The 72,089-nt window shown below is 44.6% G+C and overlaps 1 protein-coding gene across 1 annotated transcript; it reads left to right on the forward strand.

Moving 5' to 3' along the window:
* The first annotated feature begins 20,737 nt into the window (after positions 1-20,737).
* PNG1 (peptide-N-glycanase 1) lies at positions 20,738-33,656 on the forward strand. The gene is made up of 17 exons (XM_048700419.2): positions 20,738-20,987; positions 21,077-21,244; positions 21,331-21,501; positions 25,695-25,796; positions 25,889-25,975; positions 26,252-26,334; positions 27,173-27,286; positions 28,213-28,267; positions 28,363-28,449; positions 29,053-29,108; positions 29,191-29,250; positions 29,364-29,451; positions 29,606-30,328; positions 30,404-30,464; positions 30,919-31,021; positions 33,176-33,307; positions 33,409-33,656. The coding sequence occupies exons 1-17, from the start codon at positions 20,850-20,852 to the stop codon at positions 33,497-33,499; spliced, it is 2,319 nt and encodes a 772-aa protein (XP_048556376.1). The 5' UTR covers positions 20,738-20,849; the 3' UTR covers positions 33,500-33,656.
* The last annotated feature ends 38,433 nt before the right edge of the window (positions 33,657-72,089 follow it).

Raw genomic sequence — 72,089 nt, forward strand, 5'->3', positions numbered from 1 at the left:
TCATGTAGTCGATGTTCACATGACACCACTAGAGGAAAGACAACATACATCTCATCAAAATATCGAACAAATACCAAATTCACATGACTACTTATAGCAAGACTTCTCCCATGTCCTCAGGAACAAACATAACTACTCACAAATCATATTCATGTTCATAATCAGAGGGGTATTAATATGCATAAAGGATCTGAACATATGATCTTCCACCAAATAAACCAACTAGCATCAACTACAAGGAGTAATCAAAACTACTAGTAACCCACAGGTACCAATCTGAGGTTTTGAGACAAAGATTAGATACAAGAGATGAACTAGGGTTTGAGATGAGATGGTGCTGATGAAGATGTTGATGGAGATTGATCCCCTCCCGATGAGAGGATCGATGGTGATGACGATGGTGATGATTTCCCCCTCCCGGAGGGAAGTTTCCCCGGCAGAACAGCTCCGCTGGAGCCCTAGATTGGTTCCGCCAAGGTTCCGCCTCGTGGCGGCGGAGTTTCGTCCCGTGAGCTTGCTTATGATTTTTTCCTAGACAAAAGACTCCATATAGCCAAATATGGGCTTTAGAGGGCTGCCAAGGGGCCCATGAGGCAGGGGGGCACGCCCAGGGGGGTAGGGCGCGCCCCCCACCCTCGTGGATGGTGGGTGGCCCCCCTCTGGTACTTCTTTCGCCCAATATTTTTATATATTCTGAAATGTGCTCCCGTGAAGTTTTGGGACTTTTGGAGTTGTGCAGAATAGGTCTCTAATATTTGCTCCTTTTCCAGCCTAGAATATTCTCCCTCTTCATGTAAACCTTGTAAAATAAGAGAGAATAGGCATAAGTATTGTGACATAATGTGTAATAATAGCCCATAATGCAATAAATATCGATATAAAAGCATGATGCAAAATGGACGTATCAACTCCCCCAAGCTTAGACCTCGCTTGTCCTCAAGCGAAAGCCGATATCGAGAAATATGACACATGTTTAGAGATAGAGGTGTCGATAAAATAAAATACGGACATGAGAGCATCATGATCATTCTTAGAACAGTAACATATATATAGGGTCGTGCTATTCGTCACCCTAGGTGAGGAATAGTTATTCTTCATCCCCCTCTATTTTACCATCAATGCACCGTAATTTTACGTTCCGTAAGTTTTGTCTTATTCCCGACGCAAAAAGGGACCGTAAGAAAATATATAATCGCCGTAAAAAATATTTTATGTTATGTAAAATTACAAATGTAAAAACATAGTCTAAAATACACATAAACTGCAATTTTTTTGTCTTATGACCTATACTTTTATTTTCTTATGTCAAATTTTACGTAGTGAATCAATAGGAATGTAACTACTTGAGTTCGAAATTTAATTTAATTATGAAATGATCGTAAGATTAACTCGGGTGAAGAATAACTTATTCTGCACCCTGGGTGATGAATAGTAACACTATATATATATATGATCTCTTATGCTAAAGTAACAATTCATTCATAGTTTCAAGTATGAATCATAAACTTCATTGAAAACTAACAAACTATAATCCCACTCATTGAAGCAATTGCAATTTATCATAACATCAGAAAGAGTCAATATAAGAGATTTTCAGGAAGTCCACATACTCAACTATCATTTAGTCTTTCACAATTGCTAACACTCACGCAATACTTAGGGTATGAAGTTTTAGTCGGACACAGAGAAAGATAGGGTCTTATAGTTTTGCCTCCCAACTTTTTACCTCAAGGGTAATGTCAACAATAATAGTTCATGACAACTCACATCCAATTAGCTATATATGTCAGGATCTTTCCAAAACATTGTGCTTGCCAAAGGATAAAATGTAAAAAGGAAAGGTGAATATCACCATGACTCTTGTATGAAGTATAAGATAAGCATAAAAGATAGGCCCTTCGCAGAGGGAAGCAGAGGTTGTCATGTTCTTTTATGGTTGGATGCACGAAGTCTTAATGCAAAAGAACGTCACTTTATATTGCCACTTATGATATGGACCTTTATTATGCAGTCCGTCGCTTTTATTTCTTCCACATCACAAGATCGTATAAAGCTTATTTTCTCCACACTAATAAACTCCGCCTATGTTGTCTCAACATAGCCGGTCCCAAGCCCGGGTAAAGGAGGAGGGTTGTGATAGGCTTGGCGAGCCAACGTAAAAACTCAGCCACTCTTATGGAGATGAAACCCAAAAGATTTTTGTTGGGGCGTAACCCTCTCAGTGACGCGCTACATCGGAACCCGGGTGTGGTGGAAAATGGGCAAGGGCCGGGCCGTCACCCCCAAGGTGGCACGCTGTATCTTGATCCGGATACGGTGGCAAGTGAGCGAGGATCGGGTCGTCGCATCCTTAGTGGCGCGCTACATCGGCGCCCGGATGTAGTGGAAAATGGGCAAGGGTCTTCACATTTAACTCGACGAGTGCGAAGGGTAACGAAGCTAGCCGAGTCTAGGAGGATTTGCTTAGGTAGCTGGAACATAGGGTCTCTGACAGGGAAGCTTCGGGAGCTAGTTGATGCAACGGTGAGGAGAGGTGTTGATATCCTTTGCGTCCAAGAAACCAAATGGAGAGGACAGAAGGCGAAGGAGGTGGAGGATACTGGCTTCAAGCTGTGGTACACAGGGACGGCTGCAAACAGAAATGGCGTAGGCATCTTGATCAATAAGAGCCTCAAGTATGGAGTGGTAGACGTCAAGAGACGTGGGGACCGGATTATCCTGGTCAAGCTGGTAGTTGAGGACTTGGTTCTCAATGTTATCAGCGCGTATGCCCCGCAAGTAGGCCACAATGAGAACACCAAGAGGGAGTTCTGGGAAGGCCTGGAAGACATGGTTAGGAGTGTACCGATTGGTGATAAGCTCTTCATAGGAGGAGACCTCAATGGCCACGTGGGTACATCTAACATAGGTTTTGAAGGGGTGCACGGGGGCTTGGGCTATGGCATCAGGAATCAAGAAGGAGAAGATGTCTTAAGCTTTGCTCTAGCCTACAACATGATTGTAGGTAACACCCTCTTTAGAAAGAGAGAATCACATCTGGTGACTTTTAGTAGTGGCCAACACTCTAGCCAGATTGATTTCATCCTCTCGAGAAGAGAAGATAGGCGTGCGTGCCTAGATTGTAAGGTGATACCTGGAGAGAGTGTTGTACCCCAGCATAAGCTGGTGGTTGCTGACTTCCGCTTTCGGATTCGTGTCCAGCGGGATAAGCGTGCCAAAGTCGCTAGAACGAAGTGGTGGAAGCTCAAGGGGGAGGTAGCTCTAGCGTTCAAGGAGAGGGTCATTAAGGAGGGCCCTTGGGAGGAAGGAGGAGATGCGAACAATGTGTGGACGAAGATGGCGACTTGCATTTGTAAGGTGGCCTCGGAGGAGCTTGGAGTGTCCAGGGGAAGGAGAAGCAAAGATAAGGATACCTAGTGGTGGAATGATGATGTCCAGAAGGCGATTAAAGAGAAGAAAGATTGCTTCAAATGCCTATACCTGGATAGGAGTGCAGACAACATAGAGAAGTACAAGATGGCGAAGAAGGCCGCAAAGCGAGCTATTGGTGAAGCAAGGGGTCGGGCATATGAGGACCTCTACCAACGGTTAGGCACGAAGGAAGGTGAAAGGGACATCTATAAGATGGCCAAGATCCGAGAGAGGAAGACGAGGGATATTGGCCAAGTTAAATGCATCAAGTACGGAGCAGGCCAACTCTTGGTGAAGGACGAGGAGATTAAGCATAGATGGCGGGAGTACTTCGACAAGCTCTTCAATGGGGAGAATGAGAGTTCTACCATTGAACTGGACGACTCCTTTGATGAGACCAGCATGCGTTTTGTGCGGCAAATCCAGGAGTCTGAGGTCAAGGAGGCTTTAAAAGGGATGAAAGGAGGCAAGGCGATGGGCCCTGATTGTATCCCCATTGAGGTGTGGAAAGGTCTTGGGGACATAGCGATAGTATGGCTAACCAAGCTTTTCAACCTCATTTTTCGGGCAAACAAGATGCCAGAAGAATGGAGACGGAGTATATTAGTACCAATCTTCAAGAACAAGGGGGTGTTCAGAGTTGTACTAATTACCGTGGAATTAAGCTGATGAGCCATACAATTAAGCTATGGGAGAGAGTCATTGAGCACCACTTAAGAAGAATGACAAGTGTGGCCAAAAATCAGTTTGGTTTCATGCCTGGGAGGTTGACCATGGAAGCCATTTTCTTGGTACGACAACTTATGGAGAGATATAGGGAGCAAAAGAAGGACTTGCATATGGTGTTCATTGACTTGGAGAAGGCCTATAATAAGATACCGCGGAATGTCATGTGGTGGGCCTTGGAGAAACACAAAGTCCCAGCAAAGTACATTACCCTCATCAAGGACATGTACGATAATGTTGTGACAAGTGTTCGAACAAGTGATGTCGACACTGATGACTTCCCGATTAAGATAGGACTGCATCAGGGGTCAGCTTTGAGCCCTTATCTTTTGCATTGGTGATGGATGAGGTCACAATGGATATACAAGGAGATATCCCATGGTGTATGCTCTTTGCAGATGATGTGGTGCTAGTTGACGATAGTCGGACGGGGGTAAATATGAAGTTAGAGTTATGGAGACAAACCTTGGAATCGAAAGGGTTTAGGCTTAGTAGAACTAAAACCGAGTACATGATGTGCGGTTTCAGTACTACTAGGTGTGAGGAGGAGGTTAGCCTTGATGGCCAGGTGGTACCTCAGAAGGACACCTTTCGGTATCTGGGGTCAATGCTGCAGGAGGATAGGGGTATTGATGAAGATGTGAACCATCGAATCAAAGCCGGATGGATGAAGTGGCGTCAAGCTTCTGGCATTCTCTCTGACAAGAGAGTGCCACAAAAGCTAAAAGGCAAGTTCTACAGGACGGCGGTTCGACCCGCAATGTTGTATGGCGCTGAGTGTTGGCCGACTAAAAGGCGACATGTTCAACAGTTAGGTGTGGCGGAGATGCGTATGTTGAGATGGATGTGTGGCCACGCGAGGAAGGATCGAGTCCGGAATGATGATATACGAGATAGAGTTGGGGTAGCACCAATTGAAGAGAAGCTTGTCCAACATCGTCTGAGATGGTTTGGGCATATTCGGCGCAGGCCTCCAGAAGCTCCGGTGCATAGTGGACGGCTAAAGCGTGCGGAGTATGTCAAGAGAGGGCGGGGTAGACCGAATTTGACATGGGAGGAGTCCGTTAAGAGAGACCTGAAGGATTGGAGTATCACCAAAGAGCTAGCTATGGACAGGGGTGCGTGGAAGCTTGCTATCCATGTGCCAGAGCCATGAGTTGGTTGCGAGATCTTATGGGTTTCACCTCTAGCCTACCCCAACTTGTTTGGGACTAAAGGCTTTGTTGTTGTTTGTTAATAAATCATACATATTTAGAGAGCAATTTTTATTGCTTGCAATGATGACAACTTACTTGAAGGATCTTACTCAATCGGTAGGTAGATATGGTGGACTCTCATGGCAAAACTAGGTTTAAGGATATTTGTAAGCACAAGTAGTATCTCTACTTGGTGCAAAGAATTTGGCTAGCATGAGAGGGAAAGGCAAGCTCAACATGTTGGATGATCCATGACAATATAATTTATTTCAGATGTAAGAAAACATAACCCATTACGTTATCTTCCTTGTCCAACGTCAACTCTTTAGCATGTCATATTTTAATGAGTGCTCACAATCATAAAAGATGTCCAAGATAGTATATTTATATGTGAAAACCTAGCTATCTTTCTTTATTATTTTGTATTAATTGCAATGATCACCAAAACTATGTTTTTCAACTCCCAACAACTTTTATTCATCATACTCTTTATATATGAAGTCATTACTCTCCATAAGATCTATATGATGTCTTTATTTCTTTTTATTCTTTCTCTTTTATTTTGTTTTTATTCCCTCAAGATCATAGCAAGATAATTATGCCCTTGACTCAACACTAATCTTTACTATATATAGCTCACGAACTCGATTACATAGAAGGATCATAAAGCAAAACTAAAAACTAGATCATACTAAAACTTTATTCTACTAGATCAAGATATTACCAAAAGGATCAAACTAAGAAAAACGGTAAAGATAAAAGTGTGATGGTTATACGATACCGGGGCACTCCCCCAAGCTTGGCAGTTGCCAAGGGGAGTGCCCATACCCGATACTCAGTTCTTCTTTGTTGGTGAAGAAGGTGTTGGTGATGATGGATAGTCGCACATCGAGCATAGGAGATCCTCCAACTTGCGGATAATGCCCTTGAGTGCGATGATATGCTCCTTTAACAAAATATTTTCACTTGTGAGATACTTGTTTTGAATGCGAGCTAACTCAATCATCTTGAAAGCTTCAATCTCTATTGGGGTATAGAGATTGTGATGAGGTTGAAGGATGTCTTTGTCCACTACTATCGGAACTTGACCCCCCATGGCCTTCTTGATCCCATCATCCTTGTTGATCTCTCAGGGCTCTTCTCTCTTCATCTCTATCTTCATTAGCCAAGCATCGTTGCCCTCATTGTTGGAGGACGAGGGAGACGACATGATGCCTGGCCTTGACAACCCTGGTAGAAAATAGCTTGAAACAAAAACAGGAGATATTTGTGTGGTACGGTGATCAAAACCTTCGAGAGATTATATAATGATTTTTTACCGACCAAAATAAGTATCGTGCAAGAAAACGGAGTCCGGAGAGCACACGCGGCAGGGGGCGTGCCCAGGGGGTAGGGCACGCCCTCCACCCTCGTGGAAGCCTCGTGTACTTCCCGGACTACTTATTTCCCTATTTTCTTAAATATTCCAAAACGGAGAAAATCGCTATTAGAACTGTTTTGGAGTCGGTTTACTTGCCGTACCTCATACCTATTCCTTTTCGGAGTCTGAAACATTCTGGAAAGTGTCCTTTATGTATTCCTCCAAGTTTACGGTTTCAATAACATTAGTTTCAACATTTATGGGATTACCTGAGATATAATGTTTGATTCTTTGACCGTTCACCACCCTCGGATTTGTGCCTTCGAAGTTGTTAATTTTTATGGCACCGGAACGATAGACCTCCTCGATGACGTAAGGACCTTCCCATTTAGAGAGGAGTTTTCCTGCAAAAAATCTTAAACGAGAGTTGTATAACAATACATAATCATCTACATTAAACACACATTTGTGTATCCTTTTGTCATGCCATCTTTTAAATTTTTCTTTAAATAGTTTGGCATTCGCATAGGCCTGGGTTCTCCATTCATCAAGTGAGCTAATGTCAAAAAACCTCTTCTCACTGGCAAGTTTGAAATCATAATTGAGCTCTTTAATGGCCCAATATGCCTTATGTTCTAGTTCGAGAGGTAAGTGACATGCTTTTCCATAAACCATATTATACGGAGACATACCCATATGATTTTTATATGCAGTTCTATAAGCCCATAATGCATCATCAAGTTTCTTGGACCAATTCTTTCTAGATCTATTAACCATCTTTTGCAAAATTAATTTAAGCTCTCTATTACTCAGTTCTACTTGACCACTAGACTGTGGATGATATGGAGATGCAATTCTATGATTAATATCATACTTAGCAAGCATTTCACGAAAGGCACCATGAATAAAATGTGAACCACCATCAGTCATTAAATATCTAGGGACTCCAAACCTCAGAAAAATAACTTCTTTAAGCATATTAATAGAGGTGTTATGATCAGCACTACTAGTTGGAATAGCTTCTACCCACTTAGTAACGTAATCAACAGCAACTAAAATATGTGTATACCCGTTAGAGGAAGGAAAAAGTCCCATATAATCAAGGCCCCAAACATCAAATGGTTCAATAACAAGGGAATAATTCATAGGCATTTCTTGACGTCTACTAATATTACCAATTCTTTGACATTCATCACAATACAAGACAAACTTATGGGCATCCTTGAAGAGAATAGGCAAATAAAAACCGGATTGCGGTACCTTATGTGCAGTTCTATCTCCAGCATGGTGTCCTCCATAAGCCTCGGAGTGACACTTGTGTAGGATCTGTTCCTGTTCATGCTCAGGTATACAACGTCTAATAACACCATCTACTCCTTCTTTATAAAGGTGTGGGTCATCCCAGAAGTAATGCCTTAAATCATAGAAAACCTTTTTCTTTTGTTGGTATGTGAAACTAGGTGGTATAAATTTAGCAACAATATAATTAGCATAATCAGCATACCATGGAGCAGTACAAGAAGCATTTATGACAGCTAATTGTTCATCAGGAAAGCTATCATCAATAGGTAGTGGGTCATCAAGAACATTCTCTAACCTAGACAAGTTGTCTGCAACGGGGTTCTCAGCTCCCTTTCTATTAATAATATGCAAATCAAATTCTTGAAGCAGGAGAACCCATCTAATAAGTCTAGGTTTAGCATCTTTCTTTTCCATAAGATATTTAATAGCAGCAGGATCAGTGTGAACAGTTACTTTGGAATCAACAATATAAGGTCTGAACTTATCACAAGCAAACACAACTGCTAAAAATTCTTTTTCAGTAGTAGCATATTTTCTCTGGGCGTTGTCCAGAGTCTTACTAGCATATTGGATAAAATTTAATTTCTTATCAACCCTTTGTCCTAAAACAACCCCTATAGCATAATCACTGGCATCACACATAATTTCAAATGGTAAATTCCAATGAGGAGGCTGAACAATAGGTGCATAAATCAAAGCTTTCTTAAGTATTTCAAATGCTTCTACACAATCATCATCAAAGACAAAAGGAACATCTTTTTGTAGGAGATTAGTCAGAGGCCTAGAAATTTTAGAGAAGTCCTTAATGAACCTCCTATAAAAACCGGCATGGCCAAGGAAACTTCTTATACCTTTAATGTCCTTAGGACATGGCATCTTTTCAACAGCATCAACTTTAGCTTTCTCAACTTCAATACCTCTTTCAGAAATTTTATGCCCCAAGACAATACCTTCATTAACCATAAAGTGGCACTTCTCCCAATTCAAGACAAGATTAGTTTCTTCACATCTCTGCAAAACTCGATCAAGGTTGCTTAAGCAATCATCAAAAGAAGTTCCATATACAGAAAAATCATCCATGAATACCTCAACAATCTTTTCACAAAAGTGAGAGAATATAGCAGTCATACATCTTTGAAAGGTAGCAGGTGCATTACATAAACCAAAAGGCATACGTCTATAAGCAAAGGTATCGAAAGGGCAAGTAAAAGTTGTCTTTTCTTGATCCTCCTTTGACACAGGTATTTGAGAGAAACCAGAATAACCATCTAGAAAGCAAAAATGTGTATGTTTGGATAATGTTTCTAGCATTTGATCAATAAAAGGTAAAGGGTAATGATCCTTTTTAGTATCTTTATCTAATTTGCGGAAATTAATTACCATTTTATAACCTGTAACAATTCTTTGTGGGATCAATTCATCTTTATCATTAGGAACAACAATAATACCTCCCTTCTTAGGGACACAATGGATAGGACTTACCCACTGACTATCAGCAACGGGATAAATTATACCTGCCTCCATAAGCTTTAGTATTTCTTTTCTTACCACTTCTTTCATCTTAGGATTTAACCGTCGTTGGTGATCAACAACCGGTTTCGCGTCTTTCTCCAATTTTATTTTGTGCTGGCATAGAGTGGGACTAATGCCCTTAAGATCATCAATAGTATATCCAATAGCAGCACGGTGCTTCTTCAGAGTTTTCAATAATCTCTTTTCTTCACGCTCTGAAAGGTTAGCACTAATAATAACATGATATATCTCTTTCTCATCAAGATAAGCATATTTAAGAGTATCAGGTAAAGGTTTAAGCTCAAACACGGGATCACCCTTGTGTGGAGGAGGATCCCCTAGGATTTCAACAGGCAAGTTGTGTTTCAAAATAGGTCCCTATTTAAACAATACTTCATCTATTTCCGTTCTTTCATTCATAAACATATCATTTTCATGGTCGAGCAAATATTGTTCTAAAGGATCATTAGGAGGCACGGCAATAGAAGCAAGACCAATAATTTCATCTTTACTAGGTAATTCTTTATCATGGGGTTGTCTATGAAATTTAGCAAAATTAAACTCATGAAACATATCCCCCAAACCAATAGTAACAACATCCTTTTTGCAATCGATCCTAGCATTAACAGTATTCAAGAAGGGTCTACCAAATATAATGGGACAAAAGTTATCTTGTGGGGAACCAAGAACAAGAAAATCAGTAGGATATTTAACTTACCCACACAAGACTTCAACATCTCTAACAATCCCAACTGGTGAAATAGTGTCTCTATTGGCAAGCTTAATTGTAACATCAATTTCCTCCATCTCAGCAGGTGCAATATCATGCATAATTTGTTTATATAAGGAATGAGGTATTGCACTTGCACTAGCACCCATATCACATAAGCCATAATAGCAATGATCTCCTATTTTAACAGAAATAACAGACATGCCTACAATAGGTCTATGTTTATTTTTAGTATCGGGTCTAGCAATTCTAGCAGCTTCATCACAAAAGTAAATAACATGCCCATCAATATTATCGGCCAAGAGATCTTTAACCATAGCAACACTAGGTTCAACTTTAATTCGCTCAGAGGGAGTAGGTGTTCTAGTATTACTCTTACGAACCACAGTTGAAGCTTTAGCATGATCCTTTATTCTAACTGGGAAAGGTGGTTTCTCAATATAAGCAGCAGGAACAACAAAATCATTATAAGTGATAGTCTTTTCTTCAACTTTAATAGGTGCAACTACTTTTACTTCAATGGGAGGATTATATTTAAACCACTTCTCCTTAGGGAGATCAACATGAGTAGCAAAGGATTCACAGAAAGAAGCTACTATCTCAGAGTCAAGTCCATATTTAGTGCTAAATTCATGGAAAGCATCGGTATCCATAGAAGATATAACACAATCAAACTTAGGTATTATACCTGACTCATTACCTTCGTCGAGATCCCAATCTTCAGAGTTGCATTTAATTCTTTCCAATAAATCTCATTTGAATTCAATAGTCTTCATCATAAAAGAGCCAGTACAAGAAGTATCGAGCATGGAGCGATTATCGAGAGAAAGTTGAGCATAAAAATTTTGAATAATAATTTCTCTTGAGAGCTCATGATTGGGGCATGAATATAACATTGACCTAAGCCTCCCCCAAGCTTGAGCGACGCTTTCTCCTTTGCGAGGCCAAAAATTATATATATAATTACGATCACGATGAACAAGATGCATAGGATAAAACTTCTGATAAAATTCCGATTTCAATCGGTTGTAGTTCCATGATCCCATATCATCACATAGCCTAAACCATGTCAATGCCTTTCCCTTCAAAGATAAAGGGAAGACCTTCTTCTTGATAACATCCTCGGGCATACCTGCAAGCTTAAATAATCCACAAACTTCATCCACATAGATTAGGTGCAAATCGGGATGCAGTGTTCCATCTCCTATAAAAGGATTAGCTAGCAGTTTCTCTATCATACCCGAAGGAATTTCAAAGTAAACATTTTCATTAGGTTCAGTAGGTTGAGGAGCAACTCTTTGCTCTACTGGTCGGGGCGAAGATACCCCGAACACGCCCCCCAAAGGATTATGTTCCATAGTAACAAGTGACAGCAAATTTCGGCACACTATATAAATTTTTCCTTACCAAATTCCACCTACCAAAGGCACTTCACTCCTCGGTAACGACGCCATAAAAGAGTCTTCATGACCCACAAGTATAGGGGATCTATCGTAGTCCTTTCGATAAGTAAGAGTGTCGAACCCAACAAGGAGCAGAAGGAAATGATAAGCAGTTTTCAGTAAGGTATTCTCTGCAAGCACCGAAATTATTGGTAACAGATAGTTTTGTGATAAGGTAATTTGTAACGCGTAACAAGTAATGAAAGTAAATAAGGTGCAGCAATATGTCCCAATCCTTTTTTTAGCAAAGGACAAGCCTGGACAAACTCTTATATAAAGGAAAGCGCTCCCGAGCACACATGGGAATTATCGTCAAGATAGTTTTCATCACGTTCATATGATTCGCGTTCGGTACTTTGATAATTTGATATGTGGGTGGACCGGTGCTTGGGTACTGCCCTTCCTTGGATAAGCATCCCACTTATGATTAACCCCTATTGCAAGCATCCGCAACAACAAAAGAAGTATTAAGGTAAACCTAACCATAGCATGAAACATATGGGTCCAAATCAACCCCTTACGAAGCAACTCATAAACTAGGGTTTAAGCTTCTGTCACTCTAGCAACCCATCATCTACTTATTACTTCCCAATGCCTTCCTCTAGGCCCAAACAATGGTGAAGTGTCATGTAGTCGACGTTCACATGACACCACTAGAGGAAAGACAACATACATCTCATCAAAATATCGAACGAATACCAAATTCACATGACTACTTATAGCAAGACTTCTCCCATGTCCTCAAGAACAAACATAACTACTCACAAATCATATTCATGTTCATAATCAGAGGGGTATTAATATGCATAAATGATCTTCACATATGATCTTCCACCAAATAAACTAACTAGCATCAACTACAAGGAGTAATCAACACTACTAGCAACCCACAGGTACCAATCTGAGGTTTTGAGACAAAGATTAGATACAAGAGATGAACTAGGGTTTGAGATGAGATGGTGCTGATGAAGATGTTGATGGAGATTGCCCCCCTCCCGATGAGAGGATCGATGGTGATGACGATGGTGATGATTTCCCCCTCCCGGAGGGAAGTTTCCCCGGTAGAACAGCTCCGCCGGAGCCCTAGATTGGTTCCGCCAAGGTTCCGCCTTGTGGCGGCGGAGTTTCTTCCCGTGAGCTTGCTTATGATTTTTTCCTGGACGAAAGGCTCCATATAGCCAAATATGGGCATCAGAGGGCTGCCAGGGGGCACACGAGGCAGGGGACGCCCCCCACCCTTGTGGATGGTGGATGGCCCCCCTTTGGTACTCCCTTCGCCCAATATTTTTTATATATTCTGAAACATGCTCCCGTGAAATTTCAGGACTTCTGGAGTTGTGCAGAATAGGTCTCTAATATTTTCTCCTTTTCCAGCCCAGAATTCCAACTGCCGACATTCTCCCTCTTCATGTAAACCTTGTAAAATAAGAGAGAATAGGCATAAGTATTGTGACATAATGTGTAATAACAGCCCATAATGCAATAAATGTCGATATAAAAGCATGATGCAAAATGGACGTATCAACCGCGCAGCCATGGATCACTACCATTTTACTGATATCGAATCTCCTAACATCCCTGTTCCATATAACCTGGTTTTCAGCGTCATCACTCGTGATGTTATTCCATTGTCTGCTCCTGCTTTGTTTGATCCTATTGCCAGGGGCGGATATAGGATTATGCCTGCGGACATCATCGCCTACCGGAATGATCAGGCTGCTGCAGAGGAGGAGGAAGAGCCTCAGTAGTGGGATCAGTGGATGCCCGCTCCTTAGTACCCCAACTACTATCCAGGCATCTGATTGATTACCAAGTTAGGCCAAAAGCCTAAGCTTGGGGGAGTACGTGTTTCTCACAGACATTACATTCATGTCCATTTCATTTCAGTTGTCGGTGTTCACACTTTTTCATTTTATCTTCCATGTTTAAATTTATTTTCTTGCTTTCTTCTTGTGCGTTTGAAAAACCTTAGAAAAACCAAAAAAATAGTTGTAGTTAGTTTACTTTATATGCATGCTTAGTTGTAGTATTAAAAATAAAACCCAAAAAGATTTCCTTGTTCTTCTTTTGCTTGTTCGGAGCTTTCCCGTGTAAATAGTTTTTCTCGTTTTTTGCTTTTCCCTTTTATTTGATTGTTCAAGAAAACCAAAAACTCCAAAAATATTTCAGTGTGTTTCTTTGAATTTATTTTCTTTTTATTCGAGTTGTACCAAGAAGAAGACCACGATGAAAATGTTGAGTGGCTCTCATATGAATAACTTTTGATCTAATAAAGAGCCCATTTTACCTTGTCTTCTCCTGTTGAATCAAATGTTTGCGGATTCTAGCTTAGTCCACGGCACTCTTGCACTATTATTATTTTCATATCGTCAGTCTTGCAAGTGAAAGGCAATAATGACGATATTCGATGAACTAGCCGTGGCAGAGAGAAATGGGTATGCACTCGACTTGTTCTGTTTGTGTAAATATGTTTAACCTAGTATCCATGATTCAGCCCATTATGATTAAACATGTTTGCAACGACAATTAGAGATTATAATTTCTCATCCATGCATAAGTAGCTAGGAGTTGATAATGATTTATCTTGGAAATCAACATTGCGTTAAAATGATTGTGATGTAGTATGATGATATGGTATCCTCCTCTGAATGTTCGAGTGGCTTGATTTGGCACATGTTCATGCATGTAGTTGAATCAAAACCAACATAGCCTCTATGATATTTATGTTCATGCTGTTCATATCCTACTCATGCTAGTGTCCAATGTTACTTATGCATAATGCATGTTCATGACCGTTGTTGCTCTCTAGCTGGCCGCTTCTCAATCTAATTGCTAGCCTTCGCCTGTACTAAGTGGGAATTCTGCTTGTACATCAAAAACCTTGAACCCAATTTATTCCAGATGAGTCCACCATACCTACCTATATGCGGTATTACCCTGCCGTCCTAAGTAAATTTGCACGTGCCACCTCTAAAACCTTCTAAAAAATATCCTTTTTGTGTGCCTGGATCGTTCATGGAACGACAGGAGGTGGTCGGTATCTTCCATGCTGAGCGGGTTATTCTCAGGTCGAGTGTCTATTCACTCGCCATCGGACGAGAAAAGGGCGGTAATAGGGATTCCTAGTCCTGAACTAAAAAATGCAAATAATTAAACAAAACTCCCCTGGGACTATTGTTGGTTTGGACGACACCCATTGTTTCGGACAAGCCATGGAGTGTGAGTGTTGGTGGAGGGGGACTAAACCTTTGCTTTTACCGCTCGGGAACCGCCACTAGCGTTCTTAGCATGGAAGATATTGATAATTGATAGTCGTGAAGTAAAAGAGAAGGGTGCATGTCTCAAAATATCATTTCCTCTGTTTTAAAAACTTGAGCTCTTGCACCTCTACAAATCACTGCTTCCCTCTGCGAAGGGACTATCTATTTACTTTTATGTTGTGTCATCACCTTCTAAAACAAGCGCCAGAACCTGAGAGCACTGTTGTCATGACATATGCATTGTGTGTAGCTAATGTTGGGTGCATCATGACTGGATCTTTTCTACCATGAATTACAATGTTTAGTCGTTGCTTGGACTTTGGAGGTGCTCTGCATTTATGTTTTGCAGTCTCAGAAAGGGCTAGCGAGATACCACTATTGTCATATTATATCATGGTTGTTTTGACAACATGTTGCTGTTTGAGATATCTTATTATTGCTCGCTAGCTAATTATGTCATTGATATGAATTAATATAATATTTAAGAGTTATTGTCGGCATGGTTAGTTATAATGTTGGCTGAACACCTGGGTGTTGTTTAAGCTTATTTATGCAAACAAGAGCAAAAGAGTCCGTAAAAGTTTTTCTTTTTCACTTTCAGTTTATCAACTGAATTGCTTGAGGACAAGCAAAGGTTTAAGCTCGGGGGAGTTGATACGTCTCCAACGTATCTACTTTTCCTAATGCTTTTCCTCTTGTTTTGGACTCTAATTTGCATGATTTGAACGAAACTAACCCCAGACTGACGTTGTTTTTAGCAGAACTACCATGGTGTTGTTTTTGTGCAAAAATAAAACTTCTCGGAATGGAACGAAACTTTGCGAGGAATTTTTATACAAATAAGGAGAATTTCTGGAGCCAAGAACCACCGGGGTGGGCACAACTCACCAGGGTGCGCCCCCCCCTCTTGGCGCGCCCAGGTGGGTTGTCCCAACCTAGTGTCCTCGCGGACCCTGAAACCGACGCTATAAAATCCTATTTTTCAAAAAAAAAATAGGGAGAAAGAATTATTGTGATCCACGAGATGGAGCCGCCGTCACCTCCTGTTCTTCATCGGGAGGCCAGATCAGGAGTCTGTTTGGGGCTCCGGAGAGGGGGATCTTCGTTCTTGGTCATCACCAACCCTTCTCCATCGTCAATCCATGATGCTCCCCACCAGGAGTGAGTAATTCCTTCATAGGCTCGCTTCTCGGTGAGGAGTTGGATGAGATTCATCATGTAATCAAGTTAGTTTTGTTAGGGCTTGATCCCTAGTATTCACTATGTTCTAAGATTGATGTTGTTATGACTTTGCCATGCTTAATGCTTGTCACTTTGGGCCCGGGTGCCATGATTTCAGATCTGAACCATTTATGTTATCACCATTATATCCATATTCTAGATCCGATCTTGCAAGTTATAGTCACCTACTACGTGTTATGATCCGGCAACCCCGGAGTGACAGTAGTCGGGACCACTCCCGGTGATGACCGTAGTTTGAGGAGTTCATGTATTCACCGTTTGTTAATGCTTTGTTCCGGTTCTATATTAAAAGGAGGCCTTAATATCCCTTAGTTTCCAATAGGACCCCGCTGTCACGGGAGGGTAGGACAAAATATGTCATGCAAGTTCTTTCCATAAGCACGTATGACTATTTACGGAATACATGCCTACACTATATTAATGAACTGGAGCTAGTGCCGTATCGCCCTAGGTTATAACGGTCTCATGATGAATATCATCCAACAAGTCACCGATCCAATGCCTATGAATTTATCCTATATTGTTCCTGCTAAGTTACTACTGCTATCATTACTGTTGCACCTGTTACAAAACTATTGCTATCACTGTTACTGTTACCATTGCTACAGTCACTATTACAAAACAATCATAGTACTTTTCTACTGATCACGTTGCTACAGATAATTAATCTCCAAGTGTGGTTGAATTGACAACTCAGCTGCTAATACCTTCAAATATTCTTTGGCTCCACTTGTGTCGAATCTATAAATATGGGTTGAATACTCTACCCTCGAAAACTGTTGCGATCCCCTATACTTGTGGGTTATCAGCCTCGATCTGGACTAGAGGGGGAGCAATCTCCCCTATAAAAATTATCACGGCGTCCGCCGCCACCTTGGCTAGGTGGCCCGGCGGAGCAGCCTCGAGAGCGGAGAACGAGCAAGTAGAAGAGCTAGCAGGAATGTCTGGAGTACCTGGCTCGAGGTTCCGTGTAGCTGCCCGGCGCTCCGCCCGCTTGGAAATGGGCAGAGCCGGGCTACCGTACGGACGCGCCGCGTCGAGCAGAGCGTTACGTCGGGAGGACGAGACCGGAGAGGAGGCCGACCGGCCCTGCCTAGAGTAGGCTATTGTGCGCAGGAGGGGGGAACCACTTGAGTGGCCACCAGCCCTGCCTCATCCGCAGATGCAAACGACGGAGATGAAGGGCGCAGAGCCAGCGCAGAGCAGGTGTCGGAGGGAGCATTGTAGGTGGGAGGCCGCCGTACAGGGGCTGGCACAGGGGGCCCCGGGGACGAGGGAAGTCTGGCAGACGGGGCCACCGGGGGCAGCTCGACGCGGACGGGGGGGGGGGAGCAGCAGGGAGTCATCGGCCACCGGGTCTGAGAGTAGAGGCGCGAGGGCCCAGGAGCCATGTCCGAGGCGTCGAATACGGGGACCACCTCGACTGGAGGGGATCGACCGCGGGGGGTCCCGGTGCGGCCGGGGAAGGGACCAACGCACCCCCAAGTCCGACAGTCGGTGGAGAGGACGGCGGGGGAGCGAGGCAGGGAGGCCGGGAAGATGGCCAGTCCGACACTGGAGGCGTCACTCCCGTCCGAGGCCCAGGCCACAGGGCCTGGCGAGATGTCCCGGGGCGGCGACGACGCGACCGAGGGAGAAAGCGTGGCCTGGCGACCACGTCCCCCTGCAGCAGGAGCCGAAGGCAAAGATGACGAAGAGCAGGAGCGCTAGTCCTCTGAGCCCACGTCATCATCAGAGCGGTGGGAACGGGGGTGGCGGCGGCCATGGTAGTCTCCGTCGGACCCCGGGTTGCCATTGGGAGGTCCATCATCAGAGTAGCGAGGACGTCCCACATGGTTGGGGGGCTCGAGAGCGATCTGGAGGTCGAAGACCTAGTCGTTGAAGAACACCCGGATGGTGGCACATAGCTTGGAGGAGTCCAGGCACTTAACCTGGACCTCCCCCTCTTTGCGGAGGGAGATCTCGTCAACCACCACCACCTTGCCAAGGATCCTAGACATCTGGCGGATGACAGACTCAGACCTCGCGATGTCTGGGAGCCCGACAACGAGGATCCATGCAGTGTCCAGGATGGCTACCGCCTTTGGGTCGAGGATCGGATCGATGATGTCGACGACGAGCTGGTTGAGGGCGAGGGTGATCTGGCCACTGCGGGTGGCATGGCCATAGCTGATAGCGTCAGGGAAGATCACGATGAAGGCGTTGCCGGAGGTAGGCGTGACTACCCATTCCCACTGGCGGCGGTAGAGGTGGTTGAGCTCGGCCTCGATCATCTCCGGGGAGGCCACCCCATCCACCACCGTGACAATCGCCTACAGGGAGGGGGTGGGTGGGGGGACTCGGGGACCTCGAGGTGAAAGAACCCCAGCCCCTCGATGTCGTGGCCGTACATCATGAGCTCAGAGGTCACCGGTCTATCCGGGCACAGAAGGGCGGGATGGCCCGGGTCCTTGTAGATGTAGCAGCACTAAGGGTTGACGCGGTTGACTTGCGAGTGGCCCGCCACACCGCAATTGAAGCACGGGGGCAGGGAAGGCCGGAAAACGGGGCCCGGGGCGGCATAGGAGCACCGCCTTGACGTCCGCGAGGGAGTGGCCTGGTTGCCCGGGCCTTGGCCACGACGCTTCTTCTTCTTATTGGGACCTTGACATCCACGAGACAGACCACCACCCGCGACGCCCACAGAGGCCAGAGCCGTCGGGGCGGCCGCATGGGGTGGCACGTACTTCCTGACCGTGGAGGGGGGCGACGGAGCTTGAGGGCGAGGGGAAGGCGAACGGGGGCACATGAGGCGGAGAGGAGCAGCGGCCGCACCGTAGTCCAGGGGAGGTCGAACGGCGAGGGTACCGCCACCCACCTGCAACAGCCAGGGGGAGCGGGAGCGGCCCCGCCGGCCAGAGCGGCTAGGGGAGCACCAGTCCTCTCTGCGCCCGCCCCGGAGCTCGCGTAAGAGTTCCTCCTCGCGGCGAAGCGCGTCAGGTGAGGGGCGGGGCGGGTCGCGATGATCTTCGAAACATCGCTTGCGCCGGGCATCGCCGTCGTCCCATTCGCTGGGCATGGCCGGCCGCGACGTGGGAGGAGGGGGTGGGGAGGTAGCGCAGGGCAGCAGGGTTGGCGGGGCGAGCACCGAGTCGGGCGAGAGGACAGGGGAGGGGTAGGAAGGGTTGCTGGTGGCGGCGGATTGGGGGATCAGGGCGATTGGGAGGCCGCAGGGGAGCCAGATCCGAGGCGTGGGCAGAGTGGGCGTAGGGCACCGGGGGGGGCAACTCTGACCGGTCTAGCCCGATAGTGCCAGGCCCAACAAGCGCCAAGGACCGACGGGTCGGGCTGCGGCCTAGCAGACTACGGCCCAACGAAGCGCGACCCAGGGGGCGGCATGGGGCATCCACCCGAAGGGTTTCCCCTTGATGAGCGGGCGCTGCCGCCACCACCGCAGGCGGGGGGCCGCCGGACAGGGCCAGCCAAGGCCGTCGGAGGGGCTGAAGCGCGTGCAAACGGAGAGACGACGATCCGAAGGTTGCTATAAATGGACAGAATGGCGAGGAGCGGGCGACGGGGGCTGAGAAATCGATGGATCGGCGAGGCGCCGACGGGGACGGGGCCGGCGATGGGAGAAGGCCGTCCGGAGAGTGGCGCCAAGAAGCGCGCGCTCGACCCAGCTCAGAGCAACCGACCACGCCCCACGAGCATCGGCGGCGTCGGCGAGCTCCACCTCCCCGCAAGGCAGCGCCTTGAAGCCCGGGCGTCCGAGCGGAGCTCGACGACGATGTCTGCGGCGGCGGCCGCGAGCCAGTGGCAGAACCCCACGCGTGGGGGCTGAGCCACCGGCCACGTAGGGCGGCACAGCAAGACGGGGGGCCGGGGAGGGAAGGGAAGACTATGCGACGGAAGGGCCTACGATGGAGGGTTCTGCGTCGTCATCACCGAGGTCGGCCCATCGGAGCCTAGCCGGGGCGGCCGGTGCCGACAGGGCAGGCGCAGTCAACGATGGCACCAGGGGAGGAAGGGACGGCGGCTGCTCCGGCGAGGGGCTGGGAAGGGGGCGCCGGGGAAAGAGGAAGGAGAGCGCTCACGTTTTCCATTACAGTCGCCCACCCAACCTAACCCACGCCGACCTTCTCCAATGGTATGTTGGGAGGAGGGGGCGACTGATAAGGCGAGATGAAGGAGACGTGGGACACGCGTCCTTTCTAGCCGGATCCAGCTTGACTGCTCCCTCCCCATGTTCCCATCCGTACTCCCATTTCATCCTACGGCTGTCTTTTTTTCTTTTTCCTTTCTAATCTAATCATCTCCCCCCTGATTTTAAGGGGATGGGGCCGGGCCTTATTTGCTTCAATTAAATTAAGCCACGTACGCGGGAGCACGGATGGGCACACGCACAGGGAGCAGCCAAGTCTCGTCCTTTCTAGCCAACGACCAGAAGAACGTGACCTGGCAATTTTAAGTGCTTTAAGATGTGTACTTGTAATCAACGGCTCAGGACGTGTTCGGGACGAGGAGCAACAATATGGCACGTTCGGGAGTTATTATAGAATCGAAAAAAAAGAAGCAAACAGGCCCTTGTGCGCTGCTTCGGCCATTGCCTTCCCTCCCACCTGTCACGCAAACCCTTTGAGGCCTTGATAGTGGACTACGCCGCGACCTGGTCCACGGAGAGATAACGCCATGGTGGCTCGCAGGTTCGTAGTCCGGGAGGTCCCCGCCGACGAGGAGCACACGGTCGAGTACGACACGGAGGACGGACTCGACGTCCTCCGGTTTCAGATCTTCTCGCTCACCTCCGTCCCGCCCGACCTCCAGAAGGTTCGATCCCCATCCCGACGACACACACTCCGCTATCATCCGGGTGCTTTCGCTCCGCTGTTCGCTGATCCGGTGTGGTGCCCGTGCAGATCGTAGTGGAAGCGGATGGCTCCGTGGTCAACGACGGCACCGACCTCGAGTCAATTCCCGAGGGCCTGTGCCTCATGTCCATTGACGAGGGGGAGAACGCGGACTCGGCTTCGGCGGCGGCGACGGCGCAGGAGAAGTCCGATGAGGAACTGGCGAGGTTGATTGAGGTGCAGTTTCCCAGACCACTCACACCCCGCGATCATCCGGGTGTTTTGGCTCCGCTGTACTCTGATCCGGTGTAGTGCCCGTGCAGATCGAGGTGGATGCGGATGGCTCCGTGGTCGACGACGGCACCGACCTCGAGTCCATTTCTGAGGTCCTCCGCCTCGTCCCCATCGGCGAGGGGGATGACATGGACGCAGCGGCGGCTGTAGCTGCGAGGGCGCAGGAGAAGTCCGACGAGGAGCTCGCGAGGATGATTCAGGTGCGGTTTCGTTATGACATCCCTGGCTGTATCGGATGGTCTAGTGCGGTATGGAATTGGTCCAGGGGTTGGTCCTGGTTAGTGTGCAAATTGATCTGGTAATCTAGTTCACGCGATGGCTTTGGAGTTTGGAGTTTGGGTTGGACTAGGGTGAAACATGGGCACTGCATTTTACTGCATTGCAGTTTGGATGGTATCGGCAGGTCTTGTACTGTTTACATTTGTTCAAGATCATTTCTGTTTGATTGGGCAGTGAAAAGGGCAAGAGCTATGCTCCGTTTTCATACCTGCATCTGTTCAAACTTGCATAAATGTAGTTTGAGGGCAGCAAACAATTGCATCCCTTGTTTAAATACTTAAGTACTTCACCTAGGGGAAAAGAGAGAGAAGGAAATCCAAATATCGATCCCCTTTTGAACATAGGAATAGGATGTCATGAGTCATGACATGCTAAATCATACAGGAATTGGAAACACTGGAATTGGTAATAGAAGTTGTTTGATTGCTCCACAGGATAAACACATTAATCTTCTACACAGACTGAGTGATGCCATAGTTAGACAGAAAGGAAAATTTCCAAGAGGGCTACCCTCTTCGCCTACGAAGCACCGATACGACGACACGGAAATGGCGATATGGGTACGGGGATACTGGATACGGCAATTTTCAGAAATAGCAATATGCCGATGCGGCAAGTATAGATAAATAATTAATAAAATGGCATGTTATAAAGACAAAGAATAATTAAATGCATGAGATGAGATCAAAATACTGCCCCATAAGTTGCATACACTAGATAATACCCCGCGCGTTGCTGCGGGATTTGTAGTAATACATTGTCGAGAATAAATTAGAACATATAAAAGTTCTCTGCTTCATATTTATAGGTGTCTTACATTGCACATTTGCAAAATAGAAATTCACTTTGCACTCGAAAAAAAGTTGCTTCCGAAAAAATGCAGTTATAGAAATAATTGTGGCAAAGTCTCGTGGCTCTTTTTTTTTTCATGAATACCTTAATGAAGCAGACACAGTGGTATAAATCATATCTTTAGTTAGCTACATTGGTAAAAATGGGCTTACAATCCTCTAGAAATATAAAGAAAGGAAACCATTCACATCAGAAGATCTCTTATGCTTGATCTAAAAAAGGTAAACATAATTACCGTCGATAACCAATTAGTGGCTTTGCCAATGCCTTCTATGTAGCCTACATTGCAAGTCGAAGAAGCAATAAAACATGGGACATGAACATTCGATTGTCCCGGAGAAGATGGATGAACAAATATATGATTAATATCTTGCCTAGTCAAAAAAATATGATCAAGCATATGTTTCAAATGCATTCAGATGAAATGATACATAATAGTATTAGAGAAAAAGAAAACATGTTGATATCTTAACCAACTAAGTCATCTCCATTTATAGATGTGAGCAATCAAATAAGTGCATGCACAGTTTTGTTGCAAGTAGTTGTGTAACTTGCATGTAGCCTCGTAAAAGTACGCATCCCGTCTTAAGGTATCCATTGTGGCAAACACTTCATGTAGACATAAATAAGGAATGGTAGTGGTCCTGAAAAGTGAAAAGACAAACTGTCACATTTCTGTTGGCAATCTATGAAATGTGATGAAACAGATGGACTAACCAAATACATCTAAAGTCGATGTGAGTAGCGGGAAACTGTTAATGAATAGAAAGAAACTTTAACAACCAGAGCGCAAATTGAGATTGAAAATAATAATAATAATAATAATAATAATAATAATAATAATAATAATAATAATAATAATAATAATAAATAATACAAAATTGGCCTGCATTGCTTCACTATCATGCTTTCAGAGACATCTGAAATTTAAATCCTGTGGCTAGTAAACAAATTTCATTAATGGGTATCCATAGAAAGGCATGATTCATAAGCTATTTCCATTCATAATTTAATCTGCCAGCTTAATAGTGCTTACCAAGGCCACGACTTGTGGAGATGACATGGACGTGTACCACTGCAAACAACAAAAGGCTTGATTAACAAAGACATGGGAAAAGGGACTACAGATGTAGCATAACCAAGCAGGACCGTAACTGAAGTCAATCTTGACTAATACAGATTTAGATGAACTAAATGTTGCTGCCTTAAGAGTAAAATAGAGACAGCCTGAAGGTAGTTTCTTCTATTACGGTGAGTACAACGAATCAGATTGACTTTGAAGAAAATTCCCTCGTACTCCATCACTCTCGACAAAAGAAACCTGTACATCATGCCACGATTTTGGATAAAGGTGCAGACACCAACGACCAACCTGATGTTGGAGACGATTAGAGCGATGTCGCTCCACAATTTAAAGAGGCACTTTAGCTGTAGCACGGGAAGTCATCCGAGAGCCGGCGGCGTCGTCGCTTCTGGTTAACCAGGCGGTGGTGGAGGACGCTCTTGAGGAGGTCGTTGAGGTGGCCGAGGTTGGACGCATCGGTACTGGAGGGTAGCGGCGCGGTTACCCTGCAGTACACAGGACCTCGCGAGGTGTTGCGCGCCGCCGCGCCGGACGGCAACCAGCGACAAAGAATCTCAATTCTTATGGGTCAGAGGCGGCGGCGGCCCTGCACCGGATCTTGTTGCGGTGGCGGAGGTGGGTTGCATGAGGGGTGGTTTCCTGGGTGAGCGCCAGAGGGCAGGGTTGCAGGGCACTGTCTGTTTTTTTTTTTTTGAGAATTCAGGGCACCCTCTGGTGGTGCGTTGCAGCGTGGGTGGGGGTTGAAAGCGTCGCCTGGTCTGCCAGGATACAGAGAGATGACTGATGGGCTTCTCTTTACCAGGTTTTACACTGATGGGCTTCAGTGGAAGACAGAGGAGGCCTTGTTTGATTAATTACCAGAGTTAAATATCTCAGAAAAAATTATCAGAGTTAAATCACACCATTGGTTGAAAAATGCTGAGGTGGATAGGCTGCATGTCAAGAGAAATAGGATAGTGGGGATGAACTATTTAGGTATCATAGATGCCTCTTTTCATCAAGTCCTCGTCTCGATGACTGAATGACCATCGATTTACTGAATCCTCATGGTACTTGCAAAATACATCATATGCTTGTATTAGAATTTGAAATATACATAACACTTGAACATGAAAAGCTGAAAACAGTAAAGACGTTGGCTCGTAGCTTGCTTACCCAATGATACATGCTTGATGCTTCCCAGCCTCTCAACTGAAGATTGGCCTGCAGATGTCATTGCCAGTATTTTACTCCCTAGCAATAGCTGCAACATCATCAGGTCAGCAGAAAATCATACTCCCTCCGTCCCAAAATAAGCGTCTCAACTTTGTACTAGCTCTAGTACAAATTTGTACTAAGCTCAAGACACTTATTTTGGGACGGAGGGAGCAGTTGATACAGCAGAAGCCAGCACCCAGTGCCCAGCTGCAGCTAGCAAGCACGCACACAAGTACAGAACAAGTACGCAGGCAGACACACCAAGCACGAACGCATGCACGAACGCCGCAGCAAGCACACACACAGCCAGCACACACGCACTCGGCAGGAAGCACACACAGAATCAGCACGCAGCAAGCCAGCAAGAGCGGGAGGACCAGACACCACCGGGAGAGAGCAGAGATTGGGAAGGGGCCGGGGGGGACACCTTGCTGGTGACGGCCAACAGGCGGCGGCGGACACTCCAAGCGGCGGCGAGATGAGTCCACGGAGCGGCGAGGCGAGTCCAGATGACCGCAACGGAATCCAGGCAGTGGCGGCGGTGGTAGCAACACAGCGGCGCACTCGTGCGGTCGCACCTGAATCCTCGATCCAATCTGCTGCACAACAAACTGCTAGAGAGAGTGCTGGCTGTTTAGGGTTACGACTTTGCAAGTGGTGGAGTGGGCTTTTACTGGGCTTCCCGTGTCGCTGGCGTGTCGGCGGCGTATCTGCATTTTTTTTCTTTTGTTTTAAATCGAAAATCACGATACCCCAGGGATATGCGTATCGCTGCGGTATCATGCTTATCGCCGCATCGGTGACGTACAGGATGGGGATACACAGGTTTTGCACGTATCGGTGCTTCGTAGCTCTTTGTGACGATTCTATAGATTTGGGGTGTAGGAAAGCAGTCCGTAGAAATTTGGGAAGTTCTTTCATTCCTTTGAACCAAAGGGCACCTATAGGAAAATATAACTATGCTTACTGATTTTTTCTTAGGCGGAAGAAGAGGCACTTCTACTGCAACAGTACAGCATACAAAGTGACGGAGGAGAGGTTTTCAGAGAAAGAGTTGAGCCATACATGCGCCAGGTTCTGAAGGTATGTAATTGGAATACTTTTCATTTGCAAAGCATTCCTTAATATTGTGGTTGTTTCTAGTTCTTGTTTGCTGACACTCATTTTGGATGTAGTACGAGGATCCGGTGCGTCAGGAAGCAGCTCTGAAGACGGTTCCTGTAGATGAACTTAAGGAGAAGGCGCTGATTTCACTGGCCAAGGTTTCTGTTTCTGCCTTGGCTTTCTGTTAGTTACTTTTTTTTTGTCTTGATGTTCTCTATATTTCTATAGAACTATGTTTCCTTGGACTTGATGATAATTATATTTTCTGGTACAAGTTTGGCTCCATAGAAAGTTGTCGTATTTTACTATTGTAAATTTTAATACCATGACTGCGTCTGGATATTTTTGTTGTCGTAATGGTGTGGATTGCTATATCAAGCTCTATGTTTGAAGGGATGTCTTGTCAGAAATTCTCATACAAGATTCTTTAGTAGGAAGGGATCTTCAGTTCTTCGAAAAATGAAGAGGATCATGCCTTTCTGTTGCAATTGCTTCTCTGGTTTAAGCAATCATTCAGGTTATTGAAACATTCTCATGACTCTTTTCTCGGTTATTTCTTTTTGCAGATGATTAGTGTCTTGTGTCTGATATGGTTTCATGAGAGTAATTACCGCTGGGAGGATCGCCGGGTGTTAGCTAACTGATAAGAGGGTTTAGATTAGGGATTACGAGTATGAAGTAGATGTGAGATAGATCGTAACTCTTCCCGCTTGATTAATTCATTTCGAGAGGTCATCCTTATATATAGAGGCCCAACAAGTCAAACCTAGGTAGCAAACTAATATCTTCTCTCTAATTAGTTTATTAAATGGTACGATTCCTAACTTAAAAGAACAGGAATATATCCATATATCCCTTAACTGGAGCCCAAGATAGCATGTGGGTGGCCAACCCACGTGACAGCTATCATATATATTCTATGGCATTACTTTTGCCATTTTGAATTATATAGAAGAACATTGAATTTAGTTTCTGAAAAGTAATGCTATTTGGAACATTGAACAGTGTTGTCAAAGAAGTCAAGCAAAGCAAAATGCCTCAGTGATTAGTATGTCCATAACAAATGTCCAGTGGTACTTGCATGGCTTCACTTGAGCCCGTGGAACATAGAGATTAAACACTATCTTTTTGAACTTCATCGAGCCTTATTATGGTATTATCAGTGGTATTTTTGTTTGGATTTCTATATTTCCACGTCACTCAGTACACACTATACAGCCTTACATGTGTGGTTGAACAGCTTAAGATAGAACTCATATACGCTTCATCTTTTAACATTGATGCTTATCTTTGCAAATGGGTTAACAATGATGCTTATCTTGCATATTGGCTAACAGTGATCCTTGTCCTTGCAGATGGGTTAATGCACCAGCTTGTGACATCTGTGACCGTGAAACATCTATGGTTGGAATGGGAAACCCACTTCCCTCAGAAATTGAATTCGGTGCCTCCCGTGTCGAGATCTATAGGTAGCATTCAGTAGAATTTTATTTAGTTGGACCTACTTCTGCTATCTTAATTCAAATTTATTTTTAGAACGGTCATGTTTCCTTCAACAACTTGCAAAATTGATATCCAAGTAAATGACAGTTCCACATCTTGAAGCCTGGTTATTTATGTACTAGCAATTTGGCTAGGTTCATCTTTTTGGGTGAGATGTGATACCACTTATTTTGGAGGAACAAAAGTTATGAAAAATTCTGAAGTTCTCTAATAGCATTCACGTGCTATGCATTTACCTTGCTACACATTTTCTGATAAACTTTTTACCCACACGTCGAGAAATGAAAAGGAAAAATTCTGCTTTGAATGTAATTGGAAGCTGTTCATTTAAACTTGCTCCTGTCTGCAGCAGGATCTAATGTGTGGACCAAATTTGGATCTGAAATTTCGTATGACGAGTAGATGCATCTTGTGCTCTGCTAGATCTCACCGAAAGGCTTACCCAAGTTACCCCTTGGTTACATATGCTATCTTATTTTGGTGTGCTCTCATCACCTTCATGTTCATTATCTGTCAAGTATAATTCCAGGAAATTATGTACCCTGCAACTGTTCCTGCAGCATAAGACAAATTCTTTTTGCACTTCTGTGTGTCATCTCTATCTGAATAACCATGTTTGTCAGGATCTGGATCAGGATCCTAGGCAGGATCATTTGCAGGTTGACATGATCAGTATTTTTATATTTTATGAGCATGATAGGATGCTAGTTAGAGCTCTGGAATGGCCCCACAGTGCTGTAGTATTATAAGATCCTACATACCAGAACAACTGTACTTCTATCCTTTTAATACTTCATCTCCTCGCACCTGGTGCTGTACTGTCAATACTTTTAGAACTTCATTTGCCTATATATAATTAATATATATATATACACACACTTACTATTTTTAGGTGCAACCATTGTTCGAGCATCACCCGTTTCCCAAGGTACAATGATCCGTATAAGGTATGAGTAAGCTGTCCTAGCCTCCTGTGATCCTGGTAGTGGGTGTGTATTTTTTAAACCAAGCTGGAAATTAACATTTCTTGCTTTTTTGTAAGCTTATACAAACTAGGAAAGGACGCTGTGGAGAATGGGCGAATTGCTTCACATTCTACTGTCGAGTTTTTGGATATGAAGCTCGTTTGGTTAGTTTCATAATGCTCATAATCGTATTAGCTTCAGTAATGATTATGGTTTCCTTCACTGTAAGTGATTCCATATTTGTCAAATGGTTTGACGGCCTTCCATATCTGGCATATTCATTCATATTCGGTGGTTTAGTTGAATACAGAATTATCAAATGTCCACATTATTCAGTTACTGAATTGTTAGTATGAAACAATTGGTTTGGATTTCCCACTCAATTAATCATTGAAATAACATGTGCTAATATTATGATTATATGAGACACTGAAGTTCTCAACACTACCTGGTCAAAAAAAGTACTGAATGCTAGACTAGATTCGTAACTGATTATATCTCTTGAAAAGATTCCAGCCTCTGCTTCTTGTGAGTATTCTTTTGCATCATTCAGTTGCTTTGTTTTCTCCAAAAACCACTTACTGGAGTGCTCGTCCAATCGCCATATTGCTGCCTTGACTGGTCTTTACTCTTAGTTAGTTCAATAAATATGCTTCTTTACAAAGGCAATTTAAGTTCTGCTACAAGTCTGTTTTTAGCAAATGAATCCCTAAATTTTTAGTTCTACTGTGGTCAACAACTGAACATGCCTATTCTTTACTTCACAGATTCTGGATTTCACTGATCATGTTTGGACAGAATGTTTTTCAAACCTCTATGGGAGGTTAGTATGACCTATCCACCACTGCTTCAAATGCGGTACTTTATTTCCATTTTTATTAACGCCACAGTTCTGGAATGTTCAGATGGATTCACTTAGATCCATGCGAAGGAGTCTATGATAATCCCTTGCTGTATGAGAAAGGGTAAAATACAATCCTACCCAACTGATTTCTGCATATTATTTTGACATATAATTCATCTAATAGTTTGTCTAATTTTCACTTCATATTGATGTTGTGTTGCATCGGTTTTCTAGGTGGAACAAGAAATTAGATTATGCAATTGGTATCTCAAAAGATGGAGTACATGATATAACAAAACGCTACACCAGAAAGTGGCATGAGGTAGAATTTTCTTGCTTGGTTAGGGGCTGCGTTGGAGGTAGGGGGCCTGTATTGGCGCGCGCGCGCACGCGTGTTTGTCGGGAACGATCTTTGTCATTTTTGAAGAAATTGTTCTCATTGTTACCCAATGTGCCATGCGGCTTTACATTTGCAGGTTCTCTCTAGGCGGACCATTACCTCCGAGGATACAGTTTCAGCTATTCTGATGAATATAACTAGAAAGTGTCGCAGTGGATTGTCAAGTAATGAACACTTAGCCTTAGAAAAACGTGACAGGAAAGAGTCCGAGGAACTTAGTAAAGCTACCTATCTTGAAGTTAACAACAGCATATCTCTACCTGGAAGGCAAAGTGGTTCTGTGGAATGGAGAGCAGCAAGGTCAGAATTGGGCCAAGCAGACTCACTCAGTTGCTCGTCGTGTCCTATTCGGAGATGTGTGGATGCTCATGTTTCAAAAATACATGATGCTCTTTCAGCTATTCTTTCTCATTTTTGTGATAATAACATCCCTAATGAAAGAATCATTGAAGTTTTTGTCACATTGAGGAGCTTGATGCAAAATCTTAAAGATGCTAACTTCAAAAGCAGGAGAGTCACATTAGATCAAAAATCACAGCAAATTTTTGAGATACTTCCCTCTGCGGAAAGATTGCTTTCTGCTATTTCTTTAAAAGCAGAGTTACACACTGTTGGAGATCCATCCGTGGCTACAGATGGAAATCTAATACATACATCCTTAGCATTACCAGTAGCACTAGATGCAGTTGATGAGATACTAAGTAACTATAAGAGCAATATCTTTTACACAAAAGGTCATCAATTCCCAAGAGGCAATAGACTCTGTTCAGGTTCAGTCCTTGCAAGCAGTGAGCAGCTCGTATGTGTTGCAAATTAATCATTTTTTATGTATCCATTTATCAGGGTTTGCCCTAAAATATTGAAATCATTTCAGGCAACAGCAGCCTTTGACGGCATTCGCTTGTCCAAATGGGAAGAACCTGATGGAGCCAAAGGTAATTTGGTGCTACCAATATAACTTCTTCACAATCTTATCATTCATTTTCTTTATAAAATACTACTTCACCCGTCCCACAATATAAGATAGTTCTTCAAGCTAACATATAAGACGTTTTTGCATTTCAGTTCGATTGAACTGCAAAACCGTCTTATATTTAGTTACAGAGGTAGTAGCATATATTTTCTTGTTTGTACTCCTGTGATTTTTTTTTTCGAAATAGGGTTTCCCCCCGCTTTAGATTATAAAGCGACGGCCAAAGAAAGCCAGCACCATTTTCATGTCATATGCAGCCAACCAGTTTTTGACAGCAGTGTCTGGTCAACTGTCGAGCTGACGTTCTGCAGAATTTTCATGTTGTGCTTAAGAACACTATTGAATTGTTCCAACTACTTATGATTGATTGATTGGGGAATTTTATTGATTTGCTGTATGGCAAAATTAATTTGCAGGATGTTGGCTAATGTACAAGGTGCATGGTGGCCAAACTTGCGAGTTGGAGTCATATGATTTGATGTCAGCTAATGATGCTCCCGAGAGGGATCCAATGGACTGGTACATTTACTAAAAAAACTGTTCCTTGGCTGTCTGATGTGCTTCTATTCGGTATAATGACTATCGAACTTGTTAGGAAAGCAACTTATCTTTATTGAAGGCCCAAGGGGCATATATATATTACACATGACTTGAGGTGCAAGGAAACTAAACATAGACTAATAAGGACTCCTAGACCAATACTAATACTCCTTAACACCCCCCCTCAAATGCAAAGCGTATGCAATAGCATTGCATTTGAAGAAGTGTAATACTAAAAAAAAATGATAATCCAGATCCGTGTCTTGAGATGTCGCCGTAGCATGAAGAGTCTTCAAAACCTGTCGAGTCGCCAAAGGGGATAATGAAGAGATGGCACATCAGAGAAAGACACCGCATCAATAGAAGATACAAAAGAAGTATCAAGAGAAGATGGGTTGTCGAAAGAAGATGGCACATCAAGAGAAGAATCATTGCTTAAAGAATCATGGCCCATGAAAACCGACGGCGAAAGAAGCTCGGCGGCAAGAGAATGGGCTTAGATCAACAATGCAAAGAGAGGCCACAGAAATCCTATACAGAGGACAATGACCAGAAAAAGGCTGACGGACAAAGGTATGTTGGACTCGCATGGCATGAGAAACACAAAATATCAACGGATTTGGTGGACGCAGTGAAAAACAAAGAAAACTAGAAAGCATAGTAGACTAGATGCAATGACTAAAAGACTAGCAGCGGTGGCAGCAGAAGGAACGTGAAGCTTTTTTTTTTTTTTTACTCAACACATGCGCAGCAACTAGCAGGCTAGCAGGAACGCAGCAGCTGAGCAGAGCAGCAAAGGGCAGCGGGAACAGTAGCAGCACGCAGATGGACGTGCGGGAGCAGAGCAGCAGCCAACCGGGAGGAGTACACGCGGGCGGAGCAGCCGTCATCGGCCTTAGCTGGATGAGGCGGCCTCGATTTGGATTGGAACAGGGTAGTAACTTGATCTGGCGCACGCGTGTGTACGCGGCGCCGTAGCCAACCAGGTCGAGGCATCCTGCCTTGCGGGCGATCACGGCTGGGCAGGCACACGTCACCGGCGTCACGGGCATCACGGCTTGGATCGACCGAAGCAGCTGGGCGGCAGGTGCTCCGTGGTACGTGGTAGGTGCCCACGCAGCTTGGGAACGATGGCAGAAGACGAGATCGACCCAGAACAGATCGATATTGGTGGAGAAAAAAAAAATTGGTTCGTAAGGACGAGTTGCAGCGTCCGGAGACCTAAACCTAGGCTCTAATACCATGTTAGGAAAGCAACTTATCTTTATTGAAGGCCCAAGGGGCATATATATATTACACATGACTTGAGGTGCAAGGAAACTAAACATAGACTAATAAGGACTCCTAGACCAATACTAATACTCCTTAACAGAACTTATGCTGTATGTTATGCGCGTAAATAACTCATGAGCGCCTGTCATGGGCCTATAGCCCTACAACTACAGGGGACACACCAGGCCAAGGCAGGGCATCTCAATTGAACATCTTTATCTCCTGGGGATTTGTTAGGATTAGATTCCAGGTAAAGAATATTATTTCCAGAAGTTGGAGATAGCCTGCTAAGGGGATGAGACAGCCACCACAGGGAGGGCACATATCTATTATCAGTTAATCAGAGAATAATCCATTCTGTTTCCATACTCCTCCTTTCTGTGATGCAACATTTTCCTGCCATTTTTGTTGCTGTATCGCTGACAACATTGTTAGTTTTATTACTAAGTACTCCCTCTGTATCTTTTTATAAGATGTTTTTAGAGTCTATGACAGTGTTAAAAAAACTTCTTACATTAAGTTACAGAGGGACTAGTTTTTATGCGAACGGTGTTACTTGCTACTCAAGTTATTCATATTGTTAATAGAAGTTGCCTGTTAGAGAGTAGTATGTCACTAGCTTTGCCTGCTTTTAACCTTCTTTGAAATGCGAGCAATTTTAACATGCTCCCTCTTACCCCCTCTTTTCACATGGGAGGTAAGAAGGTAAGAGTTAATCAGACCACTACTTACTCAAATCAATGGTTCAGATCTATTATGCACTCTTACCTCTCATGTGAAAAGGGGAGGTAAGAGGGACCATGCTAAAATTTGTCTTGAAATGATGATATTCTGCAAGTCAGTAACAATGTTGCATTGCAGGGTCCTTGAAGGGAGCACAGACCAAGGGTCTACCTGGAATACTATTGATGCTCGGAGTTCTGTAATCTTTGGCAGCCGTTTCTGTAGGAAATCATTTACTGTTGACAAGAGATACAAAGCAAATGTACTTCGGTACGTTTTATGGTTTATTATCGGATGATATAGTCATGTTGCATTCTGCGTATATTATTCTTGCGACTAAAAATAAGCTAAGCTTCGCTTGCCTTTGCCAGGTTTCGGTTTCTACGTGGGAGAGAATCTAGTGCCAATCCAAGGTTTCAAATAGGATCCATCGACTTCTACGGGGAAACACACATGGCCTGATCGCAGGTGTTAATTTGTGTGTACAAAACCCAACAAAACCTTGTCGAATCATGCACGTATCATGACCAGTACTATATATGCAACCAATAATTGTACTGATTATATTGGATGATTGTAAATTCCGGTTCTACTCTGGAAGAGGTTCTTTTCCTTTCAACCTGTGAGCACCTGTGCATCGCCATTACTCCCGCTAGCTCCACTATGGGTTGGCACCTCGACTACCTCGTCATTTTCCCTCTTTGTCAAAAATGCGCTATGAGCATCTGTTGGCCTTAAATATCCTCGAGCCTCCAAAATGAAACGTCCCATTCAAGATGCTGGCCCCATCTGCACAAACACCCCCTGTTTCGGGAAAAAGTCCAAAACAAACCTTGAACTTATATACAAAAGCTAAATCGAATCCTGAACTTTCAATTCTTGAAATTAGCACACCAAACTCTGATCCCAGTCTATTTTGAACCTTGAAACCGTTACACTGGGATTCGCTGACTTGGCAAGTCAAATCGAGCCGGCCCATTAGACCAGTGGCTCGTGCCCCTGCTCTGCGATGGTTTTATTGTTTTTTTCTATTGCTTTTTTCCTTTGGGTTTTCTTTATTTCTCAACGGTTTTCTTCAGCTTTTTTTCTGTCGTATTACTTTATGCACTTTCGACTTTTTTCAAATACATTATGTACATTTAAAAAAAACATGCTTTCAACTTTTTCTGAATACACAGTAATGTTTTGCCAAATACATGTTTAGCATTTCCTAAATGAAAATGAACATTTTACAAAACTAGACAAACATTTTTTACATTGTTTAAAAAGTTGCTCCCATTTTTAATATAAAATGAAAAATTGTACTGTTTTCAAAAAGTTATTCATTTTTTAGAAGTATTCAACATTTTTTTCACACCTTTGTTCAGGTTTCAAAAGTTGCTCCCATTTTTTAAAATTTCAGAAAGTGTTCGGATTTTCAAAAAAATTTAGTTTTCAAAATTCATTCGCATTTATTCAAAAAGTGTTCACTTTTTCGAAATTCATTCTGTTTTCAGAATGTTGTTCATATTTTAAAAAGCACTCAACGTCTCACACATTTGTTCACATGTGTTTACGTTTTTTCTAATCTTGACTTTGCGGCGTGTTGCTAAATTGATCGGGCCTCTTATTCAATCAATAAGAACCGAACCATTTGTTCCACTGGCTTGGGCGGGAAGTTGGCAGCACCAAGTCGCAAGTTCGACTCCTTTGGGTTGCCTATTTTGTGTGTATTTTTTACGTCGCGCCTTATGAAAAAGGAAAAAAAATAACTCGCTTCGCACGCCGTGGGACGGCCCGGTCGCGTCCGCAATCAACAGTAGTAGTAGCTGTCTATTTCAATTCATGTATTATGAAAAAAAAAACGAAAAAAATCTCAGTCTTTTTTTTTTTGCGCCTGTTGGGCCAGCCCAGTGGCTTCCACAGTCAACAATCCCAGGATTCAACCTGCCACATCGACAATCCCTGTTTGGGAATGCTCTCAAGGTTTAAAATAGACCGGGATCAAAGAGTTTAGTGTGCTGATTTCAGGAATTGAAAGTTCAGTTTTAATTTAGCTTTTGTCTATAAATTAAATGTTTATTTTGGACTTTTTCCCCGTTCCCTAATGCTAACACAAGCGTTTCACATGGATAACACTTCCTTGACTATATCAATAGCAGCAAGGGGTTTCGGTAAAAATGCCGAATGTCGAACCTACCACGAGGCATGACGTTCGTTCGTTCAATCACGGTGAGGAGGGAGGGATTCATACCGAGGCACAATTTTAGCTTCAGTCGGCGAGGGGATGGGTGCTTGTGTCTCTCTGAACAATGCATGTACAAGGGGGTAGGGATGGAGGTGGACGCATTCGCATCTGTCCGCGCCCAAAAGCACACTAACCCTTGTTACTTTAATAGATGTGTTAGACTTAATTAGTCTTCCAAATGATAAGTGCCACACGTGTGGTATGAAGCTTTCCGGTCCTGACGTTTTTTACAACTAAAGTTGCCATCCAAAAGGAAAAACAAATAAAAAACAAAAAATGTCATCCGAAAATAAAGTTGCCATCCTCGCGTCACTAAACTTGTCATAAAACACGTTGAAGTTGACATGTGTTTGTGCCACACGTATGTCACTTATCAGAGTCCATTAGTATCATGATGCGGACATTCGATGAATCTTGTACACCGTCCGTCTACATGCTTATAAGGGAAATGTTGGGCAATGTTTCTGTGGGTTTGAACATGCGTAGAATTAAGAATCATGAAATTGGGGACCAACTTCTCGGTCGGTCATCCATCATAGAATTGCTTCAAGCCAAGCACGCTTAACTTTGGAGTTCTTTTCAAATGGGCTCCTAAAAAAGGAATTCCTTGTTGATATGCGTAGTCTATCATTCCTATCAAAAGATGCTCTCACATGCATGAAATTAGCATGATATCGTCCAATTTCCAGCCGACTCGCATGATACAACCGTTCGCGATGTAGTCCACTCCTAATTTCTCCTTTGCTATTTCTTCCATAATTTTTTGCATATAAACCCCTTCTCAACTACTTTTGCACATTAGATCCTCAAATTTAAACACAACATATAGTCCAAATGACGTACAAGTCCAAATAAAACATAATCAAAGCACAACAATCAAGTGTCATGAATTACCCACATGTGCTCAACAAGTTCACCTTGGAGAGGGTGATGAGCTTCTCGCTTTTCGATCCTGTGATATGCTACGAGGAATCTCTGGATCCTGTTTGCTTGATCTTCCGACTCCACATGTACCCTATTGTAGGCGACTATCCTCTCTCATCCTCGATGATCGGTCACATCCTAGATTTTTTCCAAATCTGGTATGTTAAAAATTTCATAGGGGATTAAAAAATTTCTAGGAAAAACCCATGAATGTCTAGACTTGCTTGTGATTAACTTCGATTTGCTTGATTGTTTGCTTAGGAAGGGTTAAAATCCCGATACAACTAGTTCAAACCTAGCTAGCCATTGGCAGAAACCAAACCATCTTGAAATATTATTTGGGCGTAAGGATACCCATAACAAGACCCAAATAATATTCAAAGCCAAATGAATTTTCCCAAAAGAATTGAGTTGGATCTGTTTTGAAATCAATTCAAAAAGTCAAGGGAAATTATTTAAAAATGGCTTTGCATTTATTTGGCAGGAAAAGGATTTTCTTAAGTCCAAATAATGAGTTTGACCTTCTGCCAATTTTTTAAATTGGATTTGAAACACAATTGGTTTTGAAACCAAATTCAAATTCAAAAGGAAAATATAAGTGCAAGAATATATGTCCAAAATGTCCATACAAAAGGTTGGCATAGTCATAAATATTCCATTTGGAATTTAGAGCAAGTTTTTAGTTTGAAGAAAATTCAAATTCAAAACCTATTTGAATTTCCAGATAAAACAGAAAAAGAAAAAGGGAAAAATAGAAACAGAAAATAAAATAAAAAGAAAAGGGCCCAGCCAGCCAGCTAGCCAGGCCATAGCCAAACTAGCTAGCCAGCCCAGCACCACACCTGCGCCCCTCTCTCTCCTTCCTCTCATCGACCGTCTGGGCCTGTGTGTCAGCACCGTCCCCCACCTCCCACAACCGCTCCCGCGCCCACATCGCCCACAACCGCACACCCGCGCCCATGATACCCCCACTCGCGCACTCAGGCCAGGCCAGGACCTTCCTCCATGTCCTATAAATCCACCCCATCGCCTTCTCCCAAAGCTCCATTGCCGTAGCATCCCTTGTCCCCAAGATGCTCTGCCGTGACCCCCTCTCCGCCGTACTGACCTAGGATCTCGTCGGCGCAATTCCGCTAAGCCGCAATCCCTTGTGCCCCACCGCTGCCACCATTCGACTCGCCGCTTCATGACTTACTCTCTAGACATCCTCCGTGAGCCCCAAGACCTCTCGACGCCCAACTCCGACGAGGACCGAGCCCAACCACCGCTGTGGGCTTCACTCCGGCGAGGTGAGCACACGTTTGCCCCCCGCACCATGTACATCATCTTCGGTACGTTCTCGCGCATCTCCATGGCCCTTTGCTTCATCCACATGCGCTCAATTTTGAGCTTTGCCAACACTTCCCGAAGCCTTCGCCGTCGTGCATAACTCCGGCAACCCCTCGACGTCGCTTCCCTCATCCCCAGTGACCACCAAGGCCACTAGAGGACCCGTGACGCTGAGCCGCACCCGTCCATGCCCTCTGCCGTCTCTAGCACCCACGGGAACGACCGGAGCGACCATGTCCGAGGCCAGCGGTGCCATGCTCGCATTTTTCGGCTAGATTCTAGCGAAGATCTCCGGTGAGTCGAAACCCTAACCCCCTCTGATCTATTCCCGACCGTCAGATCTTGATCGCACGACACAGACACACCCACTTATTTGAATCGGTATCAACCAATCAGGAACTGCCATGTCACCACCTTATCCTAAGAAAATTCATTTAGCTAAATTCATTTGGCAATTTTGCAGAACCCCCCCAGATATTCTAACCATCATAACTATTTATGTATAAGTCCAAATTGAGTGAAACTTTTTGCAAAACGATCCTTAGGAAATGCACTTTCACCTAGATAAATAAAATTTAAAATTTGAATAATTTAAAATTTAAATTCCAATAGAATGAATTTGAATTTAAATAGGGCATAACTTGCAAATTATAAATCCAATGAAATTGATACTTTCTGCAAAGTGAACTAGTGAGATACAATTTCATCTTAGCTAATGTAGTACAATTTTAAATAATTTAAAATTTGAACTTGAATATAGTTAAATAGTAGCTATAATTCAAACAATGTTTAAACCTAAATTTTGTTTAACTTTGAATTAAAAATGTTTATTGGAATAATTACTTTGCAACTAGGTTCAGAAACCTAAAAATGAACTTTAGTAAATATTTTTGGATTATTATTTGAATTTAGGAAGTTAAATTAATTTGAAGTAATTTCAAACATAATTTGATTATAACTTTTAAACCATAAGTTTAACTTGAATAAAATTATTGCAACATGCTTTAGTAAATTGAATTGAACCTATTAAATATTTGTGGCGTCACAATTGACTTTAAGTTAAATTAAGTGTAAATTCAAACTTAAATAAAGTTTGAAAACTATTTACACATAGCAAATCATTTTGGATTTAGAGTTGACTTTAGTTTGAACTTGAATCAAATAAATAAACTTTAGTAATTATATTGGACTTGTATTTGAATTTAGGGAAGCATTAATTGTATTTGAGTTGAATTGAACCAACTCAGTCAGTTATGAAATAATTCATAATTCATAATTCAATTTAACTTAGGGGAACCAAATCAAATTGTTAACTCAATTCAAATTGAATTAAAATAACATGAACACTATTTCAAATTGGAAGTCAAACCAAGTTGATGAACCCAAGATGAAACCTAGACACTTAGTGTGTATTAATCTTCATGAAAGGTCAATAAGTTTGAATTGCCATTCAGACTTGAGTATGAACTTGGCTATCCAAGATTCAGACCTTGACTCTGTTGTTAAGATTATGTCTAGTTGGATCTAACAACCACAACTTGACATAACATACTTATTATGTGATGAACCCTTATTGATACTTGCATGTGAACCTTTATGTCACATATATTCAAATTAACAACCACTATGTTTTCCAAACTCTTATGAGTTAACACTAACACATGATCTCACAGCACAATGACATTGATACCATGCACAACACTTGTTATATGTTTTTGATTGTATTATATGGTTGTTTATGATTGCTCTTTACTTACGATAGATTGTAGGGAGAGCGAAGAGTAGCTTGATAAAGATTGTGAGATTGAAGAATCGTCAATACCAGGCAAGTGGAACCTTTGAGCATAACTAATGTTTTTATGCATTGTAGTTGTTCCAACTAGGAAACCCCTATTGGATTTTTACTTCATGCTTGATAGAACCCAGTAGTCCATTTTACACCAATCTTGTAACCAATGAGTAGTTGCTCGGTTGCTATAATGTGGATTAGGATCACACTAAAGGTTACTTATGGTTGACTACTTAACTACTAAATTAATGAATCGATCTGGGTGGACTGGCTTTGATTGGATCATCAGAGTGTACTCATTGGCGGGGAATTCCACCTAGCTATCAAAGGGATTGTATGAGTTCAAAGTTGAGTATCTTCCATGTGTAACCGTGATACAATATGGGCTTTGTCTGGACCAAGTAAGTTGTGGGAACCCTCCTGGGCATGACCAACAGATGTAGATTTTGTTGGAGATATGCCCTAGAGAAAATAATATTTGTATTATTATATTTCCATATTCATAATTGTAGAGTTTATATTCTATGCTTTAACTGCTATGATCCTAGAATATGTGATTTAGTGGAAAACTGATATGCCTGTGTGGAATAATAAATGGTAAAATAAAAGGTTCCTAGTCTTGCCTCTAGGACTAGCTCAAGTGTTGTTGGTGATCACGTTTTCTGGATCTTAGGAAATCATTAAGTGTAAAGATAGCCCAAAAACAACATTAAGATTATGACTTTGGAAGAACGATCATATTGAATCGACCCAAAATTGTCTGTTATGAATTGAGTTAATACCGTTTGTATTCAATTGTAATAACATGGTGTTAACGCGTGATTTTGCTCCTTAGACCATGCGAGTATCATAATCACTTCTTATCATATAGTGGACTTTGGGGTTGCTCAAACGTCACCTATAACACGGTGATCACAACGACAACTTACAGGCTCATCGAAAAGTTTGACAAGGGACTAAATAGCTCAAGAGTGGGATTTTCTCCTCCAACGATGGAGAGATATTCTTAGGGACCTCTCGGTGTGACGACATCCATCATCGTCTGGCCAGTCACAGGTGGCTATGTCACGGGAATGCCGGAACACAAAAACGAGAAAGAAGAACAAAATCGGTAATGATGATAATGGTATAATGAGCAAGTGATGACTCAAGAGGATACCGATGTATCCCGGGTTTTGTGAAGTATCACGAAGCAAATGGAACATCACATGATAACCAAAGGTTCACTCAAATATCATTCATGTGCTCATAGGGATCGATATGGACGTCCATGGTTCCGCTGTCGGTCATTGAATGAAGGGGTTTCGTTCATGTCTATGAGTTACCGAACCTATGTGTTCACAAGCTTAAGTCAATCATGATCTTATAAGCATCAGTAGGATGGGATTTATAATAATATATTTTTGGAATTGTTTCATAAATATTCAAAATAGTTTTGAGAGGATCAGAAAGCATTTTGGGGTCACCGGAAGGGTTTCAGAGAGTATCGGGTAATACCGGGTATTACCGATAATTAATACATAGGTGTAAAATGTTTCCGGGGCTGTTCAATTATATATAATATGCTCTAGTAATCACTAGAAGACATTTATATTTAATTTAATATCAATGGGCCTTAAAAGGCCAAACAGTGGAAGGCATATTGGGCCACAAGGGCCCAATAGGAAGTGGTGCCCCCCTTTCCTTGTGTGTGTGTGTGGGGGGGGGGGGGTTGAATTGGACTAGGGGAGGAGTCCTCGCCCTTGGCTGGCGCCCTAAGGAGGGACTTTCCCTCCTTGGTGTCTGCCCTCTCCCTCCCCTCCAACCTATATATACTAGGGTTTTTGCTCTATGTAATACACAAGTTTTGGAGCCTCCTCTAGTTCATCTAGCCCTAGTTCTAGTTGGTCCTAGTTGACTAATTAGAGCTTGGTTTAGTTCCTCTAATCCTCATAATTGTAAGCCCACTGTGGTTCGAATCTCCTCCCTCTAATTCACTGGCGATGATTAGCTTTGGATGACGAAGCGCTGCCGGATCATGAAGGCTGCACGCTTGCAACCAAGTGGAGAGGTCGTGCTTTCGGTCTTCGGTTCGAGTGACTATTTGTGGGCGGTTCGTGGGATCATACATCGACGGTTTGAGGGACTCCAAATATGATCTACATGACACATTCTTCTTCCGTTACAACTCAGTGACGGTGACGATCGTGATCCCATCCCGTTATGCTTCTTCATATTGATCTTGGGTGTGCGTAGGCGTGTTTTTTTGTTTTCTACTACATTTCCAAACAGTGGCATGATGAGCACTTATATGAGTGGGTGCAGGTTGCGATATAGATCACATGTGGATGTGAGGTTTTGATGCTCTTGCTAGCTATATGCTTCCCTTGAGTGTTGCTTCGGTTCAGTTCATTGGCGGCATGATGATGCTTTGCACAAAGTTCCGGTAGTCACTCGTCTCTGGCTGTCGGTGATCTGCTAACAGTTCTTTGGGCCTCATCATAGTAAAGAATAGTGAACCGTTGCATACACAAGAGTGTGCTGAAGATGGATGATGTTCTAGGGAGTCATGCGTATTTAACGACATTTAGTGTGGGGCTAGAGATTTTTAATTAAGTCTCTTGTTTCACACACCCCGAAACTTAATCTAGCATCAAGAATCATTGCCTATGTTGTGGACGTAGGTTGCTAGTATTATTTGTTAAAACGGGTTAACCACATAAGTAAAATTTGCTAAAACCGATTAGAGGATGTCTAACTTGGTTTTGTAGAGTATGCATATGATGTGGTATAGCCTTCGTCATGATAATGAGTTTATGTATGAGATGGTTATATGTTGTAATGTTAAGTGGCCTGCGGATCACGACATGATTGCTGGATCCACGAGATTGCCACGTTAATGTAGATATAGTAGAAATAGCCTACAGGTTACAAGTGACGGTGGAAAACGTACACAGAGGTCCCCGACATGGAGAAGGTGTACTAGGTGCGGGATCAGGAGCTATAATTTCATGCCACAACAAAATTTCTACATTTTATGCGACAACAATGTTTTCTGAATTGGTCACCACAACATCTTTTTCTGAAATTGTTGCCACGGCAACGGTTGTTTGAAATGGTAGCCACAACAGCAAAATATTGCCCGTCACGATGCTTCAACAAAAGATTGAAGATGATCATGAAGGATTCCTGGCATGTAGGGCCATACCATATCATGCTTTTATGAATTGCATGAGATGTTTATCCCTTTATCGTTTGTATCCTTTGATTGCATAGTATTCAATTATTAGGGTGATCTCTCATAGTAAATATCAAGTTAAAAGGTGATATTACTAGTGTTGCAACCATCTGTAACACATGGCTTTTTGGAGTACGTCATGTCCACATGAGTACAAACGGATCGTGAAGTGTAAGACTGGCGAGGTAAGACCGAGCAAGTAGATAACACTTGGTTGTATCGATGTTCTTGCAAAATTGTTCTGAGTTCGGAGAACAAAGCATCGAAAGATGAATGAGAGTCATATGGTGATATGATTGGCAACAGATTGCCTACCGGTCAAAATTCACGTCATCAGTGATGTCTAGATCAATGACTATGAACTAGATCAGGGCTTGAATCACTCACTTTCAATTATGAAAAATATTGATTTGAGTGGGAATGCACTTTATATCAAAATTTGTTTAAATACTACTGCAACATTAATTATTAATAAATGTCTAAATGAATTTTATGTCTATCATTGTAGATCAATGGCTCGCAATATGTTCAACTTAGCCCCTATGTTAGAGAAATAAACGTTGTCTAGTAATGGTGGAAACTATGCGAATTGGATCTAGAACTTGAGATTTGTTCTGAGGAGTTCTACGGAGTATGTGCTAGACCAGCCCCTTGGTGATGCTCCTACAGAGGATGCAACACCAAAAGAAGTTGCTGCTTACGCTGCTCGTAGTGATCACTATGATTTAGTCTAGTGCCTCATGTTAACTTTCATGGATCCTGAACTACAAAAGTGTTTTGAATTATCTACTACTCAATTTATAACTGGGTCACTAGAAGTTCTGTACAAGAAGCAGGTAAGGACCGAACGTTTTGAATTAACCAAGGCCTTGATTGAATGCAAGATGAAAGAGGGTTCCTCAATGAGTGAGCATATTGTAAAGCTTTCTGGCTATGTTGATAGAGTGGCTTCTCAGATATTGTGCTTGCTTCACTCCCCTAGCTTATGATGCTTTTATCATGAATTATAACATGAATGGGATGGAGAAAAGTGCAAATGAGTTGTTTGCTATGCTCAAAACTGTAGAACCTGGAATGCAGAAAACAAAATAGTGTTGATGGTCAATAAGACCACCTGTTTCAAGAAGGGCAAGTCCAAGAAGAATAAATCTACTGAAGTCTGTAAGACCGAGTCTCAAAATAAGAACATGGGTGGAGCCTCTAAAGAGACTAAGTATTTCTACTGCCAGCAGAAGGGACACTGGAAGCGTAACTACAAGAAGTATTTGGCTGATAAGAAGAACAGTTCTGTAACGCCCTCGATGCGGCTATATCTCCCACGTGTCGAAGCATGACTTAGAGGCATAACCGCTTTGAAAGCAATGTCGCAAGAGAGGTAATCTTCACACAACCCATGTTATACATAAGGGAAAAAGATACATAGTTGGCTTACAATCGCCACTTCACACAATACATGAATAAAGCATTACATCATCCAAATACAATCAAGGTCCGACTACGGAACCAAAATAAAAGAAGAACCCCAAATGCGACATGGCCCCCGATCGACCCCAACTGGGCTCCACTACTGATCAACTAGAACGAAACAACATGAAAGACAAGATCTTCATCGAGCTCCTCCTTGAGCTTGGTTGCGTCATCTGCACGGACTCAACGACACCTGCAAGCTGGTTTTGGAAGTATCTGTGAGCCACAGGGACTCAGCAATCTCGCACCCTCGCGATCAAGACTATTTAAACTTATGGGTAAGGTAAAAGGTATGAGGTGGAGCTGCAGCAAGCGACTAGCATATATGGTGGCTAACATACGCAAAAGAGAGCGAGAAGAGAAGGCAAAGCGCGGTCGATAAAAGTATGATCAAGAAGTGATCCTAAAACAACCTACGTCAAGCATAACTCCAACACCGTGTTCACTTCCCGGACTCCGCCGGAAAGAGACCATCACGGTAACACACGTTGTAGATTCATTTTAATTAAGTTAAGGTTCAAGTTATCTACAACCGGACATTAACAAATTCCCATCTGCCCATAACCGCGGGCACAACTTTCAAAAGTTCAAATCCCTGCAGGGGTGTCCCAACTTAGCCCATCACAAGCTCTCACGGTCAACGAAGGAATAGACCTCCTCCCAAGACGTTCCGATCAGACTCGGTATCCCAGTACAATAAGACATTTCGACAGGGTAAAACTAAACCAGCAACACCGCCCGAATGTGCCGACAAATCCTGATAGGAGCTGCACATATCTCTTTGTCAGGGCACACTCAGATGAGCCAGACGTCGGGTAGGCCAGCCCAGAGTTGCCCCTGGTAGCCCCGGACATCGCTCAGTTGGACCAACACTCCGAGGAGCACTGGACCGGGGTGGGGGGGGGTAAAATAATGATGACCCTCAGGAGCGCGACTCCCAAGGGAAAAGAAAAGGCTAGGTGGCGAATGGTAAAACCAATGTTGGGCATTGCTGGAAGAGCTTTAGTTAAGGCGAACTGTCAAGGGGTTCCCATAATTACCCAACCGCGTAAGGAACGCAAAATCCGGGAACATAACACCGATATGACGGAAACTAGGGCGGCAAGAGTGGAACAAAACACCAGGCATAAGGCCGAGCCTTCCACCCTTTACCAAGTATATAGATGCATTAATTAAATAAGACATATAGTGATATCCCAGCAAGTAAACATGTTCCAACCAGGAACAACATCTCCATGTTCCAACAAGGAACAAAACTTCAATCTTCACCTGCAACTAACAACGCTATAAGAGGGGCTGAGCAAAGCGGTAACATAGCCAATCAACAGTTTGCTAGGGCAAGGTGGGTTAGAGGCTTGGTTCAACAATATGGGAGGCATGATAAGCAAGTGGTAGGTATCACAGCATAGGCATAGCAAAAGAGCGAGCAACTAAGCAAGCAAAGATAGAAGTGATTTCGAGGGTATGGTCATCTTGCCTGAAATCCCGCAAGGAAGAAGAACGAGTCCATGAAGAAGACAAACGGACGTAGACGAACGGTTCCTCACAAACGCGACGTTATCGGAACCAACCCGAAGAAGCAACACCGGAAAGAAGCACACAACATAGTAAACAACCACCACATAAACATGGCATGATGCGCAAACAAGTATGATGCATGTCCGGTTTAATGAGGCATGGCATGGCAAAGTGCACAAACAATCCTACAAATTAAGTGGAGCTCCATTATGAAACGGAGTTGTATATTGAAGAAAACACCACATGACTTATTTAGTTCTCTCTCGTTTATGTACCCAACAATATTAAATGTTGTTAAACATGGCAAGAGGTGAGGCATAACAAAACTATACCATCTAAACAATTTAAATGGGGCCGGATATAACAAACAACAAACCCGGTAAATCCCCATATGCATTAGTAATTTATTGCAACAACAATTTTAACCAATCTTAAAGTTGTTATCATGATGCGGATGACATGAGCAAGTTTATGCAATATTTATTAAAAGTTGATAAGAGCATTATGGAAGCATTTGTCACCGTGGTGGAAAGAAAGGGGGTGCCACAGCAACGATAACGGTTCTGGTAGCTCATGGAAATACCGGTGCAAAAGGAAAAGTGACGGGAGCATGCAAAAAGATGGTGGGGTGATCCCGGTTACCGGGTTCCCACGAGTCAACGACGGCATGGCAACGAGGAGGAACCATTAACGTTCACGGGCGAAAACAACAACTAAACATGCATCTCATTCAACACATGCTTTCGTCCACGGGTCATCGTCTCGGCGGTTATACCTTCCAGGTGCATTCTCGGAGCGGTTCGGGTTCGTAGAGGAAGTAGGCGTTCTCGCGATGGTGGTGGTACAAGGTCGTCGTAGGAAGTAGTCGTACTCGCGATCTTGTCGGATCCACGGTGATGGTAGTGAAAACTTGGCGAATCCGAGTTCTTCGGAGGTCGTCATCGAACTTGGTCAAATACATGACATGGGTAGACGTTCACTCGACGGCCTTCGGCGACGGTAGTTGTTCTCATTTCGTCGTGGAACTTGGCGATTTTGGAGACGGCGGAAGACGAACTTGGCGGTCGTCGTTGACCTAGTACTTGGCGTTTCCCGGTTCGGTGGCCGTTTTCGGCATCGGACGTCGAGGTACTTGGCGGACTCGCACGGGGCAGCAACATGTAGTCGAACTAGGGTCTCGGTCCTGGCGATCAAAAGGGTACTTGCGGTATTGATGAATCCGTAGTGGTACTGGGCGAGATCACGGCCACGACAGTCTTTGAACTTGGTTTTTCCTGTATAAGACTCCACGGGTCCTGGGAGGACTCGGCGATGGCCATGTCAATGAGGCGACGGTAGATGATGAAGCACGGAGCAACAGCTCGAGTCGCGGGAGCAGCAGCTGTCACGGGCGGAGGTCGGGCTGGAGCTCCTGGCCACAGCGGCGCGGCGCCCGAGCAGGGTCCAGCGGCAAGGCAAGGCGACGAGGAGGAGCCTGCGAGGGGCCCTGGCAGGGAGGCGGTGGAGGACGGTGCGCAACTGAAGTGAGGTCGGCGGCGCCGTGAGCCGGCAGGGTGGAGCCGAGGAGGACGTCCGGCGACGATCGGTGCTGGGGCTCCGGCGAGCTCTGGCCAAATCGGTTGGGACGAGCAGTGCGGGGGCTCCTGCTGGCCGTGGAGGACGAAGGATGCGGGCACGGGAACAAGGTAGGACTTGGCAGAGGAAGCGGGAGGCGGCCATGGCGCGCGGAGGAGAAGCAGGAGGAAGGCCATGGCAAGGAGGAGGGGCGCGCGGGATCGGGCGTGTGCGGAGACGGCGGCCTCGCGGAAGAGGGAGGCACAGGCATGGGACAGCGCTCGTCGGCGGGCCGGCGTTGAGGAGGGATCGGGTCGAGGCACGAGGAGCTCCTCTCCCTAGCGATGTGCGTGGAGGCGGCGCAGGAGGGATCTATGGGAGAAGGAGAGAGCGAGAGATGGGGATCGGGCTGCGGGGACTCCTGGCGGCGCGAGGAGGTGGACGAAGGGAAAAAGAGGACCGAGGGGGATCGGGCTAGGTTAGAATTGGTGGGGGTCGGCTGGGCCTATGGGCCGGCGCGGGAGGTCTGCTGGCCTCGCTACGGGTGGCCTAGGTGGGCTGGCGCGAGAGTGGGCCTAGGGAGGCCCAGTTGGGCTCTCTGCTCCCTCTCTCTCTTTAACTTTATTTCTAAGCATAAAAAAATTGGAGAAGAAAAGAAAGATGGAGGGGGTTTGGGAAAGAATTAGCGCACGCAAATAATATTCCCGGACTCGCAGAAATGCGCTGGATCCAAGAAAAATATGAGAGGCATGATTGCAAGGATTTAATTCAAAGTCATTTGAATTTAATTCAAATGGTTTGAACAAGGGCTAGGAATTAGAGGTGTCCAAAAATGTTCCGATTTTTGGTGGAGCTCCGGAAAATGACGAAAGAATTTATGGGCAAAGTTAAAGGCCAAGAGACGTGATGACTAAAGCATTGGGATTTTGCAAGTGTGTTAAGGTGAATTCCAAAAGAATGGAAATATTTATAATAGCTCCCTAATATCGGGAGGATATGTTATAAAGAGAATCACCATGTGAATTCCCTCGGTTTAAATGGACCGAAGATCCATGCAATTTATTTAGTTGAGCTTTAAAATGGGTTGCATGATGACATGATGCAATGCACATGATGCAGAGATGAATGCAACCGACGAAACAAATCAACAACGAATCTCGGAAACACTGGAAGGCATCCGAAGCTCCGGTCTTGGGGCATTACAACACTCCACCACTACGAGAGGATCTCGTCCCGAGATCTAGAATGGCACCGAAGGGATAACAGAAGAGAAAGAGAAGAGGTAAAACTAAGTTGCTTCTTTGACAAACGAGTGGAACCAAAGAACCTTGAGAGGTTGAACAAATTGAAAGAAAGAATACAACGGAGATGAACGAAGTTGGAAACACTCCGTTAGAAAAGAGGAACAAGGAAGAACAAATTCGTATAGCACTCCGGTTGAAAAGAGATGCAAGACTTGATAGGATGAAAAGGACTTGAGCAAAGGGGGCACAAGACTCCGGTTAAATGGGTAAGCACGAAAAGAACACCATCCAAGATGATGAGAGAAAAGAGCAACATCACAACGCCTCCGGAAGAGAGAATAGAAGAAAGAAAAAAAAAATAGAAATCTTCTTCCACCGAGGTGATAAGGATAAAACTTGGATCATAGATAATCACCACAAAGAGCAACATTCCCAATGGAAGGATTTAGGTGAAATATGACCCAAGATAACTCCAATGAAGAGATTGATGGATTGCAAAGGATCTCATGAACGAAATGAAAAAAGATGGTTTAACATATGTCATTCCGGACAACTTGTGAATCGTGAAACACGAAGGGAAATTGTCAAGAGTGACAAAACACCATCTCAAAAGATAAATTAGAAAGAATTGCACTCCCGATTGCAAGATGAAGAAAACTTGAGCTCCTTTGAAAAGAATCTTGATGAACACTACGAGAAGGAATTAAATCCTTGATGAACCAACATGTAGAGCCTACATGAGGAAACTCCGGTAACAAAAGGATAACGAAAAGAAAGAGAAGTTGAAAACACAAGGTGAAAACCTTGTAATGATTTAGATGGATCTCCGTGATAATTAGAGCTTGGAACTCCGGATAAGAAAGATGAACAATTGAAATCAAGAATTTTGATGAACCTCCGGAATAAGGAATTGAATTCACTCGACGAAACAAGAATAAGAATTACATTATGCTTATCCTCCACCAATTAAATTGATGACAAACAATGGATTTGGCATACTACTTATTCTCGTAGAAAGGTTAAGATAGATATTGCGCAACTTGGAAAGGTCTTCAACGAACCACTGGTAGGATTGAAACAACGAATAAATAAATATGATAAGGAGGAAGAGAAATCTTGAACGAACCACCGTAAGAATTGAGAATGAACGAAGAAAAGAGATGAATCACCGGTAATAATTTGAAAACGAACAAAGATACTTGGGAAAATTTAGATACAAGAGAACGAAGAGATCCCGGGCTGATTAGAGAAATTTGAATGATGCACCGGGCAAGATTTGGAGAACAATAGCTGAAAGCTGGAATGAATAATCCCGTAATGATAGTCTTCGGAGAGTCAAACTGAAAAGAGTCCTGGATTGCTCCGGATGGGTGAAAAGAATATCTCACAATCGAAAGCAATAATGAGAGGATGACACGAAGCTAGAGCCATGGATCCTTGAGAGAACGAATAAGATATGGAGGAAAACTCTTCTTCGGTCTTCAAATGTTGAGAATGATGACGAGAACCCCCACTGAGAATTGTTGAGGCACTCCGGAATTAAAATTGGAAAGGTTGAACCAACGATGAAAAGAATTTGAGAGATCTTAGAGAAAGACATATGACTGATGACAAATCATACTTACGTCATACATTAAAAGAATTTAGGATGGCTCCGGGAAAAATAAGAAGAGTCGGGTAAGATCCTAGGAAAAGACCTGTGGGTTAGGGCCCACTCAAAAGAAGCTCCGTTGAAATGATTTAAAAGAGAGAATGCACCGGTTGAATTAAATGACTTGAATGAGATAACAACCTGGAAAGATCTTGAACGAATGCAGAGTGGAATACACGAATCTTCGAGATACCTTGAACAGATTGATAATTGAAACATGCACCTTCTGAGATATCTTCAGCACTTCGGAACAAATGAATAGTGAGAAGTGAATTATTTTGGGGTGCACCGATATGAGAAAAGCATTTGGCAAAATGAAAAGGAGTATGCTCAATACCAAAGCTTGAATTAAATCCACCGGAGAAGAAAATGAGTGATGAGAGACGAACTAGTAGAACAACTTCTTGAGAACCACCGGGTAAGAATATTGACGAAAAGAATGGAGAGGCTTCACAACAATAAAATGATACTTGAAAAAGAAATCTGGTTCCTTGAAGAAAAGGGTGGGAGGGAGGGAAAACAAGGGCAACTTGGAGACGGAAGAAACAAACACAGTTGAGAAGAAGTGATAATTGACCTTACGGATGTTGAAATGATCGGATCCACTTGAAGAGAAACACGCCGGTGAAAAGAAATTGAAATGACAAACTCGATGATCGAGAAGGATTAGTATTCACATAGGAATATGAGAACACCACTTGGAAAAGGTATGGAATCAACATTTGACTTCGAAGCAACTCGAATACCACAACTCCAAAACAAAAACAAAGGATTGGCTTGCAGAATAAGCCAGAACAAACATATGATAGAGATTTCGTCCGAAGTTTTTGTGGTGGGGCCTACACGGGCTCGATCGTACAGCACCATCATGTACAAGGCAGTGCACATGACATACGAAGCGTCCCCGAGTCGGCATAGCCAAGGACTCTTTAATACACAACGAGACCACTGTAAAATCAACCGTGAATAGGCGGACCACTAGACGTCGAACCCCAATTTCAAATCATACATCTGTCGGAAAGATATCCTAAGAGCTACTAGAATTCCCACTTATAAACTCCCGAAATTTTCCGGTTATGCAATCAGGTGTTGGGGATACAGGGGAAGCATAATATCTCACCCAAACTAACAAATCCTACATCCAGCTGTATCCATCCTTCAACACATAACCAACAAACCTTCGGAAATCGTCTACCTCAACCTTCGAAAAGAATCCGTTATACAAGTTATGGCGATACTCCCGAACTCCCGCCCCAGTACTGGGTGGCGTCGAGGTAATCTCACCAACGAACTGCATAAAAGAGATTTTCGATGTCAGCGTACTAAACTCAGGCATTCCAGAGTGCAACGATAAAATTATGACAACAACACCTCAGAGCTCAACTCCCTGGGACACTTCCACAAAACCCCTGACAGGAGGCACCAAGACAATGTTCTCATCATAAAACCATTGGAACGATTCCAAAATACCCGCGTGATCCTAAAAAAAATTAGTGAAATTTGAGAAGAGAAGAGTCAAAACTCTACGTCAGGATGCCTTACCAGAGCGATGAGGAGACTGGGAAGTAAAAAGAATTCCTAAACTCTCCGATATATAATTCCTAAATGACTCAAAACATTTTTCTAGACACAACTCGGCTGCTAAAAACGATCAAGCAATGGGGGCTCCTAAGGTCGGGGAAGGCTCTGATTACCAACTTGTAACGCCCTCGATGCGGCTATATCTCCCACGTGTCGAAGCACGACTTAGAGGCATAACCGCATTGAAAGCAATGTCGCAAGAGAGGTAATCTTCACACAACCCATGTAATACATAAGGGAAAAAGATACATAGTTGGCTTACAATCGCCACTTCACACAATACATGAATAAAGCATTACATCATCCAAATACAATCAAGGTCCGACTACGGAACCAAAATAAAAGAAGAACCCCAAATGCGACACGGTCCCCGATCGACCCCAACCGGGCTCCACTACTGATCAACTAGAACGAAAAAGTACAAAAGACAAGATCTTCATCGAGCTCCTCCTTGAGCTTGGTTGCGTCATCTGCACGGACTCAACGGCACCTGCAAGCTGGTTTTGGAAGTATCTGTGAGCCACAGGGACTCAGCAATCTCGCACCCTCGCGATCAAGACTATTTAAGCTTATGGGTAAGGTAAAAGGTATGAGGTGGAGCTGCAGCAAGCGACTAGCATATATGGTGGCTAACATACGCAAAAGAGAGCGAGAAGAGAAGGCAAAGCGCGGTCGATAAAAGTATGATCAAGAAGTGATCCTAAAACAACCTACGTCAAGCATAACTCCAACACCGTGTTCACTTCCCGGACTCCGCTGGAAAGAGACCATCACGGTAACACACGCTGTCGATTCATTTTAATTAAGTTAAGGTTCAAGTTATCTACAACCGGACATTAACAAATTCCCATCTGCCCATAACCGCGGGCACGACTTTCAAAAGTTGAAATCCCTGCAGGGGTGTCCCAACTTAGCCCATCACAAGCTCTCACGGTCAACGAAGGAATAGACCTCCTCCCAAGACGTTCCGATCAGACTCGGTATCCCGGTACAACAAGACATTTCGACAGGGTAAAACTAAACCAGCAACACCGCCCGAATGTGCCGACAAATCCCGATAGGAGCTGCACATATCTCTTTGTCAGGGCACACTCAGATGAGCCAGACGTCGGGTAGGCCAGCCCAGAGTTGCCCCTGGTAGCCCCGGACATCGCTCAGTTGGACCAACACTCCGAGGAGCACTGGCCCGGGGGGGGGAGGGTAAAATAATGATGACCCTCAGGAGCGCGACTCCCAAGGGAAAAGAAAAGGCTAGGTGGCGAATGGTAAAACCAATGTTGGGCATTGCTGGAAGAGCTTTACTTAAGGCGAACTGTCAAGGGATTCCCATAATTACCCAACCGCGTAAGGAACGCAAAATCCGGGAACATAACACCGATATGACGGAAACTAGGGCGGCAAGAGTGGAACAAAACACCAGGCATAAGGCCGAGCCTTCCACCCTTTACCAAGTATATAGATGCATTAATTAAATAAGACATATAGTGATATCCCAGCAAGTAAACATGTTCCAACCAGGAACAACATCTCCATGTTCCAACAAGGAACAAAACTTCAATCTTCACCTGCAACTAACAACGCTATAAGAGGGGCTGAGCAAAGCGGTAACATAGCCAATCAACAGTTTGCTAGGGCAAGGTGGGTTAGAGGCTTGGTTCAACAATATGGGAGGCATGATAAGCAAGTGGTAGGTATCACAGCATAGGCATAGCAAAAGAGCGAGCAACTAAGCAAGCAAAGATAGAAGTGATTTCGAGGGTATGGTCATCTTGCCTGAAATCCCGCAAGGAAGAAGAACGAGTCCATGAAGAAGACAAACGGACGTAGACGAACGGTTCCTCACAAACGCGACGTTATCGGAACCAACCCGAAGAAGCAACACCGGAAAGAAGCACACAACATAGTAAACAACCACCACATAAACATGGCATGATGCGCAAACAAGTATGATGCATGTCCGGTTTAATGAGGCATGGCATGGCAAAGTGCACAAACAATCCTACAAATTAAGTGGAGCTCCATTATGAAACGGAGTTGTATATTGAAGAAAACACCACATGACTTATTTAGTTCTCTCTCGTTTATGTACCCAACAATATTAAATGTTGTTAAACATGGCAAGAGGTGAGGCATAACAAAACTATACCATCTAAACAATTTAAATGGGGCCGGATATAACAAACAACAAACCCGGTAAATCCCCATATGCATTAGTAATTTATTGCAACAACAATTTTAACCAATCTTAAAGTTGTTATCATGATGCGGATGACATGAGCAAGTTTATGCAATATTTATTAAAAGTTGATAAGAGCATTATGGAAGCATTTGTCACCGTGGTGGAAAGAAAGGGGGTGCCACAGCAACGATAACGGTTCTGGTAGCTCATGGAAATACCGGTGCAAAAGGAAAAGTGACGGGAGCATGCAAAAAGATGGTGGGGTGATCCCGGTTACCGGGTTCCCACGAGTCAACGACGGCATGGCAACGAGGAGGAACCATTAACGTTCACGGGCGAAAACAACAACTAAACATGCATCTCATTCAACACATGCTTTCGTCCACGGGTCATCGTCTCGGCGGTTATACCTTCCAGGTGCATTCTCGGAGCGGTTCGGGTTCGTAGAGGAAGTAGGCGTTCTCGCGATGGTGGTGGTACAAGGTCGTCGTAGGAAGTAGTCGTACTCGCGATCTTGTCGGATCCACGGTGATGGTAGTGAAAACTTGGCGAATCCGAGTTCTTCGGAGGTCGTCATCGAACTTGGTCAAATACATGACATGGGTAGACGTTCACTCGACGGCCTTCGGCGACGGTAGTTGTTCTCATTTCGTCGTGGAACTTGGCGATTTTGGAGACGGCGGAAGACGAACTTGGCGGTCGTCGTTGACCTAGTACTTGGCGTTTCCCGGTTCGGTGGCCGTTTTCGGCATCGGACGTCGAGGTACTTGGCGGACTCGCACGGGGCAGCAACATGTAGTCGAACTAGGGTCTCGGTCCTGGCGATCAAAAGGGTACTTGCGGTATTGATGAATCCGTAGTGGTACTGGGCGAGATCACGGCCACGACAGTCTTTGAACTTGGTTTTTCCTGTATAAGACTCCACGGGTCCTGGGAGGACTCGGCGATGGCCATGTCAATGAGGCGACGGTAGATGATGAAGCACGGAGCAACAGCTCGAGTCGCGGGAGCAGCAGCTGTCACGGGCGGAGGTCGGGCTGGAGCTCCTGGCCACAGCGGCGCGGCGCCCGAGCAGGGTCCAGCGGCAAGGCAAGGCGACGAGGAGGAGCCTGCGAGGGGCCCTGGCAGGGAGGCGGTGGAGGACGGTGCGCAACTGAAGTGAGGTCGGCGGCGCCGTGAGCCGGCAGGGTGGAGCCGAGGAGGACGTCCGGCGACGATCGGTGCTGGGGCTCCGGCGAGCTCTGGCCAAATCGGTTGGGACGAGCAGTGCGGGGGCTCCTGCTGGCCGTGGAGGACGAAGGATGCGGGCACGGGAACAAGGTAGGACTTGGCAGAGGAAGCGGGAGGCGGCCATGGCGCGCGGAGGAGAAGCAGGAGGAAGGCCATGGCAAGGAGGAGGGGCGCGCGGGATCGGGCGTGTGCGGAGACGGCGGCCTCGCGGAAGAGGGAGGCACAGGCATGGGACAGCGCTCGTCGGCGGGCCGGCGTTGAGGAGGGATCGGGTCGAGGCACGAGGAGCTCCTCTCCCTAGCGATGTGCGTGGAGGCGGCGCAGGAGGGATCTATGGGAGAAGGAGAGAGCGAGAGATGGGGATCGGGCTGCGGGGACTCCTGGCGGCGCGAGGAGGTGGACGAAGGGAAAAAGAGGACCGAGGGGGATCGGGCTAGGTTAGAATTGGTGGGGGTCGGCTGGGCCTATGGGCCGGCGCGGGAGGTCTGCTGGCCTCGCTGCGGGTGGCCTAGGTGGGCTGGCGCGAGAGTGGGCCTAGGGAGGCCCAGTTGGGCTCTCTGCTCCCTCTCTCTCTTTAACTTTATTTCTAAGCATAAAAAAATTGGAGAAGAAAAGAAAGATGGAGGGGGTTTGGGAAAGAATTAGCGCACGCAAATAATATTCCCGGACTCGCAGAAATGCGCTGGATCCAAGAAAAATATGAGAGGCATGATTGCAAGGATTTAATTCAAAGTCATTTGAATTTAATTCAAATGGTTTGAACAAGGGCTAGGAATTAGAGGTGTCCAAAAATGTTCCGATTTTTGGTGGAGCTCCGGAAAATGACGAAAGAATTTATGGGCAAAGTTAAAGGCCAAGAGACGTGATGACTAAAGCATTGGGATTTTGCAAGTGTGTTAAGGTGAATTCCAAAAGAATGGAAATATTTATAATAGCTCCCTAATATCGGGAGGATATGTTATAAAGAGAATCACCATGTGAATTCCCTCGGTTTAAATGGACCGAAGATCCATGCAATTTATTTAGTTGAGCTTTAAAATGGGTTGCATGATGACATGATGCAATGCACATGATGCAGAGATGAATGCAACCGACGAAACAAATCAACAACGAATCTCGGAAACACTGGAAGGCATCCGAAGCTCCGGTCTTGGGGCATTACAACACTCCACCACTACGAGAGGATCTCGTCCCGAGATCTAGAATGGCACCGAAGGGATAACAGAAGAGAAAGAGAAGAGGTAAAACTAAGTTGCTTCTTTGACAAACGAGTGGAACCAAAGAACCTTGAGAGGTTGAACAAATTGAAAGAAAGAATACAACGGAGATGAACGAAGTTGGAAACACTCCGTTAGAAAAGAGGAACAAGGAAGAACAAATTCGTATAGCACTCCGGTTGAAAAGAGATGCAAGACTTGATAGGATGAAAAGGACTTGAGCAAAGGGGGCACAAGACTCCGGTTAAATGGGTAAGCACGAAAAGAACACCATCCAAGATGATGAGAGAAAAGAGCAACATCACAACGCCTCCGGAAGAGAGAATAGAAGAAAGAAAAAAAAATAGAAATCTTCTTCCACCGAGGTGATAAGGATAAAACTTGGATCATAGATAATCACCACAAAGAGCAACATTCCCAATGGAAGGATTTAGGTGAAATATGACCCAAGATAACTCCAATGAAGAGATTGATGGATTGCAAAGGATCTCATGAACGAAATGAAAAAAGATGGTTTAACATATGTCATTCCGGACAACTTGTGAATCGTGAAACACGAAGGGAAATTGTCAAGAGTGACAAAACACCATCTCAAAAGATAAATTAGAAAGAATTGCACTCCCGATTGCAAGATGAAGAAAACTTGAGCTCCTTTGAAAAGAATCTTGATGAACACTACGAGAAGGAATTAAATCCTTGATGAACCAACATGTAGAGCCTACATGAGGAAACTCCGGTAACAAAAGGATAACGAAAAGAAAGAGAAGTTGAAAACACAAGGTGAAAACCTTGTAATGATTTAGATGGATCTCCGTGATAATTAGAGCTTGGAACTCCGGATAAGAAAGATGAACAATTGAAATCAAGAATTTTGATGAACCTCCGGAATAAGGAATTGAATTCACTCGACGAAACAAGAATAAGAATTACATTATGCTTATCCTCCACCAATTAAATTGATGACAAACAATGGATTTGGCATACTACTTATTCTCGTAGAAAGGTTAAGATAGATATTGCGCAACTTGGAAAGGTCTTCAACGAACCACTGGTAGGATTGAAACAACGAATAAATAAATATGATAAGGAGGAAGAGAAATCTTGAACGAACCACCGTAAGAATTGAGAATGAACGAAGAAAAGAGATGAATCACCGGTAATAATTTGAAAACGAACAAAGATACTTGGGAAAATTTAGATACAAGAGAACGAAGAGATCCCGGGCTGATTAGAGAAATTTGAATGATGCACCGGGCAAGATTTGGAGAACAATAGCTGAAAGCTGGAATGAATAATCCCGTAATGATAGTCTTCGGAGAGTCAAACTGAAAAGAGTCCTGGATTGCTCCGGATGGGTGAAAAGAATATCTCACAATCGAAAGCAATAATGAGAGGATGACACGAAGCTAGAGCCATGGATCCTTGAGAGAACGAATAAGATATGGAGGAAAACTCTTCTTCGGTCTTCAAATGTTGAGAATGATGACGAGAACCCCCACTGAGAATTGTTGAGGCACTCCGGAATTAAAATTGGAAAGGTTGAACCAACGATGAAAAGAATTTGAGAGATCTTAGAGAAAGACATATGACTGATGACAAATCATACTTACGTCATACATTAAAAGAATTTAGGATGGCTCCGGGAAAAATAAGAAGAGTCGGGTAAGATCCTAGGAAAAGACCTGTGGGTTAGGGCCCACTCAAAAGAAGCTCCGTTGAAATGATTTAAAAGAGAGAATGCACCGGTTGAATTAAATGACTTGAATGAGATAACAACCTGGAAAGATCTTGAACGAATGCAGAGTGGAATACACGAATCTTCGAGATACCTTGAACAGATTGATAATTGAAACATGCACCTTCTGAGATATCTTCAGCACTTCGGAACAAATGAATAGTGAGAAGTGAATTATTTTGGGGTGCACCGATATGAGAAAAGCATTTGGCAAAATGAAAAGGAGTATGCTCAATACCAAAGCTTGAATTAAATCCACCGGAGAAGAAAATGAGTGATGAGAGACGAACTAGTAGAACAACTTCTTGAGAACCACCGGGTAAGAATATTGACGAAAAGAATGGAGAGGCTTCACAACAATAAAATGATACTTGAAAAAGAAATCTGGTTCCTTGAAGAAAAGGGTGGGAGGGAGGGAAAACAAGGGCAACTTGGAGACGGAAGAAACAAACACAGTTGAGAAGAAGTGATAATTGACCTTACGGATGTTGAAATGATCGGATCCACTTGAAGAGAAACACGCCGGTGAAAAGAAATTGAAATGACAAACTCGATGATCGAGAAGGATTAGTATTCACATAGGAATATGAGAACACCACTTGGAAAAGGTATGGAATCAACATTTGACTTCGAAGCAACTCGAATACCACAACTCCAAAACAAAAACAAAGGATTGGCTTGCAGAATAAGCCAGAACAAACATATGATAGAGATTTCGTCCGAAGTTTTTGTGGTGGGGCCTACACGGGCTCGATCGTACAGCACCATCATGTACAAGGCAGTGCACATGACATACGAAGCGTCCCCGAGTCGGCATAGCCAAGGACTCTTTAATACACAACGAGACCACTGTAAAATCAACCGTGAATAGGCGGACCACTAGACGTCGAACCCCAATTTCAAATCATACATCTGTCGGAAAGATATCCTAAGAGCTACTAGAATTCCCACTTATAAACTCCCGAAATTTTCCGGTTATGCAATCAGGTGTTGGGGATACAGGGGAAGCATAATATCTCACCCAAACTAACAAATCCTACATCCAGCTGTATCCATCCTTCAACACATAACCAACAAACCTTCGGAAATCGTCTACCTCAACCTTCGAAAAGAATCCGTTATACAAGTTATGGCGATACTCCCGAACTCCCGCCCCAGTACTGGGTGGCGTCGAGGTAATCTCACCAACGAACTGCATAAAAGAGATTTTCGATGTCAGCGTACTAAACTCAGGCATTCCAGAGTGCAACGATAAAATTATGACAACAACACCTCAGAGCTCAACTCCCTGGGACACTTCCACAAAACCCCTGACAGGAGGCACCAAGACAATGTTCTCATCATAAAACCATTGGAACGATTCCAAAATACCCGCGTGATCCTAAAAAAAATTAGTGAAATTTGAGAAGAGAAGAGTCAAAACTCTACGTCAGGATGCCTTACCAGAGCGATGAGGAGACTGGGAAGTAAAAAGAATTCCTAAACTCTCCGATATATAATTCCTAAATGACTCAAAACATTTTTCTAGACACAACTCGGCTGCTAAAAACGATCAAGCAATGGGGGCTCCTAAGGTCGGGGAAGGCTCTGATTACCAACTTGTAACGCCCTCGATGCGGCTATATCTCCCACGTGTCGAAGCACGACTTAGAGGCATAACCGCATTGAAAGCAATGTCGCAAGAGAGGTAATCTTCACACAACCCATGTAATACATAAGGGAAAAAGATACATAGTTGGCTTACAATCGCCACTTCACACAATACATGAATAAAGCATTACATCATCCAAATACAATCAAGGTCCGACTACGGAACCAAAATAAAAGAAGAACCCCAAATGCGACACGGTCCCCGATCGACCCCAACCGGGCTCCACTACTGATCAACTAGAACGAAAAAGTACAAAAGACAAGATCTTCATCGAGCTCCTCCTTGAGCTTGGTTGCGTCATCTGCACGGACTCAACGGCACCTGCAAGCTGGTTTTGGAAGTATCTGTGAGCCACAGGGACTCAGCAATCTCGCACCCTCGCGATCAAGACTATTTAAGCTTATGGGTAAGGTAAAAGGTATGAGGTGGAGCTGCAGCAAGCGACTAGCATATATGGTGGCTAACATACGCAAAAGAGAGCGAGAAGAGAAGGCAAAGCGCGGTCGATAAAAGTATGATCAAGAAGTGATCCTAAAACAACCTACGTCAAGCATAACTCCAACACCGTGTTCACTTCCCGGACTCCGCTGGAAAGAGACCATCACGGTAACACACGCTGTCGATTCATTTTAATTAAGTTAAGGTTCAAGTTATCTACAACCGGACATTAACAAATTCCCATCTGCCCATAACCGCGGGCACGACTTTCAAAAGTTGAAATCCCTGCAGGGGTGTCCCAACTTAGCCCATCACAAGCTCTCACGGTCAACGAAGGAATAGACCTCCTCCCAAGACGTTCCGATCAGACTCGGTATCCCGGTACAACAAGACATTTCGACAGGGTAAAACTAAACCAGCAACACCGCCCGAATGTGCCGACAAATCCCGATAGGAGCTGCACATATCTCTTTGTCAGGGCACACTCAGATGAGCCAGACGTCGGGTAGGCCAGCCCAGAGTTGCCCCTGGTAGCCCCGGACATCGCTCAGTTGGACCAACACTCCGAGGAGCACTGGCCCGGGGGGGGGGGAGGGTAAAATAATGATGACCCTCAGGAGCGCGACTCCCAAGGGAAAAGAAAAGGCTAGGTGGCGAATGGTAAAACCAATGTTGGGCATTGCTGGAAGAGCTTTACTTAAGGCGAACTGTCAAGGGATTCCCATAATTACCCAACCGCGTAAGGAACGCAAAATCCGGGAACATAACACCGATATGACGGAAACTAGGGCGGCAAGAGTGGAACAAAACACCAGGCATAAGGCCGAGCCTTCCACCCTTTACCAAGTATATAGATGCATTAATTAAATAAGACATATAGTGATATCCCAGCAAGTAAACATGTTCCAACCAGGAACAACATCTCCATGTTCCAACAAGGAACAAAACTTCAATCTTCACCTGCAACTAACAACGCTATAAGAGGGGCTGAGCAAAGCGGTAACATAGCCAATCAACAGTTTGCTAGGGCAAGGTGGGTTAGAGGCTTGGTTCAACAATATGGGAGGCATGATAAGCAAGTGGTAGGTATCACAGCATAGGCATAGCAAAAGAGCGAGCAACTAAGCAAGCAAAGATAGAAGTGATTTCGAGGGTATGGTCATCTTGCCTGAAATCCCGCAAGGAAGAAGAACGAGTCCATGAAGAAGACAAACGGACGTAGACGAACGGTTCCTCACAAACGCGACGTTATCGGAACCAACCCGAAGAAGCAACACCGGAAAGAAGCACACAACATAGTAAACAACCACCACATAAACATGGCATGATGCGCAAACAAGTATGATGCATGTCCGGTTTAATGAGGCATGGCATGGCAAAGTGCACAAACAATCCTACAAATTAAGTGGAGCTCCATTATGAAACGGAGTTGTATATTGAAGAAAACACCACATGACTTATTTAGTTCTCTCTCGTTTATGTACCCAACAATATTAAATGTTGTTAAACATGGCAAGAGGTGAGGCATAACAAAACTATACCATCTAAACAATTTAAATGGGGCCGGATATAACAAACAACAAACCCGGTAAATCCCCATATGCATTAGTAATTTATTGCAACAACAATTTTAACCAATCTTAAAGTTGTTATCATGATGCGGATGACATGAGCAAGTTTATGCAATATTTATTAAAAGTTGATAAGAGCATTATGGAAGCATTTGTCACCGTGGTGGAAAGAAAGGGGGTGCCACAGCAACGATAACGGTTCTGGTAGCTCATGGAAATACCGGTGCAAAAGGAAAAGTGACGGGAGCATGCAAAAAGATGGTGGGGTGATCCCGGTTACCGGGTTCCCACGATTCAACGACGGCATGGCAACGAGGAGGAACCATTAACGTTCACGGGCGAAAACAACAACTAAACATGCATCTCATTCAACACATGCTTTCGTCCACGGGTCATCGTCTCGGCGGTTATACCTTCCAGGTGCATTCTCGGAGCGGTTCGGGTTCGTAGAGGAAGTAGGCGTTCTCGCGATGGTGGTGGTACAAGGTCGTCGTAGGAAGTAGTCGTACTCGCGATCTTGTCGGATCCACGGTGATGGTAGTGAAAACTTGGCGAATCCGAGTTCTTCGGAGGTCGTCATCGAACTTGGTCAAATACATGACATGGGTAGACGTTCACTCGACGGCCTTCGGCGACGGTAGTTGTTCTCATTTCGTCGTGGAACTTGGCGATTTTGGAGACGGCGGAAGAAGAACTTGGCGGTCCTCGTTGACCTAGTACTTGGCGTTTCCCGGTTCGGTGGCCGTTTTCGGCATCGGACGTCGAGGTACTTGGCGGACTCGCACGGGGCAGCAACATGTAGTCGAACTAGGGTCTCGGTCCTGGCGATCAAAAGGGTACTTGCGGTATTGATGAATCCGTAGTGGTACTGGGCGAGATCACGGCCACGACAGTCTTTGAACTTGGTTTTTCCTGTATAAGACTCCACGGGTCCTGGGTGGACTCGGCGATGGCCATGTCAATGAGGCGACGGTAGATGATGAAGCACGGAGCAACAGCTCGAGTCGCGGGAGCAGCAGCTGTCACGGGCGGAGGTCGGGCTGGAGCTCCTGGCCACAGCGGCGCGGCGCCCGAGCAGGGTCCAGCGGCAAGGCAAGGCGACGAGGAGGAGCCTGCGAGGGGCCCTGGCAGGGAGGCAGTGGAGGACGGTGCGCAACTGAAGTGAGGTCGGCGGCGCCGTGAGCCGGCAGGGTGGAGCCGAGGAGGACGTCCGGCGACGACCGGTGCTGGGGCTCCGGCGAGCTCTGGCCAAATCGGTTGGGACGAGCAGTGCGGGGGCTCCTGCTGGCCGTGGAGGACGAAGGATGCGGGCACGGGAACAAGGTAGGACTTGGCAGAGGAAGCGGGAGGCGGCCATGGTGCGCGGAGGAGAAGCAGGAGGAAGGCCATGGCAAGGAGGAGGGGCGCGCGGGATCGGGCGTGTGCGGAGACGGCGGCCTCGCGGAAGAGGGAGGCACAGGCATGGGACAGCGCTCGTCGGCGGGCCGGCGTTGAGGAGGGATCGGGTCGAGGCACGAGGAGCTCCTCTCCCTAGCGATGTGCGTGGAGGCGGCGCAGGAGGGATCGATGGGAGAAGGAGAGAGCGAGAGATGGGGATCGGGCTGCGGGGACTCCTGGCGGCGCGAGGAGGTGGACGAAGGGAAAAAGAGGACCGAGGGGGATCGGGCTAGGTTAGAATTGGTGGGGGTCGGCTGGGCCTATGGGCCGGCGCGGGAGGTCTGCTGGCCTCGCTGCGGGTGGCCTAGGTGGGCTGGCGCGAGAGTGGGCCTAGGGAGGCCCAGTTGGGCTCTCTGCTCCCTCTCTCTCTTTAACTTTATTTCTAAGCATAAAAAATTGGAGAAGAAAAGAAAGATGGAGGGGGTTTGGGAAAGAATTAGCGCACGCAAATAATATTCCCGGACTCGCAGAAATGCGCTGGATCCAAGAAAAATATGAGAGGCATGATTGCAAGGATTTAATTCAAAGTCATTTGAATTTAATTCAAATGGTTTGAACAAGGGCTAGGAATTAGAGGTGTCCAAAAATGTTCCGATTTTTGGTGGAGCTCCGGAAAATGACGAAAGAATTTATGGGCAAAGTTAAAGGCCAAGAGACGTGATGACTAAAGCATTGGGATTTTGCAAGTGTGTTAAGGTGAATTCCAAAAGAATGGAAATATTTATAATAGCTCCCTAATATCGGGAGGATATGTTATAAAGAGAATCACCATGTGAATTCCCTCGGTTTAAATGGACCGAAGATCCATGCAATTTATTTAGTTGAGCTTTAAAATGGGTTGCATGATGACATGATGCAATGCACATGATGCAGAGATGAATGCAACCGACGAAACAAATCAACAACAAATCTCGGAAACACTGGAAGGCATCCGAAGCTCCGGTCTTGGGGCATTACAACACTCCACCACTACGAGAGGATCTCGTCCCGAGATCTAGAATGGCACCGAAGGGATAACAGAAGAGAAAGAGAAGAGGTAAAACTAAGTTGCTTCTTTGACAAACGAGTGGAACCAAAGAACCTTGAGAGGTTGAACAAATTGAAAGAAAGAATACAACGGAGATGAACGAAGTTGGAAACACTCCGTTAGAAAAGAGGAACAAGGAAGAACAAATTCGTATAGCACTCCGGTTGAAAAGAGATGCAAGACTTGATAGGATGAAAAGGACTTGAGCAAAGGGGGCACAAGACTCCGGTTAAATGGGTAAGCACGAAAAGAACACCATCCAAGATGATGAGAGAAAAGAGCAACATCACAACGCCTCCGGAAGAGAGAATAGAAGAAAGAAAAAAAAATAGAAATCTTCTTCCACCGAGGTGATAAGGATAAAACTTGGATCATAGATAATCACCACAAAGAGCAACATTCCCAATGGAAGGATTTAGGTGAAATATGACCCAAGATAACTCCAATGAAGAGATTGATGGATTGCAAAGGATCTCATGAACGAAATGAAAAAAGATGGTTTAACATATGTCATTCCGGACAACTTGTGAATCGTGAAACACGAAGGGAAATTGTCAAGAGTGACAAAACACCATCTCAAAAGATAAATTAGAAAGAATTGCACTCCCGATTGCAAGATGAAGAAAACTTGAGCTCCTTTGAAAAGAATCTCGATGAACACTACGAGAAGGAATTAAATCCTTGATGAACCAACATGTAGAGCCTACATGAGGAAACTCCGGTAACAAAAGGATAATGAAAAGAAAGAGAAGTTGAAAACACAAGGTGAAAACCTTGTAATGATTTAGATGGATCTCCGTGATAATTAGAGCTTGGAACTCCGGATAAGAAAGATGAACAATTGAAATCAAGAATTTTGATGAACCTCCGGAATAAGGAATTGAATTCACTCGACGAAACAAGAATAAGAATTACATTATGCTTATCCTTCACCAATTAAATTGATGACAAACAATGGATTTGGCATACTACTTATTCTCGTAGAAAGGTTAAGATAGATATTGCGCAACTTGGAAAGGTCTTCAACGAACCACTGGTAGGATTGAAACAACGAATAAATAAATATGATAAGGAGGAAGAGAAATCTTGAACGAACCACCGTAAGAATTGAGAATGAACGAAGAAAAGAGATGAATCACCGGTAATAATTTGAAAACGAACAAAGATACTTGGGAAAATTTAGATACAAGAGAACGAAGAGATCCCGGGCTGATTAGAGAAATTTGAATGATGCACCGGGCAAGATTTGGAGAACAATAGCTGAAAGCTGGAATGAATAATCCCGTAATGATAGTCTTCGGAGAATCAAACTGAAAAGAGTCCTGGATTGCTCCGGATGGGTGAAAAGAATATCTCACAATCGAAAGCAATAATGAGAGGATGACACGAAGCTAGAGCCATGGATCCTTGAGAGAACGAATAAGATATGGAGGAAAACTCTTCTTCGGTCTTCAAATGTTGAGAATGATGACGAGAACCCCCACTGAGAATTGTTGAGGCACTCCGGAATTAAAATTGGAAAGGTTGAACCAACGATGAAAAGAATTTGAGAGATCTTAGAGAAAGACATATGACTGATGACAAATCATACTTACGTCATACATTAAAATAATTTAGGATGGCTCCGGGAAAAATAAGAAGAGTCGGGTAAGATCCTGGGAAAAGACCTGTGGGTTAGGGCCCACTCAAAAGAAGCTCCGTTGAAATGATTTAAAAGAGAGAATGCACCGGTTGAATTAAATGACTTGAATGAGATAACAACCTGGAAAGATCTTGAACGAATGCAGAGTGGAATACACGAATCTTCGAGATACCTTGAACAGATTGATAATTGAAACATGCACCTTCTGAGATATCTTCAGCACTTCGGAACAAATGAATAGTGAGAAGTGAATTATTTTGGGGTGCACCGATATGAGAAAAGCATTTGGCAAAATGAAAAGGAGTATGCTCAATACCAAAGCTTGAATTAAATCCACCGGAGAAGAAAATGAGTGATGAGAGACGAACTAGTAGAACAACTTCTTGAGAACCACCGGGTAAGAATATTGACGAAAAGAATGGAGAGGCTTCACAACAATAAAATGATACTTGAAAAAGAAATCTGGTTCCTTGAAGAAAAGGGTGGGAGGGAGGGAAAACAAGGGCAACTTGGAGACGGAAGAAACAAACACCGTTGAGAAGAAGTGATAATTGACCTTACGGATGTTGAAATGATCGGATCCACTTGAAGAGAAACACGCCGGTGAAAAGAAATTGAAATGACAAACTCGATGATCGAGAAGGATTAGTATTCACATAGGAATATGAGAACACCACTTGGAAAAGGTATGGAATCAACATTTGACTTCGAAGCAACTCGAATACCACAACTCCAAAACAAAAACAAAGGATTGGCTTGCAGAATAAGCCAGAACAAACATATGATAGAGATTTCGTCCGAAGTTTTTGTGGTGGGGCCTACACGGGCTCGATCGTACAACACCATCATGTACAAGGCAGTGCACATGACATACGAAGCGTCCCCGAGTCGGCATAGCCAAGGACTCTTTAATACACAACGAGACCACTGTAAAATCAACCGTGAATAGGCGGACCACTAGACGTCGAACCCCAATTTCAAATCATACATCTGTCGGAAAGATATCCTAAGAGCTACTAGAATTCCCACTTATAAACTCCCGAAATTTTCCGGTTATGCAATCAGGTGTTGGGGATACAGGGGAAGCATAATATCTCACCCAAACTAACAAATCCTACATCCAGCTGTATCCATCCTTCAACACATAACCAACAAACCTTCGGAAATCGTCTACCTCAACCTTCGAAAAGAATCCGTTATACAAGTTATGGCGATACTCCCGAACTCCCGCCCCAGTACTGGGTGGCGTCGAGGTAATCTCACCAACGAACTGCATAAAAGAGATTTTCGATGTCAGCGTACTAAACTCAGGCATTCCAGAGTGCAACGATAAAATTATGACAACAACACCTCAGAGCTCAACTCCCTGGGACACTTCCACAAAACCCCTGACAGGAGGCACCAAGACAATGTTCTCATCATAAAACCATTGGAACTATTCCAAAATACCCGCGTGATCCTAAAAAAAATTAGTGAAATTTGAGAAGAGAAGAGTCAAAACTCTACGTCAGGATGCCTTACCAGAGCGATGAGGAGACTGGGAAGTAAAAAGAATTCCTAAACTCTCCGATATATAATTCCTAAATGACTCAAAACATTTTTCTAGACACAACTCGGCTGCTAAAAACGATCAAGCAATGGGGGCTCCTAAGGTCGGGGAAGGCTCTGATTACCAACTTGTAACGCCCTCGATGCGGCTATATCTCCCACGTGTCGAAGCACGACTTAGAGGCATAACCGCATTGAAAGCAATGTCGCAAGAGAGGTAATCTTCACACAACCCATGTAATACATAAGGGAAAAAGATACATAGTTGGCTTACAATCGCCACTTCACACAATACATGAATAAAGCATTACATCATCCAAATACAATCAAGGTCCGACTACGGAACCAAAATAAAAGAAGAACCTCAAATGCGACACGGTCCCCGATCGACCCCAACTGGGCTCCACTACTGATCAACTAGAACGAAACAGTACAAAAGACAAGATCTTCATCGAGCTCCTCCTTGAGCTTGGTTGCGTCATCTGCACGGACTCAACGGCACCTGCAAGCTGGTTTTGGAAGTATCTGTGAGCCACAGGGACTCAGCAATCTCGCACCCTCGCGATCAAGACTATTTAAGCTTATGGGTAAGGTAAAAGGTATGAGGTGGAGCTGCAACAAGAGACTAGCATATATGGTGGCTAACATACGCAAAAGAGAGCGAGAAGAGAAGGCAAAGCGCGGTCGATAAAAGTATGATCAAGAAGTGATCCTAAAACAACCTACGTCAAGCATAACTCCAACACCGTGTTCACTTCCCGGACTCCGCTGGAAAGAGACCATCACGGTAACACACGCTGTCGATTCATTTTAATTAAGTTAAGGTTCAAGTTATCTACAACCGGACATTAACAAATTCCCATCTGCCCATAACCGCGGGCACGACTTTCAAAAGTTGAAATCCCTGCAGGGGTGTCCCAACTTAGCCCATCACAAGCTCTCACGGTCAACGAAGGAATAGACCTCCTCCCAAGACGTTCCGATCAGACTCGGTATCCCGGTACAACAAGACATTTCGACAGGGTAAAACTAAACCAGCAACACCGCCCGAATGTGCCGACAAATCCCGATAGGAGCTGCACATATCTCTTTGTCAGGGCACACTCAGATGAGCCAGACGTCGGGTAGGCCAGCCCAGAGTTGCCCCTGGTAGCCCCGGACATCGCTCAGTTGGACCAACACTCCGAGGAGCACTGGCCCGGGGGGGGGGGAGGGTAAAATAATGATGACCCTCAGGAGCGCGACTCCCAAGGGAAAAGAAAAGGCTAGGTGGCGAATGGTAAAACCAATGTTGGGCATTGCTGGAAGAGCTTTACTTAAGGCGAACTGTCAAGGGATTCCCATAATTACCCAACCGCGTAAGGAACGCAAAATCCGGGAACATAACACCGATATGACGGAAACTAGGGCGGCAAGAGTGGAACAAAACACCAGGCATAAGGCCGAGCCTTCCACCCTTTACCAAGTATATAGATGCATTAATTAAATAAGACATATAGTGATATCCCAGCAAGTAAACATGTTCCAACCAGGAACAACATCTCCATGTTCCAACAAGGAACAAAACTTCAATCTTCACCTGCAACTAACAACGCTATAAGAGGGGCTGAGCAAAGCGGTAACATAGCCAATCAACAGTTTGCTAGGGCAAGGTGGGTTAGAGGCTTGGTTCAACAATATGGGAGGCATGATAAGCAAGTGGTAGGTATCACAACATAGGCATAGCAAAAGAGCGAGCAACTAAGCAAGCAAAGATAGAAGTGATTTCGAGGGTATGGTCATCTTGCCTGAAATCCCGCAAGGAAGAAGAACGAGTCCATAAAGAAGACAAACGGACGTAGACGAACGGTTCCTCGCAAACGCGACGTTATCGGAACCAACCCGAAGAAGCAACACCGGAAAGAAGCACACAACATAGTAAACAACCACCACATAAACATGGCATGATGCGCAAACAAGTATGATGCATGTCCGGTTTAATGAGGCATGGCATGGCAAAGTGCACAAACAATCCTACAAATTAAGTGGGGCTCCATTATGCAACGGAGTTGTATATTGAAGAAAACACCACATGACTTATTTAGTTCTCTCTCGTTTATGTACCCAACAATATTAAATGTTGTTAAACATGGCAAGAGGTGAGGCATAACAAAACTATACCATCTAAACAATTTAAATGGGGCCGGATATAACAAACAACAAACCCGGTAAATCCCCATATGCATTAGTAATTTATTGCAACAACAATTTTAACCAATCTTAAAGTTGTTATCATGATGCGGATGACATGAGCAAGTTTATGCAATATTTATTGAAAGTTGATAAGAGCATTATGGAAGCATTTGTCACCGTGGTGGAAAGAAAGGGGGTGCCACGGCAACGATAACGGTTCCGGTAGCTCATGGAAATACCGGTGCAAAAGGAAAAGTGACGGGAGCATGCAAAAAGATGGTGGGGTGATCCCGGTTACCGGGTTCCCACGAGTCAACGACGGCATGGCAACGAGGAGGAACCATTAACGTTCACGGGCGAAAACAACAACTAAACATGCATCTCATTCAACACATGCTTTCGTCCACGGGTCATCGTCTCGGCGGTTATACCTTCCAGGTGCATTCTCGGAGCGGTTCAGGTTCGTAGAGGAAGTAGGCGTTCTCGTGATGGTGGTGGTACAAGGTCGTCGTAGGAAGTAGTCGTACTCGCGATCTTGTCGGATCCACGGTGATGGTAGTGAAAACTTGGCGAATCCGAGTTCTTCGGAGGTCGTCATCGAACTTGGTCAAATACATGACATGGGTAGACATTCACTCGACGGCCTTCGGCGACGGTAGTTGTTCTCATTTCGTCGTGGAACTTGGCGATTTTGGAGATGGCGGAAGATGAACTTGGCAGCCCTCGTTGACCTAGTACTTGGCATTTCCCGGTTCGGTGGCCATTTTCGGCATCGGACGTCGAGGTACTTGGCGGACTCGCACGGGGCAGCAACATGTAGTCGAACTAGGGTCTCAGTCCTGGCGATCAAAAGGGTACTTGCGGTATTGATGAATCCGTAGTGGTACTGGGCGAGATCATGGCCACGACAGTCTTTGAACTTGGTTTTTCCTGTATAAGACTCCATGGGTCCTGGGAGGACTCGGCGATGGCCATGTCAATGAGGCGACGGTAGATGATGAAGCACAGAGCAACAGCTCGAGTCGCGGGAGCAGCAGCTGTCACGGGCGGAGGTCGGGCTGGAGCTCCTAGCCACAGCGGCGCGGCGCCCGAGCAGGGTCCAGCGGCAAGGCAAGGCGACGAGGAGGATCCTATGAGGGACCCTGGCGGGGAGGCGGTGGAGGACGGTGCGCAACTGAAGTGAGGTCGGCGGCGCCGTGAGCCGGCAGGGTGGAGCCGAGGAGGACGTCCGGCGACGACCGGTGCTGGGGCTCCGGCGAGCTCTGGCCAAATCGGTTGGGACGAGCAGTGCGGGGGCTCCTGCTGGCCGTGGAGGACGAAGGATGCGGGCACGGGAATGAGGTAGGACTTGGCAAAGGAAGCGGGAGGCGGCCATGGCGCGCGGAGGAGAAGCAGGAGGAAGGCCATGGCAAGGAGGAGGGGCGCGCGGGATCGGGCGTGTGCGGAGACGGCGGCCTCGCGGAAGAGGGAGGCACAGGCATGGGACAGCGCTCGTCGGCGGGCCGGCGTTGAGGAGGGATCGGGTCGAGGCACGAGGAGCTCCTCTCCCTAGCGATGTGCGTGGAGGCGGCGCAGGAGGGATCGATGGGAGAAGGAGAGAGCGAGAGATGGGGATCGGGCTGCGGGGACTCCTGGCGGCGCGAGGAGGTGGACGAAGGGAAAAAGAGGACTGAGGAGGATCGGGCTAGGTTAGAATTGGTGGGGTCGGCTGGGCCTATGGGCCGGCGCGGGAGGTCTGCTAGCCTCGCTGCGGGTGGCCTAGGTGGGCTGGCGCGAGAGTGGGCCTAGGGAGGCCCAGTTGGGCTCTCTGCTCCCTCTCTCTCTTTAACTTTATTTCTAAGCATAAAACAAAATTGGAGAAAAAAAGAAAGATGGAGGGGGTTTGGGAAAGAATTAGCGCACGCAAATAATATTCCCGGACTCGCAAAAATGCACTGGTTCCAAGAAAAATATGAGAGGCATGATTGCAAGGATTTAATTCAAAGTCATTTGAATTTAATTCAAATGGTTTGAACAAGGGCTAGGAATTAGAGGTGTCCAAAAATGTTCCGATTTTTGGTGGAGCTCCGAAAAATGACGAAAGAATTTATGGGCAAAGTTAAAGGCCAAGAGACGTGATGACTAAAGCATTGGGATTTTGCAAGTGTGTTAAGGTGAATTCCAAAAGAATGGAAATATTTATAATAGCTCCCTAATATCGGGAGGATATGTTATAAAGAGAATCACCATGTGAATTCCCTCGGTTTAAATGGACCGAAGATCCATGCAATTTATTTAGTTGAGCTTTAAAATGGGTTGCATGATGACATGATGCAATGCACATGATGCAGAGATGAATGCAACCGACGAAACAAATCAACAACGAATCTCGGAAACACTGGAAGGCATCTGAAGCTCCGGTCTTGGGGCGTTACAGGTTCTTCCTCTAATGGTAAAATCTTTATACAAAGTTAATATTATTCTACTTGTAAATTTCTGTATGTCATGAGTATTTGATACCGATCCGTTGCTCTCGTTTTTCAAACCGATGCAGGGACTACAGAGAGCTCACAAGGAGAGAACAAATGAAGTCATGATGCAAGTCGGAAATAGTGATGGGTCGCTGCTTGAAAGACCGTCGAAGTCATGTCTATAGTTTATCTTCAAGATTTATCTTAGAACTGAAATAATAGTTATTTTGCTTCAAAGTTATGTAATGCATTAT

The sequence above is a fragment of the Triticum urartu genome, chromosome 2A (genome assembly GCF_056163025.1).
Source record: "Triticum urartu cultivar PI428250 chromosome 2A, HENAU_Tu73, whole genome shotgun sequence".
Taxonomy (NCBI): Eukaryota; Viridiplantae; Streptophyta; class Magnoliopsida; order Poales; family Poaceae; genus Triticum; species Triticum urartu.

Coding starts and splice junctions, on each gene's coding strand:
- PNG1 (XM_048700419.2), top strand. CDS start 20,850: ATGGTGGCTCGCAGGTTCGTAGTCCGGGAGGTCCCCGCCGACGAGGAG. Junction 25,797..25,888: donor ACATGCGCCAGGTTCTGAAG/GTATGTAATTGG, acceptor TTTTGGATGTAG/TACGAGGATCCGGTGCGTCA. Junction 25,976..26,251: donor CGCTGATTTCACTGGCCAAG/GTTTCTGTTTCT, acceptor ATTCTTTAGTAG/GAAGGGATCTTCAGTTCTTC.